The sequence below is a fragment of the Hypanus sabinus genome, chromosome 2 (genome assembly GCF_030144855.1).
Source record: "Hypanus sabinus isolate sHypSab1 chromosome 2, sHypSab1.hap1, whole genome shotgun sequence".
In the NCBI taxonomy this organism is placed as follows: Eukaryota; Metazoa; Chordata; class Chondrichthyes; order Myliobatiformes; family Dasyatidae; genus Hypanus; species Hypanus sabinus.
In genome coordinates, this window is record NC_082707.1 from 59,493,416 (window position 1) to 59,565,504 (window position 72,089).

Sequence of the window (72,089 nt, forward strand, 5' to 3'; positions counted from 1 at the left end):
CCTAGGAAATGTTTGATTAATGTTTGCACCCCCTACAAAAGTAATATCACATTTGAAGATGAAGTCTAATTTCTAACTTTTAACCACAAATTGAACTACATACAATACTACGGGTAAACAAGTTGAACTTAAAAAAATAAGTTTTTAACTCAGTGCATAAAATGCAAATATAAATTGCGCAATTAGATTCCAATTTATTTGGAAAAAAATTGTACACAGTAAAATCAATCCCAATTGTGAACATAAAATTCAATGACTTCTTTGCTCCTCCTTTTCATTCATGATTTGGTCAAAACGTGGAACTTTCTTGCTGACTGCGATCCACAGGTCTGTCTGTGGATTCAGGAGATTCCTAGATTTTGTCTTGATTGACAAAAGAGAACTGAATCCAGATTCACACAAGTATGTTGTTACAAATGGAATGAGGACACGAAGTGCTTTTCCACCAAGTCTTGGGAACATATCCAGTGCTGCACACCAAAACTCCTCCAAAGTCTTTCAAATTGTATTTCAAGAGCTCGATTTGTCCGCATATCAATAAAATCTTCCTTCAGCTCTTCATCATCTGACATTTTCTCCAAATTGTAGAAATATGGATTCATGATTTATTCTTCTGAAATCTTCAGGTCTCCAGCAGCAAAATATCCATCAAACGATTCTGACAGCATTTCCAAATGAGCCACAATTTCTTCACACACAGTAGGAATTATGGATCCAGCATCATCAACCCTCTCTTCTAGTGAAGGAAAATTTGAGAAATTGCCTCTTTCCACCCTTCAATGCCAAAGACGTAACTTTTCTTTGAAGGCATTCAACTTTTCACAAGTCTTCAATATGTTTATCCCTATTCCTTGAAGAGAAACGCTCAGGTCATTCATACAAGTGAAGATGTCAGCTAAGTAAGCCAGCATTTGGGCGAATTCCTGTGATTCCATTGCCCCAACCAGATCACATTCACCCTGCTCCAGAAAAACTTTGATTTCTTCCCGCAACTCAAAGAAGCAGGTTAAAGCTTCTTGTCCTCGTGACAACCAACGGACTTCTGTGTGGAAAAGCAAAACTGAATGTTCACTTCCCAGATCCTGACAAAATGATTTGAAGATGTGATGGTTCAAAGCACGCCCCTGATCCAGTTGATGATCTTCACACAAGTATCAAGGACTTTCTTCATATTTGGAGGCAATGTTTTTGATGCCAAAGCATGCTGATGAAGAAAAAAACAATGGGTAACTTGCAAGTCTGGAATCTCATTTTTCATCAATGCAGAAAAGCCACATTTATTTCCAAACATTGCAGGTGCCCCTTCAGTGCACACAGAACCAATGACTTTGATATCTAAATCATGTTTGGCAAAGAAGTCTTTCACCAGCTGTATCACATCCTTTGCAGTTGTGTTTGTTTTCAGATCTTTACAAAACAGGAAATCTTCCTTCACAGCACATCATTGACATACCTCACTAATGTGATGAGTTAACTACAACTGGATTAATCAGTTGACTCATCCAATTGAATAGAGATTTTAAGAGGACTAGCTTTGACATCTCAGATCACCCAAATTACTGATTCAGTTGTGAATGACATTATTTGATAGGGGCACCTGCTCAAATTTTTTTCTTGCTTCTTTGCCCAGGATAATTGTTGCCACTTCCAGTGTACATGGCTTGATGAGATCTTCCGCAATTGTATGGGGCTTCTCGGATTTGGCCACTTTATATGTGACTTGGTATGAAGCAAGAAGTAGTGGTTTTTCAACAGAAACTAAACCTAATTTTTGGAAGAGTTTCTTGTGAATCAAGATGAGCTTTTTTGATTTTCAATGACCCAACATCATGTCCTTCAACATCAGCTCCGCCATGCTTGTTCTTGAAGTGCTCTTGAAGCTTGGATGGCTTCAGATTTGAGTTGGATAACACAACACTACAAAGAATGCACTGGGGTTTTTGCAAGCCATCATTTCCTGCTGTGCAAGTGAAACCAAAGCACACAGTCATCATTCCATTTTTTTTCTTTTTGATATGATGAAGGGTTAATGAAGGGTTAAGGGTAAAGAGAAAAATACGACCTAATATGAGAAAAACTATCCGACTAAGTCAGGGATGACCGCTTTACTCAACCAGACATGCTTATAGCAAAGTATCATGAGAAATACGCTTTTGAATATTATATTACGATATTATCTGTGGTTACGCCAAGATAAATCGTTAGGTGGAAATGCTACGGAGACGCGACACAACATATTAGGCTCTACTGAATTTACGCACCTATTTCTGATGATTACCAGAGATATGAACTCACATCACACAATTCAAATTCCTCAGTGCTAATTATGATACTGCCTCAACTAACACAATTCAAAATTATCAACGATTCAAGAACAAAACCTTTTAAGAGAAAAAAAAACCTTTGAAATTCAAAAACTTCTTTAATGCATTGAAACAAATACGAATGAATGACTTCAGCTGCTTTTTAAACTTTTATAATTGAATAATTTACCTACTGTCTGTGGGTTTGGTTTTAATGCTAAGTCGTTACTCAATGGTTGATTCGGGATGTATAAAAGATTTTGGCATTATGAGATGATTTTTAACTCTGAGATGTAACCTTCTAGATAACATTGATGAGACTCCTCAACTCTGAGGTGTAACTCCCAGGTAACACTGATGAGAATCCTCAACTCTGACTCGGGCAGCGGGAGACCTGAGTGTGCTTGGGACAAACGTTACTACCAGTTCTCAAGGCACACTGGCAGCTGGCTGAGGGATGACTCATCACTCAAGGACACAAGCCACTCTTTGTCGCACCCCCTGAAATTCCATCTCACACCCCAGGTTGGGAACCCCTGCTCGCAAAGATAACCTTCTTCTCTTCTACATTTGAATGATTAACGTTCCAGACTTTTAAACCTCTCTGCTTAACTTAATCCTTCAAGTCCTGGCAGGATCCTTGTAAATATTTTCTGCAATCATTCCAGCTTAATATCATCTTTCCTGTAGCAGGAAAAGACCTTGCCCATCTCCTGCAGCTTCACACCAAAGGGTCCACTTAGGCCTTTAAGAAGCTCTATCCTCTCTAGCTGCTCTCTATTTTCCTTAATATACTTATAAGCTTTGCCCCATCTCTTGTCGATCCTTTATATATTGCCTAAGGAAAGTTCCTCAAAGCACTTAACAAATGCCACCCCAGCTAAGCCCTTAACTTTATGGCAGTCCCTATACATGCTAGTGAAATACCCCGGTTAAGATTTCTACTACTATGCTGCAGATGTTTCATTTTAGTAGTTTTCTGCAAAAGCAGTGTGTCTTGTTGGTGGAATGTTTAGGTTTTGGATAAAGATAAGAAGCCATATTGTTCAACTTAGGAATGTTGTGTCAGCCAATCAGGATGGTGGGTTTGGGAGATGGTCCTAGAGATAGTGGGGCAGAGAGAATATTCGGAAGGACTGTAGACTGATTTGGAGTCTTTTTGGTGGGAGCTGCGGAGCAGGACTGAAAGGAAGATGCTGCTGGATATCATTGAAAGGAGAGTTCCTGGTGCAAGAGGTACTTTGCAGGTCAGATAACATCTATGGAGGGAAATCAACAGTTTGGGCAGAGACCCTTCATCAGGTCTGTGGTGTTATTTTCCCTTACTGAGCGCAAGATGAATACACTCTATTCAGCAGGTCGATGTTCATTTTGTGAATCTCATCTTTGTTTCTGTGACAATAGTGGAGTTACTTTCAAAATTGTCAATAGCATTTAAAACTTTTTAAAAGAATATGCTTATTAGCTCAATGTAGACTCAGCGTAAATTTGTTAATATCAGCTTTAATATCAAGACTGACAAAACAAGATTTAAAATACCTTGTCAGGCATTACACCTCTGCAAGCACCTTCTGCTGCATGAAAACTTGACTCACAGCCAAATTTATGACTTGCAATCTGATTGGGTTACAAATCATTCTTAACAAGAGAACTCTGCCATAACTTGGGAAGGCCTTGTAAAAGACAGGTGATAATGTTAATTTATACTTACAGATGCTCTGCCGATGTAAATTGTGTTAACCTAAACACAAACAAGTGAAAATCTGCAGGTGCTGGAAATCCGAGCACCACACACAAAATGCTGGACAAACTCAACAGGCCAGGCAGCATCTATGGATGGATCCAATAGCATTTTAAATGAGTGGTGTTCAACTTAAGAGTAGCACTCTAATTCAGACTTATTGTTCATCACCTACGCTCATTAGTTATATTATTCATGAAAATTTAGCTTTTTGACAGCATTACTTATGCTCAGAATTGTAATTTTAGGATAATTCAATCAGCAGTGTAACATTGTAATTGGGCTTGATGAAGTATTGGCTGCTGGCAATAATATCCCTCTTCTAGATTCTAGTGCCAGCCAAATATTGGATCAGTGACAATGTCACAGTTGTGAAAAAAAAGCCTAATTTATACTTAAGGATCCCAGCTGTATATTTAGATTTAAGGCTTTATCATGAACCAATCCAGAGTTATAAAGCATATGTATATGGATAACATTTGGCTCCCAGTCAGTTCACTTCCAATGTATAATTTTGAGTGAATTTATAGCAGAATGCCTGTAGATTGCCAATGTTAGAAAGTACTCCTGCAGGAAGTGTTCTTGGTGCTGTCCAGCACAGACTAACATAAATTGCTAGTCATTATTGAATCTCTGATATGAAATGTGAATCCAGCCTCTCCATGTAAAGTTGGATTTTACCCAGCTGTGTGTTATGACAAAAGCATCAGATCATGAGACAAACTTTTTTGTGTGCAGGTAAGGCTGTGTCAGGTCTTGATATATTTCTTTTCTTTCCAGATTTAAGGAGACTGCATGATGAAACCTGTCAATAATTTGGACGGAAGGATATTCATTTGTGCATTTCCTTTAGACTAATTAGATTAGAACAGTAATTCCCCATGAAGAATTGCTATATATGGACACACCTTCTTTGATGTCATGGCTCCAGGCTGCCTTTGATCTAACTTCGTTTATGTCAGCAGCTGTAAGCAGATCCGTATTGAGGGTAAGACTTACTCTGCTAAGAACCAAACCTTGGACACTTGTTATGTGCTGAATGTACCATGGAACACTAAACCTACACCTTAGGTACAGAGCCAGTATGTTTGTCCATTCCCAAAACTGTCAAATACTCTCATAATATTTAGTTAAAGATTAAGCCAATAACCTTCCAGAATAGTTTTAGCATATTCCTGATCCTGGACAATGATAGGACATTCATAATTTCAAGCAATTGTACAAGTTATAGGACCTCCCTCTGAGCTTTTAATTTACCACTTTTCTGTGCCATTCCATGACCTACATATTACATTTAGCTGTAATCATTGCATAAAAGGAAAAGTACAAAAGGAAAGCACTCAGCCCATTATCACTCTGCTGACTCCTTTAAAAAACAATCCAATTGGTTTCAATCCCTTGCTATTTTCCTTACAGTCCAGCAAATCTGTCTTTATTAGCTACTTATATTAACTCTTTAGAAACTTATTGCACTCTCTTTGACCATTCATTTAGACAATAACCTAGGGCAGCATGGTAGTATAGTGGTGAGCACAATGCTTTAGAATATCAGCAACTCGGGTTCCATTACTGTCACTGCCTGTAAAGAGTTGTTCTGTACTTTCTCCCCATGACCACGTGGGTTTCTTCTGGGTGCTCCAGTTTCTTCCAAGAGTCCAAAGATGAACTGATTAGTAAGTTAGTTTGTTATTGTAAGTTGTCTTGTGATTAGGCTAGTGTTAAATCAGGAATTGCTGGTCATTTTGGCGGAAGGGCCTGTTCCGTACTGCATCTCTATAAATAAATACAAAGTTCAAAGTTCTGAGTCAATTTTATTAACAAAGTATGTATATGTCACCATATACTACACTGAGATTTATTTTCCTGCAGACATTCTCAACTAGCAACTATAACAGGATCAATGAAAGACCAACCAGAGTGAAATAGTCAATAAACTGTGCAAACGTAAATATAAGTAATTAGCATTAAATGATGAGAACATGAAATATTGAGATAAAGAGTCCTTAAAGTGAGATCAATAGTTGTGGGAACATCTCAATGGATGGGCAAGTGAGTATAGTTATCCCCTTTTGTTCAAGAGCCTGATGGTTGAGGGGTAGTAACTTTTCTGGAATTTGGTGGTGCAACTCCTGAGGCTCGTGTACCTTGCACCTGATAGCAGCAGCAAGAAGAAGGCATAGCCTGGGCGGTGGCAATCACTGATGATGGATATAGATTTCCTGTAGGTGTTCTGAATGGTGGGAAAGGCTTTACCCGTGATATACTGAGCTGAATCCACTACCTCTTGTTGGATTTTCCATTCAAGGGCATTGGTGTTTCCATACCAGGTCATGATGCAGCCTCTTTACACTCTTTACACTCTCCATTACACAACTATAGAAGTTTAATGAAGTTGTAGATGTCATACTGAATCTCCACAGACTCATAAGGAAGTAGAGACACTGCCACGGCTTCTTTGCAATTGCATTTAAATGCTGGGTCTTGAAAAGGCCCTCTGAAATAGTAACACCCAGGAATTTAAAGCTGCTGACCCTCTCTACCTCTGATCTTCCAATGAGGACTGGCTCATGGACCTCTAAGTTCCCTCTCCTGAAGTCAACAATCAGTTCTTTGCTTTTGCTGACACCGACTGAGAGGTTGTTGGGCACTCAGTTAAGTTTTCAATCTCTCTCCTGTATGCTGATTCTTCACCACCTTTGATTCAGCCCACAACAGTGGTGTCATAAGCAAACTTGAATATGGTATTGGAGCTGTGCTTAGCCACACAGTCATTGTTGTAAAGCAAGTAGAGCAGCAGGCTAACCACATAACCCAGGGGTGCATCCTTGCTGATGGAAATCATGGAGAAGATGTTATTGCCAATCCTGACTGACTGGGCTCTACAAGTGAAGAAATCCAGGATACAATTATACAAGGAGGTATTGAGGCAAGAACTTGGAGCTTATTGATAAGTCTTGAGGGAATGATGGTATTTGATGTTGAGCTATAGTTGATAAAGAACATCATAACGTATGCACCTTTGCTGTCCAGATGTTTTAGCATTAAGAGAAGAGTCAATGAGATGGCATCTGCTGTAGACGTTGCTCCGGTAGGCAAACTGGAGCAGACCCATGTCACCACACAGGCAGGAGCTGATATGTTTCATCACCAGCCTCTCAAAACTCTTCACCATGGCCTCCAAGTGCACCTGGGCGATAGTCATTGAGGCAGGTCACCATATTTTTTTGGGCACCAGTATAATTGAAGCCTGCTTGAAACAGTTGGGCACCACATACTGTCAAAGCAAAAGATTAAAGATCTCAGTTGACGAATGCTTGACGAATGCAAAGCAATGCAGAATTATTTTACTCCTTGTTTGGCTTTTGTTCTTAAAATTGCATCTCTGGTTACCAAACCTTTTCTCACTGAAAAGCAAACATTAAAAAAAATAATTTTAAACATACTGTTAAACATTTCAAGATTCTGAATATGCCTTTTATTCTCACAAATCAATGAATCTGTTGTAAAAAAAGGATCACTCCCTACTTGTACATCGTTCTTTTCTTTTGCTTGTTTTTTCTTCCCACTCTTTTCTATAAGTGTATACCTCAGATAAGTACTTTGTGGAGATTTGTGATATATATGATTACATGATGTAGATGTACAATGTCTGAAATACACCTTAGGGAAATGTTTGTTTGATGAACTTCAATAAAAAAATAAATTACAAAAAAAAAACAAAAAACAAGAAAAAATTCTTACAATTTCAGTTTCAAAAAATAGCAGCCCCAAATTATCTACTATTACCACACAACCAGAGTCTTTCATCCTTTTTTCCAGCCTAGAAAATTTGCTTTGCAGCTTCTTTAAGGCTTTGATACTCTTCCAAAGCTGTTGTAATTCTCCAAGAGGATCACATCCTTGAGTGCCTTGGTGACCAGGGGAACTTTGTTGGCTGGAGTTAGGGCCTTGTGCTTTGGCTCCTGTTAGGGACACCCATGCCAAACAGGTCAAAGGGTAGAGACCAGTCTAAGAGTGGTTCACCAGTCCTCAAGGTTTGGTGGTTCAACTCAGGGCTAACAGATTTGAATGGTCAAAAAAAGTACAGAAACAGCAATAAAGCATCCTTCTATATCAGTGTGTGATGGTATGGACAGACAGAGATGGAGGATCTTCATTGCTGCCCTAAATGCCGGTGGCATAATCAGCAGTAATTAACTAAAGCTGTTGTAATGGAGTTCTTCACAATTGTCCAGATGTTTTCTAGTCATGCTTTTGAAAGGATTTAATATAATTTTTTGCTTTTGAACTCAATCCTTCTATTTATAAAACCAATAATACTGTGTACTTTGAACAATTAACTCAACTTACCAGATACCTCAATGATCTCTGCTTGCACATCTGATCATTTGAATCTTATACCTCTATCAAAATTTACCAAATAGTTTGTGTTGGTTGTCTTTATCCCTCTGTCAAAGTGAATTGTATCCGATTTTTCTGCACACACACACACACACACACACACGTTTCATTAGCCACCTTTCCCTTTTATCAGAAATATTTCACTTTTGTCTTTCTGAACAATGATTCAGTACTGGTTGCTTGTCAGTCTTCGTTTATGTATGGACTTCCATTGATTCCATTGTATTTCATTATTTTTCCTGTAAATGTCCGCAAGAAAATTAACCCCAAGGTAGTGTATGGTGATATATGTACTCTACCTTGATGATATACTTAATTTTGAACTTGAACTGATCTTTTTCTCCATTTCCAAATTTGTTGCCTTTTGAATGCTTAAGATTGTAAAATATTAGAGAATTGCACTAGGCCACTTGTCCACAACCTGGCTATTTGAAAGGTTTAATCAGATCAGATAATTGTCTTATACATCAAGGGAAAATGAATATTTTTGCTTTTGTGAAGCTCACAGTATACTCAGTAATTATAAAGCAATAAATACCATAACAAGAGAAAATATAGAATGTCATTAAAATAGCAGTACAATGAGATGTAGAGCCAAAAAAAAAGAAATATCCAGCCTGTCCTACACTTTGACACTTCCATCACAATATTGTCAATTGCCTTCAACTATAATGGTCAGCTCGTATTTTGGGAGTTGCTGAGGAATTTGATTCCACTGCATTCCTACTTTGTCCTCACCTCCACCACACACACACAAACAGCTGCAGTTAAATATACCTTTTGAAATGTTAAGCAACTTCAACATTAAGTTATCTTTTGTGGCCTAGCTGGCATCAATCTCTTTCCCAAGTGCTAATTTTTCTCATTAGATTTCATCTGTATTAACATTTCTTTCAAACTGACTCAAAAGTGATTTCTTATTATACCATTAAGAAATTGACAAAGTCATACATTTTGAATAGCTTCCTTAGTTATAACTCACTGGGAAATGATTCCTTTTTCAGTCACATGTTTGTCTCCTCTGGTTCTGCTTGAAGTGCTTAGAAGTACCTAATAATTGAAGGATTCCTGACCCTTCTAAGTCTTCTGACTGGTAAGAAGAAATGATAAAGTTCATTATTGATCATTAGGATTTTGTGGGAAACTGAAAGCATCTCCCACAACTGTCAGTAACTTTTGGTGCATATCACAAAATTACTTTCAGCTATTTGTTGCAATTCTCCCAATACACTGTGATGCTGGATTCATCATGGCTCCTGGATTGTGGAATCTAGAATCACATTCTGTAATGGATTGGCATATGGAGTATATTTCCTTTTATATCAATGGCAGTCTGTCACAAACATTCTTTTCCATAAAAAGTAGTTAATCTATACATTAGCATAAACCTTCTGAGCATTAAATAAAAATTCATTTTAAAACTTTCAATGCTTCTGAATACAATGTCAACACCCTTCCCCCCCCCGTTCAAAACACACACATACTATTTCCATCAAGGTGGTGTGACAGTATTAATGCAAGTTTCCTTTCCCTATTTGCGGTAATGTCACCAAATATTGAAGCTATTTCTTTACCAGATTGATCCTGGAAATATCAAGACTTATTCCAAAAATTAACATTATGTTCCGGTGCCACACTGTTGACTGCAGATTCTTGCTTTGTATTTGTAACTCCAGTAATGAACATTTTCTTTTGTTTCTCTTGTAAATTTATATACTTGGGTCTTCCTACTTATTTCTTACTTGGACTCTGTTCAGTAATCTTTGCCCTTTTTTGTATTATTGCTAATATTGCAGGAAAAAAATTAATGATAAGATTAATAGCTGTTGATGTAGCAAAAATTTCCAATAATATACTTGCAAGATGTACTTATAGTAAAGCTGAAATCATTATGGCATTCAGGGGGCATAGAAGCGTAATGTGCTGTAAGGGTTCATTGCTATGTAATGGCTTTTTGTAATGTTCACTGCTGAGGTAATGGTTTCTCTGCAGCAGCAATGTTTGGTTTATGGCTGGAGATAACCAGACTGTTGATGCATGTTAGCCAATCAGGATTATGTTGCCCTGTCCTGTGATTCTGGAAGCAATTGTTTTTGCAGGCTTGTGTGTGTGTGTGTGTGAATGTGTGAGTGTGTCTGAGTGTGTGTGTGTGTGTGTGTGTGTGTGTGTGTGTGAGAAAGAGAGAGAGAGAGAGAGATGTTGTGTACTGTTAGTTATTTCAGGGTACACATTTGTAACAAGGGACATATCGCGCAGCATCTCCTCAAATGAGATTTCTAAAGTTTGACCGGGCAGGGGGTTATCACCCCCTCTATTAAGCTGCTAGGTGAACTGAGTGTTACACAATCAAGCTTTAATATAAATAATGGGATGTGATGGACAAGATGCACATTTTGAAAGCCCACTGTAGTCCCAAGGCAAAAAGGATGGATAATGGAATAATTAAATCATATAGAATGTAAAGACATAGTAAAGAAAGTCAAGTCATTTGTAGAACCTGATGGCATTAGACAACTTTACAGTGATTCTTTAGATTTACTCTTTGGTTCTGTGCTCATCTCATGATTATTGTATTACCACGTCGCATGTTAGTTCAACAGTACCCTGCAGAATGAAAACTTCGGTAACTCCACCCTTATTGTCAAAACATTCAGAAAGAAATAGAATTTCAGGGTTCCTCTTTCACCTACCTTGGAGGATATGGGAGCAGCAAGATAATCTGCACATAAATTTCTCTTCCAGATCGTGATTGGCTAACCAACTTTAAACTATAGAGCTGATGAACTCATGATCCATGATAAGGACCTAGCTTGATGTTTTATTTGTATCTGTGGATGAGGCCCTGCAGCTTTGGGACTGTGCTATTAGCTCTCTGTAGCCAAGCTGAGACTCCCTGCTCTCCTTATCTGAGTTATATATAAAAAAGCAAGTTCACATGTGATTGAAAATCAAATAAACTATAGTAAATTGATCAATCAGCGAGGCCCTTTTCTGGTTTATGTATTGAAAAAGTTATTTTGAACAATCCTTTATGCAATAAACCATAATTACTTCCACATTGGATTGCAGGATTCTGATGACCAGTGTAATTGAGCTGAAAGAATCAATATTTGCATATAATTGTTACAGTTTGAACAACTCTAATTCATTTACTATATTTTTATAAGGAAGCTATATTTTTTGTATTACCTTATGGAGACAATAGAGCACTGAATTAAAGACACTTGTGGCGGTTACTTTAAAACAAACCAAAACTGCTGAGAGACTAAGCCAGGAGATCAACACTTGTATGATGCACTTCCAAATAATGAACTTCCAAATGTAAAAGGGTACATTCGATACTTTATTACAAAACCAGCAAAGTCGGACTAATTTGTAACGGTAAAGAGCTAACAAAACTAAGTTAGCAATATAGCGTTCAAATTAGTGAAGTAACAATGTCAGCAATCTAGTTAGCATTTCAATAATGTCCCAAGTAGCATAACTAAGTGGTCAAACTAAGTTAGTGTTCCAATAAATAAGCATTACTAGGTATAATAATAGTGAACTAATAGCATAAATAAGTGTTCTACTTATTAGTGAAGTTACCATAACTAATTAGCGATCAACAAAAAAGTCATTCTCTGTGGCTCAACCTGTCTGCATTACACTAAACAACGATGCACAAGCAAGAATACATAACTATACTTGTTTGCTTCTACCACAACCCATCTCACACAACGGATGACCATATTAAATGCACCACAAAGCACAAACAGACAGAAAATAGACACATGGCTGCTACAACAACTATGAATGGATGTTAGTTCACTGATGAAATGAAAAATAGGAGTGCTCAGTGATCTTCCATATAATCTAAAACAGGAAAATAATGCCATTTTCCATCCATAAGAAACTGTAAATGTTTGAAACTTATCAGGATTAGATTTTAATGTCAAAAGAAATAGGACAGTCATTGATTATGATCAGGCACATAGATCAGCATCTGCTCTCAGTATGATTTGGAAACTAAAATGATTTTAAGAAAAACATGCCCCAAATAGGTACCAAATTTTCAGTTCCAGTACTGACATAGAAGCACTGAGAAGTCTGTCATTGCTGAAATGAGGTACGGTGTGAGATATACACTCCATTCATCAACACCATGGCTTTCTGCTTTGAAATCCTGGCAGAGTGGGATTCTAGAAAGCTGTCAATTTCTCTACAAAAAAATTATTTTTTTCAGCTCTTCATTAGTTGTATAACAAACCAAAATTTATCCAGAATTTGGCCATGAAGAAAATGAACTGCAGTAGTCATTAAAACAGCTTCTTTCTGTCACCGTCAGAATTCTGAACAATCTACAAACCAACAAACACTAACTTATTATTTCTTCATTTTGCACATGTATTTATTTTTGTAATTTATAGATTTTATGTCTTTGCTCATTACTGTTGCTGGAAAACAAGAAATTTCATTTTATGTATCAAGTGATAATAAATCTGACTCTGAAATAGGAATGAGAAAAACTTTTGATAAGAGAAGCATAAGGAAAAAGTTTCAGAGGGTAATAAGGGTAATGGAGATCATTGTTACTTAAGCGTGTGTAGGATAAAATGTAATTAAATGTAATTGCAATTTGCAGGATTTTAGCAGTTCTCAGCTTTTCAAAAACCCAGTTTGAGCAGTGATGCTAAATCTAATGGGAAATGAGAACTAAAAGAGGAAATCACTAAGAAAACATAGTCTGCATTCTTAGCAGCATATTTTTAAATTAAAACTTAAGTAATAAAATCAAACTGTCCTGCATAGTCCACCTACATACTTTCAAATAAAACCAAATGTGCCTTTCAGAAATATTGACCGTAAAATTTGAACACAGGTTGCCAAGTCAGCAGGGAAACCTGGAATTTAACAAAAAACTTGAAAAATTTTCTCACTCAGCAGATGGCCAGTCAGCTTGAGAAAAGACTCCTACAGTCATGGCTTTGCAGCAGGCTACAGTATAGTAGGAGGTACATTCGTCAAATGTCGACCATGGATATCAGTGAGAGGATAAGCAGTTGTGATGACTTTTCTGTTGGTGAGTGGACTGAGGGGACAACTTGAGAATCGCAGGACGATTTTTGAGTAACTGCAAAGCAGGTTTCAGATATTTGAAAGAACAGGATGGGCACTTACCAACAAGAATTGCGGGATGGAGTTGACAATTATGTTGATCAATCAGCCTGTCAGTAAATGGTGGAGGAAGACATCTGGGGGACAAAAGTGAGGGACCATCTTTGGTTGATTGGCTGTGGATATATTTGATACTGAGGCTGGAATGTGTCTGCATCAATCTAGAAAGTAGGCAGAGATAAAGCTAAAGGATTGACTTGGGGCCAGTGATGGGATATTCCTGTTCCTCCAGGGCCACACAAATTGCAGCCAAGAGAACATATCATCTAACACCAATGGCACAAACCTTCCATTTGTTGTCAATTTTTCCTGAAGCACTAGTCAGCTAAACTTAGAACAGGCTCTTACAGCTTACCTGACCCTTCTTAGGTCAAGATACTCACATACACAGATACAGCTCACAAATAACTGCCAAACCACTGCAAGCTGAGTTTGCCTAGGATAAACAATATATTCCCTTTAAAAAAAAACATGTTTTTATGCTTTTTGAGCTTACTGCATCATTTATATAGATATACGGTATAGTCAAGACTGACACAGATAGCTCAAATATAAATCATCTGCTCCTGTAGGTAAGGATATTTCAAAGCTGGCCATGCTATATGCTCATGAAGCCATTTATATATTTATATGATAAAACATAGCAGCAATTATAACCAAACCTGCTGCTGGAGCCATCAGTTCTGCACAATACTTGCACACAGCTGATCATAGCTGTGGTTCTAACTCTGCTCCAAGTCTGGATTTTTCATACGGTTGTGTGGTGGAGTGTGAATTTCCTGTGTGATTTGTTTGCTGAATCCAAACCAGGTTTCAATAGAGAGAGATGCTCTGAAATACTTTCAGGTACATATTCAACTATGCTTTGAGGAAAAACTTCTGATGAGACTGAGCTCTGTGCAATTCTTTACTGGGCATCTGACATGAATAAGACCATAACACATAGCAGCAGAATTAGGCCATTCTGCCCATTGACTCTACTCCACCATTGGATCATAGCTGATATATTATGCCTTTCAAACCCGTTCTCCTGCCTTCTCCCCACAATCTTTGACACCATGACTAATCAAAAAGCTATCAAATTCTGCTTTAAATATACCCAATGATTTGGCCTCCACAACCATCTGTGCTAATGAATCCACCGATTCACCACCCTCAAATTAGAGAAATTCCTCCTCATCTCTGTTCTAAAGGGATGTCCTGGTGTTGTAAGGCTGTGCTCTCTGGCCCTAGACTCTCCAGCTATTGGAAACATCCTCTCTGTGTCCAGTCTACCTAGTCCCTTTAGTGTTCAGAGGTTTTCAATGACAACCTCCTCATTCTTCTAAACTGCAATGAGTATAGGCCCAGAGACATCATATATGCCTCTTATGTTAATCTTTTAATTCCTGGGATAATTTTAGTAAACCTCGTCTGTACTATTTCCAATGCCAGTGCATCCTTCCTGAGGTATATGGCACAAAACTGCTCACAATACTTCAAATGTGGTCTGAGCAATGCCTTATAAAGTCTCAGCTTTCCTTTCCTTACATTTTAGTCCTCACAAAATGAATGCTAACATTGCATTCTCTTCCTCACCACTGACTCAACCTGTAAGTTAATCATTAGAGAATCTTTCACAGGGATTTCCAAGTCTTTCTGCACCTCCATTTTCAGAAATTTTTCCCCATTCAGAAAATAGTCTAAGCCTTTATTCCTTCTACCAAAGTGCATGATCATACATTTCCTTGCATTGTACTCTATCTGACTATTCTCCAAATCTGTCCAAGTCCTTCTTCCGCCTCCCTGCTTCCTCAACACTTCCTACCTCTCCAACTGTCTGTGTATCAACCACAAATTTGGCCAAACAGACTTGTTCACTCATCAAACCAGACATCCTCAACTATTTGCCACAAACTGTTGGCTGTGGTGTCTAGTGTCTGTTCTCACGTATTTTGTGCCTCTCATAGCTTCGTATTTTGCAATTTATTGTTAAAGTTACTGCTCACTATTAAATATCTCCACTGCTCTGCTTTCAGGTCATTATTCCTTTACATTTCCTGACAGAATGACTGAACCAACCAGATTGACCCTGCAGAGTTTGCCTGCCTAAAGCAAGTCATCTGTTGACATGAGCACGCGATTCCGAAGCAGCATTGACCATCTGCTCACCACTATTTACCAACTCTCTGTCTCAATGCAGTAACCTTGTGCCAATCAGCCTCTTCCCTCAGAGCCCTGGATTCTAGTGCCCAAATGCTTCAATGGATCCCCAATCCGATGCCACAACTGCCTGTCCCACTGCATCTTACACTTTGAAATCCAGCCCTCCCTGCATGTTACAGATTGAGCCAAGATTGCCTTTGTTATTTCTCTCTTGACTGGACCGACTCTGGTCTGGGTTGCCACTTGCTGGGAAAATCAAACCCCCATTTGCAACCAATATGAAGATTTTACCACTGAGATGCACCAGGTTTTCAACCATCCAGGAAGTGGAAGAGAAGAGGCGAATCAGATACTTGGCCTGTGTCAAGGGTCACGCTCTGTGCTGGAATTTAGGATACTGGCAGCAGAATGCAGCTGTAATGTGGAAATTCTGCCTGCCCATTACCATTACTACCTTTCAGACTGCTTTCCTTGAAAGCCTCATCCCTCTGGCCCTCTGAACAGACAAACTTCTTATAGAACGACATGACAGATCATCCCCAGAACTCTAGTTCTGTTCTCAGAATGTGCTCAGGCTGCAAGAGGCTCATAATCAACACCTCCAGAATGCATACAGTTGGGGAGAGCATCTGTAACCCTGTATGCATATGAGCACTGGTGGAGAAACAACTTGAGTTTACTGCAGAGCAGCTGGTAACCCATGCATCAAATGGCCACTGTGTCTGGGAAATTGGGACCTCACCAGGAAGGAGGTAGCACTCCTCCCCAATGTTGTCTGTTCTCCTCCTTACCTGAGACCCAAGCCATGAATCACTGCATTACCGAAGCACTACACCACAGCTTTGTTTGACTATCGCAGTCCACAGCCGGTGCAGGATTCGTCTTTGTCTAAAAGAAATATGGGGTATTCCTCCCAATATCAACTACTATGGACTCAACAAAATCTCCATTATGAGCCATTACGTTTTCCTCTTGGTGGATGGTGCGTTCAAAACTTTCTTGGGAGTGCAGATTTTCAGCAAACTGGTTCAATGGAGCATATATAACCTGATCCAAATGCGCCAAGGGGATGAGTGGAAGATGGTGTTCATATCACCCATTAGCCACTGTGAATACTTGGTGATGCCCTTTGGACTTTCCAACAGTCCCACCATTTTCCAAGCCTTCATCAACAAGATCTTCTGAGACATGCTACACAGGTATGTGTTTATCTATCTCAACAACATCGTAATTTTCTGCAACAACCCCCAGATCATGTCTGTTCAGTCCTTCAGTGACTCCTCAAAAGCCAACTATACTGCAATTTAGAGAAATGCCGGTTGCACAACCCAGGCATGTCCTTCCTGGGTTACACCACTTCTATTGCCGTTTCACCAGGAGTTTCTGACTCACTGCTCCTCTCACCTCCCTCAGCAAATCACTTACCACAAGTCCATCAAATTTCTCCTTATTGACACACCCAAACCTTCAGTCATCTTGGGTTACCCCTTGTTCTCCATTTACAACCCTCACTTTGCCTGCTCATGGGGTTCACACTGAGTTGGGGACTCACCAGCTGTGCCACCTGCCTGCAACCTATAAACTTTTCACCCTGACTTCACCCTATAAATCCGTGGATATTGGGGAAACCCTCAACTTCACCAACCTCTCACAAGAATACCACAACTTAGCCATCACCCTCAGTAAAAGGAAAACCAATAACCTGCTGCCCCACAGACCATGCAACCGTGCAACAGAACTCCTTTCATGCACCACCCCAACCCGTGGTTGTCTGTTCTCTCTCTCTGCTCTTGAGATGCAAGCCATGAATGGTTACATCACTGAAGCATTACAGCATGGCTTCATTTGACCATCCCAGTCCCCAGCTGGTCCAGAATTCTTCTTTGTCAAGAAGAAAGATGGGTGCCTCCATCCCTGCATCGACTACTGTAGACTCAACAAGATGACCTCTTTCCCCTTGATGGATAGGGCATTCAAAACACTCTGTGTGGCCCAGATCTTCAATAAACTGGATCTATGGAGCACGTACAACCTGATTTGAATCCGCCAGGGAGATGAGCGGAAGACTGCATTCATAACACCCACAGGCCACTACGAACAATGGATGATGCCTTCCAAACTTTTTAACATTCCAACCATATTCTATTCCTTTATTCACAAGATCCCCCGATGCATGTATGTGTTCATCTACCTCAACAAAATCCTTATCTTCACCAAGGATCTCCAAGACGAGGTCTGTCACCTCTTCAGCGTCTCCTCTGTACTGCAACAGAGAAATGCCAGTTCCACATCTCAGTCATTTCCATCTCTGGTGCCCTTTCACTCCAAGGTATAATAATGGGCCCAGTGAAAGAGTACAGTGTTGTTGAATGGTGCTGATCACACTCCCACAAACAGCAATAGTGCTTCTTTGGCTTCATCAGGATCTGCAGCCAATTTGCTGCTCCTCTCGCCTGCCTCACTGATATCCTGGTCTGGTGACACAGACAATGTTTTTGAGGAACTCAAGTGACACTTCACCATTGGTTCCACTCTCTGCCATCTTAACGCTTCTGGCCCTTTTGTGGTAAAGGTGGACAGATCGGACAAGGCACTGGGGCCATCCTTTCCCAGCAAAGACCAGACAGGAAGACACACCCTTGTGCCATCTTGTCATGCAATTGCAACTCTACTCAGTGCCATTATGGACTAGGAGACAGGGAGCTACCTGGCATTGAATGGGTCTTGGAGGAGTGGAGACATTGGCTGATGGGAAACATTGAGTCCTTCCTGATTTGGACTAACTAGCAGAACTTCACAACTGGCCCACCACATCATCCCATAACTAGCTCACTGTGCCCTCTTCTTCAAGCAGTTCAGTTTTACCATCTCCTCCCAACCTGTTTCCAAAAGAACCAAGGTAGATGCTCTGTGATTACAGATTGACCCAGCTGAAGCAGAGATCAACCCTCAGCCCATCATTTCGTCCATGCAGATCCTCGCCATGATCACCTGGTATCTTGAGAACCAAACTGGCCAGGCCTTACATCATGAGCTTTTTGTGGCCGACACACTTGACGGCAGCATATACGTGAGATACGCCAGTGAGCCCTCTCCTCACTCCTCACACCTCTCCAGACACCCAGGCATATGATAGATTCTGGATTTTCTGCAACACTGGCCCTGGTAGCTCACCATTTCACTGTCTGTCCTCAATGTGCCCAGTCCAATGTGCCCTTTGGGTTCCTGTGGCCTTACAGATCCACCAATGCCCATGGTCACACATTGTCATGGATTTCATCAAGGATTTGCCACTTTCTGATCATGACAGTGGTGGACAGGTTCTTCAAGGCAGCTCATTTCACTGCTCTATCCAAACTTCTGTCAGCCGCTAAGACAGCGGATCTGGTTCTCCAGCATGTAATTTGCCTCCACAGTTTCCTTCAGGCCATTGTTTTGAACTGGAGCTCACAATTTGTCTCCTAATTTTACTCTCAGCACTGCATCTCAGTGAGTTTGTCCTCTGGCTATCATCTGCAGACTAATGGTCAGTCAGAAAGAATCAATCAGCAAGTGGAAAAGTTTCTCAGCTTCACTGCCTCTAACCCTTCCATAAGGAAGAAATATTTGCTCTGGGCACAACTTTCCCATGATCTACACTCCTCTTCTGCTACAGATATGTCACCCTTTGAAGTGCATCATGTTTACCAGTACCCATTGTTCTCTGTGGAGGAGCCAACATTGGATTTCTGTCCACCAGGGCCCTGGTTTGCTGATGCTGGAATGCTTAAAAGAGGGCACAGAGGTCCACCTTAGTATGTACTGCTACCATAATAACCGTCGTTGACATTCAGCCAGAGTACTCTGGACAGTTGCCTGTGTTTGGCAGTACACCCTAGACATGTACCTATGCATCGACTCCCATAAGCTCTTGCCCTAGTTTGTTGGTTCCTTTAAGGTTACCCATTGCATCAACCTAGTCACTTACCATCTCCAGCTGTTACTGTTCATCAGGATCAAACCTACTTTACATGTGAACTGCCTCAAGCTCATTGTTCATGGATGATTCAACCCATCTGATTCTGCATTTCCAGAACCAAGGATGGTGGAAGATGGACCAGTGTACACAGTTCACTGGTTCATAGATTCACATAATCGTGGACTGGTTGTGCCTTTCCTGGTTGACTAGAAAGGGTTGCCTGGAAAAGTGTTCTTAGGTGCCATCCAATTTCATCTTAGATCTATCGTTCATTGAGGAGTTCCACCAGACCCATCTGGATCATCTTGGGCTGTCAGGTGCCTACCATAGGAAGTGAGGTCATGTCAGGCCTGCACCTCCCAGTCTCTACCCAGCTAAGAAGGGTCACCTGCCACTCATTTCCAACACATGACCCGCAACCTGTTTAAACCCCACTCTCAGTACAAGCCTTATTCACTCATAAGAACTAGCCAACCTCAACCAGTTGCTCCTAGCCTTCAGTTACCTTGTTGTGTTAAGTATCTGTTCTCTCCTGTTTTGTAACCTTTGTGGTTTGTTATTTTGCAGTTTATTAGTAAAATATTGTTTACTGTTAAATCGTCTCTGTTGCTTTGCTTTTGGGTCAAGCCTTCTCTACATTTCCTGGCAGCACTGACTGTAAAGAATTTGTATGTTCTTACCATGATTGCAAGAGATTCTTCTGGGTGTTCCAGATTCCAAGCATGTTCTGGTAGTAGGTTAAGTGATCATATGGGAGTAATTAGGTGGTAAGGCTTCATTGGGTTTGAAAGGCTGTATCTCTAAACATCTACTGACTCATCTTTCTCTATCCCACCTGTTATTTTCTAACAGATTTGTCAGGCAAAATTTCCCCTGAAGGCCTATTTTACTATGCACCTCCATTTACCCTGAATCCTTATCCTTATTAATGAATTCCAACATCTTCCTAACCTCTGAAGCCTAGCTAAATGGCCTATAAATTACTGTCTTTTTTTCTCTCTCCCTTTTTAAAGAGTGAAGAAACAGTTGTGGTTTTCCACTCCTCCGGAAACATTCCAGAATCTATGTTTCTAAAAGATCACTGCTAATGCCTCCACAATGTCTTCAGCTGCCTCTTTTTGAACAATGAAGTGTAGTTTATCATCTCCTTAGTAATAGTGACTACACTCACTTTTGCTCCTGACTCTTTCAAATTTCTGACATACTGCTGGTGCCTTCTGTAGTAAAGACTGACACAAAATGCTCATTCATTTCATTCACCATTTCTTTGTTTCCCCATTACTACATCTCCAGCATCATTTTCAAGTGTTTCAATGTTTACTATTGTCTCTCTTTTACTCTTTACATATCTGAAAAAAATTCATATCACCTTTTATATAATTGGCTAGCCTACTTTCATATTTCACCTTTACTCTCAATATTGATTTTTTAGCTTCCCCTTTTAGTTTTTAAGAAAGTCCTAATCTGCCAGCCTCACTCTAATTTTTGCTATATTGTACTGTATGCAGTCTCTTTTGATTTGATGCTGTCTCTGAATTCCATAACTAGCCACAGCTGCCTCATCCTCCCTTTAGAATGTTGTTCTTTTTTCGGATGAATCATTCTTCATCTTCTGAACTATTCTCAGAAACTCCAGCCGTTGCTGTCCTACCATTATCCCTGCTAGTGTCCCCTTCAAATCAGCTTTATCTAGTTCCCCTATCATGCTTTTGTACTTAGCTTCACTTAACTGTTATACCGATGCATTTGATTTTAATTTCATCCTCTCAAACTGCAGATGAATTCTATCATATTATGACCACTGCCTCCTCAGGATTCCTTTACCTTAAATTCCCTAATCATATAATTATGTCCAGTCCAGAATTGCCATTCCTCTACTGGGTTCAACCACAAGCTGCTTTAAGAAGCCAACTCATAGGCATTCTACAAATTCCTTCTCTTGAATTTGGTACCCACCTAATTTTTTTAATCTACCTGTGTATAGGAATCCCTCAAGACCACTGTAGTGTTGCGTTTTTTTACATGCCTTTTCTACCTCCCATTGAAATTTGTACAGCACATCCTGGCTACTGTTTGGAGGCCTGTATATAAGTTCCATAAGGGTCTTTTACCCTTGAAGTTTCTTAACTCCACCATAACAATTCAACATCTTTTGATCCTATGCCACTAGTTTCTTAAGACTTGATTTCATTTTTTTTATCAACCAGCTTCCACATTCCCTCTGCCCACTTGCCTGAACTTGTGTTACAATGTGTATCCTTGGCTACTAAGCTCCTAGCTGTGATCTTCTTTCAAACACACCTCACTGATGCACACAGTATCATACCTGCCAATTTCTAACTGATCAAGATCATCTACCTTATTTTGTATACTGCATGCATTCAAATATAACATCTTCAGTCCCAAATTCACCACCTTTCCTTTCAATTTTGTCTTTATGTTGCATGAAGATAAAGACTTATCCTTTTCTTAACATTTGTCTTGTTCTTTGTTCCAGAGAATTCAGTAATCTTTCTTGCACTCTCCGTCCCTTTTAAGTTATCCATTCTTTAACAAGATGTTGAATCTATTACCTTCTATTTAGTTTTTAGCCCTTGTTGTGATTTGCCAGGAGCCAGGTCCCAGCAAGATTCAGGTGGAGTCTGTCCCACTGGAAAATCTCTTCCAATACTGGAGCCAATATCGCATAAATTCAAACCTATTTCTTCTGCACCAATCTTTCAGCCATACATTTAGCTCTCTGATCTTACTATCCCTGTGCCAATTTTGCCAATCAGGCAGACAATACAGCCTTCAAGACTCTTGATCATTGCAACAGAGAATTATTACCTATTCCTCTGACTAGACTATCTCTAGTTTCATTTCTCTTGTTTTTCCCTCATGAATGGCTCCCTGAACCATGACTCGATTGCTTATCCTCCCTACAGCCTCCACTCACATCCTCAGCAAGATAGAAAAGCATTACCTGTTCTTACCTATTACCCTCCTGTACCTTCTTTCCAAAGCCTCTTGAACCAGATCTTCACTGACCAACTCACCTAACTGCTGAACTAAAATGGCTTTTCGGACCTTGGACTTCAAAAGTTCAAAGGATTCAAAGATCCAGATTAATGTCAGAGAAATGTATACAATATACATCCTGAATGCTTTTTCTTCGCAAACACCCATGAAAACGGAGAAGTGCCCTAGAGAATGAACGACAGTTAAACATAAGAATTTCATGTTCCCTTCTGGCCCTTGCTATTTACCACAGGAACTGGGCCTCAATCCCCTCATTTAAATTTCAATAATTCCCAGGTTCCACTAAACTACACACACCTGCTTCCTATTAGAAACTGCAGGATAAAGAACCCGTTTATTGAGCCAGTTTATTGGTCAACTTGTGTATGAGTAACCTCATTCCATGGTTCTTAGGACTATCAGTTCTAAGTCTAACATCATTCCTAAATTCTCTACTAAAACCAAGACTCTGGGTAAAGACTCCCTTGGCACCCATTCCACGCTCACTACAACTGTAATGCCTCCCGACTCGGCCTCCGCGCCCGTGTTCAGCACTTGGGTTCATTCCACCCCTACGTCCTTGCAACAAAGAACCCCAATACACCCCAGCTCCCCTGCCTCCCGTGCGTAATCAGCAGCGAGCAAATATCCCCCTGCCCTCCAGCAAAAAAAAAGCAAATGTCAGCACTGCCACCGAGCACTCAAACTGAACAAAGCAGTAGCAAAGACACAGACTTGCGGTTACCCCAAAGACTTTGCGTTTCACCCGACATTTGACATACCACAGATTCTCTCCATAATAAGGGACAAAGAGGTTTCTATGTTTCTCCCAGCGAGCGAGGTGACATAGCAAACAACTCATTAGTTACGATGCTAAAAGTCCATTATGTCACTTTGTTTGAAGCTCTGTTCCCAAAGATTGCAAAGATCCCAGGTCTTTGAGCACACAGCAGTAGATTTTCCGACTCCCTCGACGATACGTGGGTCTCCTGCTGTGACATGGACCCTTGGTTCGCCTGCCTTCAGAACCCCGAGATTTTAGGCTTCCATATCCGAGCCGGACTCTCGGGCCAAACCCCTAACATGCCGAACAACAGCCAGTTCTGACACCCCGAAAATGGGTCACATTCCCACAAAGAACTGAAGTCAGCATGTAACTCCAGGTCAGGGTCTTCAAAAGAATCCTGAAAGGGAAAAATAGAGATATTAAAAATGGAAGTACAGCTGTTTCCGAAGATGTAAGCAAAGGAGTCGCTGTTTCGCAGCATCTTAACTTCGCTCCTTCATTTCTTCTCACCAAAGCATCTTGAGTCAAAGCCTCAGTTGCCCACTCTAACTCTGTCCATTAAACCTCGTTTGTATTTACTGACTCGAATGAAATACATTTGCAATGAGAGCAGCTCTTTTCAACTGTCCCCCCCTCTTGCACCAATCTCATTCTCACTAGTCCAAATTGAAGCATTGCCCCATCTGTGCCTGCTTAGAGAAAATGGGTGACAAAATCCTGAGATGACTTCCTGCTGTGTTTTTTGAACTCCCTACGATGTATTACCCTACTGCTTGGTATCCAAGTCTAGTGTTAGAAGCCAGGGTGAGTAGTGCTAATGCTTGTCACAGAAATTTGGGCCTCTGGTATATACCCCAGCCAGAACAGCAAGTGAGAGCTATTGCTGGGGGACTGGCAGCTCTTGTTCTTTATGTCTACGATCCTTCTCTTCACTTCTTGGTGGTTATGATGGAAGCTGCAGCTTTACCTATCTGTTTGCCTACAGAGCTCCCCGCCACACTTGGATTTCCACAAGCTAGTAATCTCAGCATGCAGCCTCTCCACATTGAGCCACAGGGCAATTCCTTTCTCGATCTGTTCCAGGTTTCTGGCTCAGGAGCATGCAGTATCATGACAGCAGGAGTTCACACCAGGATTCAAAGGAACATTATTTTTAGTAACATATCTCTCTCTATGTACAATGCTATAATGACTCCATTTGGCACTGACTCCATTAGTGCACTTATTCATGTGAATGCTTTCTGAGTGCAAAGCAAGATACCAGTGTACAAATGCAGCCATGTCAAGTCAAACAATGATGAAGGCATGCAAGGCACAATATAAATACAATCTGAAACCTAAATCACTATCTACATTAGGCATGGCAATCTTATTCCTTCATATTAGCAGATGTCAATGCAAAACAAAGATTACTCAAATAAATTCCAGCTAAACTTTTCCGTCAGAAAATAATCCATTAATAATCATTAGATTCTGTACACTTTATCCTGATATCATTCTTATACAGAAATTCAATTATTTGCTTTTATGGTTACCTGCTGGGTAATAACTGTGTTCTTCCCTCGCACCATATTATCTGCCCTATTTCAAGTTGTATAATCATTGAAACAGAATGAGATTTAAGATATAATATAGGTCAGCTTTCTACAATTTTGTTATCTCGAAAAGAAACTGACCTTATACAGATTTCATGTCACATGCCAGTGATAATAAACCTGATTCTGATTCTGATTTCCAGTCTAGGTATATCACTTTTCATTAAATTAATTAATTAATTTGAATGGATTAATATCTGAATGACTTTTTTTCTGTTGCACAGACGACTTGAAACACAATGAACTTTAAGAATTTGAAAACTGTTTTGGAAGGCCATACCTTAATGTTAATATGAATCTTTGAGTTCTAACCCATAAGGCTACAGGCTGAGCGTTTGGAATAGGGATTAACCCCAGCAGCTACCTTTGAGGGCCTAATGGCTTCCTTTCTGTCCATAAAGTTCATGATTTTATGGGAACAGTCTTAAGGTTAGATCTGTGTTTTCTAAGCTAAGAATAGAAAGAATCCAATAAGTAAATTAGTACTGAGAGAAACTATATAATTCACAAGGTTTCAGATTACTATAGTGGGCTGTCTATTTCTGTCCTGATCGAGACCAGTGAGCTTATTACTGTTGTTCTCATGGGAAGTGACATTAGTGCTGTGGTGAATGCTTTAAACAGATGTGGTTGAAAAGAGAAAAATAAAGCTAAATTGAAAAAGGCGAAGCACAAAACAAATGTTTCTAGAGTAAAAAGGGAAAACAGAAAATCAGCAGACAAGTGAAAGCAGGGTTTATGGAAAACAAGATTTTTCAGATTGATAATGGAAGATTTGCTTTGAATGTATATCAAAAAGCCATGGCACTTAAATATCCTTTCTAATCTTTTAAATTCAAACAAATTAATTTATAGTAAAGGAATTTGTTCAAAGGACAAACATTACACAGAGATGATTTGTAACAAAGCTGAATCATCTAGCACTGTTCTTAACTCTGGATGTTGAAATGTTTGGTTTGGAGATTTGCCTTGAAAGAAGATGATGTAATCCTGTAACTATATCTAGAACATTAATTTGTAACCTAATAGTCAATGTGATAGATAGACTGTAAAGGACACACCAGACCACAGACAATCAGTGGCTTGGAATTTAGTACATTAAGTGTATATATTTCTATTATCTCATGGAATTATCAAGGCCACAATCATGAAGTGTCTATTATTATATTTTCCTCAGGCTGCACTTTGTTATGTTGATAGCTTGAAATAAAATAAACCGCATTGTTGTTTCCATTAGTTTTCTGGTAAAGCCTTTTCTCACCTTAAAAAATTACAAGTGTAAAATCTCTGTGTCAACTATTGATTTCAGTTCATGGTTGCTACTTGTCTTTGGTGTTCCGAGGCACACTCTCCCCATTCACAAGTTCAACAATCTGGGCTATTTATTTAGGTTGGCAAGCAGACGTGAACTTCAAGGGTCATCGGTTAAACTGTTAAGTCCTGATCTGCTGCAGCTAGAGTAATGGAGAAGGCGCTCCACCTATTTGGTCCAATTTTTTTGTAATATAACTCAAATGATATATGTAACAACCCATTTCAGGTGGGCACCTTTAACAACTGAAGTTCCCAAGAAATAATGACATCCTGCAACCAATTTTTAGCCTATTAATCCACTATTTAATGCTGAGATAAGAGGCATTAATGAGTTGAATTTCTCTCATGCTTACTGTCAATAATTCAATTATCTTCTTACATTTTTTGCTAAGTGTCAGCCATGTTGTACTCTAATCCTTGCTAGAATTATTGAAGAATATTGACTATCTGCTACTATTCTGGAAGAATGCATTCCGACATAATTGTTAATATTTCCCTTTGAAGGTCATAACCAGTAAATAAACTGTTTGTTTGATCAATAATTATTGACATGGCACGCAATAGCACCAGTCACATTGTTATCCATCTTTGTTCAGCACTTCTAATGTTTTTCTCCTGACCATTATCATAGAAGTCAGCACTGAATTTTAATTCCTTTTTATTGGATGTCAGTAATTCCATAAATTATTTAAAAAGAACAGAATTTAATCTTTAAAGTTGCAGAATTGTATCTTTTTGAAGGATTTCTGCAATATATTTGAACTAGAAATTCACTTGATCTCAAATGGAAGCATTAAAATAGCTCGACCTTGGAATTGTGATCAAGTGTTATAACCAGGCTACTTCATTAAGCAAATACTTTGAGGTTTGGCAAGTTGTGTGTCCATAAGAAAGGAGTCAACTGAACTGTACACAGCTTTCCACACTAGACTCCACTGTCAGAGATCCTGACTTTAAGTAGATTTGCACAAAACGTTATGACAAGTAGTCTTTTCCAGAGAATGACAGGGAGAGAGAGGCAGGACAGAAAGAAGCAATAATTCCACTTAATTGAATAAATGGAAACATGTGTGAAAAAATCCATTCAAGAACCAATAATTGCATTTCATGTTAACAAGTCTATGAAGAGAGTAAATTCTGTACAAGTATTTATATCCAGAAGATAATATTGAATAGTCAGCCTATATTATGCCAGTCTATATTATTCCAAATGTGATGTAAACTAGGTTATACCACATTTGGAGTAATCAAAACTATTTTAGTAACCATATTATAAAACAATGGGGAAGAAAGTAGAGGAGATTTGAAAGTTTTCACAAAGAAACTGAGGCTTTCTACATCAGGAAACAACAAGCATAATGGTCACGCTCCTCCTCTCTAAAGGCAGCTAAGAGCTAAGGGAATGGAGGTTATTATTTTTTATATAATGTTTCAGTAGAGTAAATGCATGATCACTGTTACTATGAGGGAAAAGCGTAACTGAGAGCCCACAATGTATGCAACACACAAAATGCTGGTAGAACACAGCAGGCCAGTTGGCATCTATAGGGAGAAGCACTGTTGACATTTTGGACCGAGACCCTTCGTCAGGACTAACTGAAAGGAAAGATAGTAAGAGATTTGAAAGTAGGAGGGGGAGGAGAAAATGCGAAATGATAGGAGAAGACCGGAGGGGGTGAGGTGGACCTGAGAGCTGGAAAGGTGATTGGCGAAAGGGATACAGAGCTGGAGAAAGGAAAGGATCATGGAATGGGAGGCCTAGCGAGAAAGAAAGAGGGAGGGGAGCACCAGAGGGAGATGGAGAACAGGCAGAGTGATGGGCAGACAGAGAGAAAAAAAAAGCCTCATTCGAGGATGAAGGAGATGTCTTCGTTTTTAAACAAAGGGGCTTCCCTTCTTCCACCATTATCTCTGCTCTCAAATGCATCTCTCCCATTTCCCACACATCCGCCCACCACCCCACTCAGGATAGGGTTTTCCTTGTCCTCACCTACCACCCCACCAGCTTCTGGGTCCAACGTATAATTCTCCATAACTTCCGCCACCTCCAACGGGATCCCACCACCAAGCACATCTTTCCCTCTCCCCTCTTTCTGCTTTCCGCAGAGATCGCTCCCTACACAACTCCCTCGTCCATTTGTTCCCTCCATCCCTTCCCACCGACCTCCCTCCTGGCACTTATCCTTGTAAGCGGAACAAGTGCTACACCTGCCCTTACGCTTCCTCCCTCACCACCATTCAGGGCCCCAGACAGTCCTTCCAGGTGAGGCGACACTTCATCTGTGAGTTGGCTGGTGTGATATACTGCGTCCGGTGCTCCTGGTGTGGCCTTTTATATATTGGTGAGACCCGACGCAGACTGGGAGACCATTTCGCTGAACACCTACACTCTGTCCGCCAGAGAAAGCAGGATCTCCCAGTGGCCACACATTATAATTCCACATCCCATTCCCATTCTGATACGTCTATCCATGGCTTCCTCTACTGTCAAGATGAAGCCACACTCAGGTTGGAGGAACAACACTTTATATACCGGCTGGGTAGCCTCCAACCTGATGGCATGAACATTGACTTCTAACTTCCATTAATGCCCCTCCTCCCCTCCTTAATCCATCCCTAATATATTTAGTATTTTTCCCCACTCTTTTTTTCCCTCTTTCTGCCCATCACTCTGCCTGTTCTCCATCTCCCTCTGGTGCTCCCCTCCCCTTTTCTTTCTCCTTAGGCCTCCCGTCCCATGATCCTTTCCCTTCTCCAGCTCTGTATCCCTTTTGCCAATCAACTTTCCAGCTCTCAGCTTCACCCCACCCCCTCCAGTCTTCTCCTATTATTTTGCATTTTCCCCTCCCCCTCCTACTTTCAAATCTCTTACTATCTTTCAGTTAGTCCTGAAGAAGGGTCTTGGCCAGAAACATCGACAGTGCTTCTCCCTATAGATGCTGCCTAGTCTGCTGTGTTCCACCAGCATTTTGAGTGTGTTGCTTGAATTTCCAGCATCTGCAGATTTCCTCGTGTGTACCAACAACTTATGATAGTTTAAAAAAATCCAATAGATAATCCAGAAGAAACTTCATTAACGATCATGATCACAGACAATAGTGGTAGGGAATATTACAGGAGTATTTAAGAGAAGGCTAAATAAGCATAAAAAGAAACAGGAGTTAACACTGACAAGAGTTATTTGAGGAAACACAAGAGAAAGATTGACAGGGGCATGACCACATTGAGTCAAATGGCTTTTTTCCGGTGTCGTATATTTTAAATAATCATAACTGCATAAAAGTGAAGTAATTTGTCTATGGGGAACCAAAAGGCCATCCAAAGCAAGAACAAGATGTGATTGAAATTCAGAGTAATGTAAAAGATGTAAGATAACCTCACTAAATATGTGAGGGTGAAATCAGATTCTACATTAGCTATTGAGATGTATATTCTGCAAATATCTGCTGACTTGAGCACCCATGATTGCTTTCCCACACTCACTGACACACAGAACTACATGATTCTTAATAATTTTATTTGATACTCAAGCCTCTATCTCTAGTCCTGTACCTCAAAGGTCAAAGGGCAGCAGGTGATCAGGGATATAGCATACATGCTCTTCTCTGAGACAATCACTAATTCTGACTTGAAAATGACAGTCTGTTCCTTTTTTCACTATTGGTATTGGTTTATTATTGTCACATCTACCATGTTACAGTGAAAAGCTTGTCTTGTATACTATTCGTATGAATCAAATCATTATACTGTACAGTATGCTGAAGTAGAACAATGCAAAAAATTAATACTGCAGAAATAATGTGTCAAAGTTACAGAGAAAGTGCATTGCAGGTAAACAATATAATGTTTATTGTACTAAAGGTTCAATCAAGAGTGTAATGGCAATGGGATAGAAACTGTCCTTAAATCTGGTGGTGAATGCTTTCAGACAATTATATCTTCCACCCAATGAGAGAGAGGAGAAGACAGAATATCCAGAAAAGGAGGGGTTTTTGATTATGCTGGCTGTATTACTGAGGCAGTAAGAAGTACGAATAGAGGGGAGACTAGTTTCTGTGATATGCTGAACTGTGCCCGCAACTCTCTGAAATTTCTTGAGGTCATGTTTGAAGCCGTTAGATAGAATCCTTTCTATGATGGATTGATAAAATTTGGAAGGGTCAATGCGGACATGCTAAATCTCTTAAGCCTCCTAAGGAAGTAGAGGCATTGGTCAGATTTCTTGGATGTGGTATTCAACGACAGGCAATGGTTGATGTTCACACCGTGGAACCTGATGCCCTCAATCTTCTTAATCTCAACACTGTTGATGTAGATTGGAGCAGGTGCACCCTTCTCCCTTTCTGAAGTCAATGTTTTGTTTTGGTGACTTTGAAGGAAATGCTGTTGTCATGACACCAGTTCACTGTGCTCTCTATCTCCTTCATGTAGTCTGAGTGGTATCTGAGACACCAACCACAATGGTAGTATCATCTGTAAATTTGTAGATGGAGTTCAAATTTTGAAATTTGAATTAATTTTCTTATCAAGTTATGTACATTACCAAATACTACCTTGAGATTTATTTTCTTGTAGGCATTTGCAAAAGAAAAGAAATGTAATAGCATTTGTGTAAAACTGTACATAAGCAGACAGACTGAAAAACAACTATTGTGCAGAAGAAGGCAAACTGAGGATAAGAGTTGTCAGTACTCCTTGAAAGTGAGTCTGCAGGTTATAGAACCAGTAGAATAGTTCGAGCGGAATCTGGTCAGGCAGTCACAAGTGTACAGGGAGTAGAGTAGAGTAGGGGGATGAAGATGCAATCTTGTGGAGCACCAGAGTTTAGTATAATCTTGCAGTAGTGTTGTTACTTAAACTTAATGATTGCACACTATTGGTCACAAAGTCAAGGATCCCGTTGCAAATACAGACATTGACTCCCAGATTTCAAAGTTTCGTGATGCGTTTGCTTGGAATAATAGTACTGAAAGCAGAAATATAATCAATAAGCTAAAGTCTGGCATAAGTGATTTTATTGTATAGATAGTTCAGAGATGAGTCTAAGGCTAGAGGAATGGCATCTACCATTAGTCTGTAGGGTAGGGAAATAACCATATAACAATCACAGCACGGAAACAGGCCATCTAGGCCCTCCTAGTCCGTGCCGAACTCTTATTTTCACCTAGTCCCACCTACCCGCACTCAGCCCATAACCCTCCACTCCTTTCCTGTCTATATACCTATCCAATTTTACCTTAAATGACACAACTGAACTGGCCTCTACTACTTCTACAGGAAGCTCATTCCACACAGCTATCACTCTCTGAGTAAAGAAATACCCCCTCGTGTTTCCCTTAAACTTCTGCTCCCTAACTCTCAAAACATGTCCTCTCGTTTGAATCTCCCCTACTCTCAATGGAAACAGCCTATTCACGTCAACTCTATCTATCCCTCTCAAAATTTTAAATACCTCGATCAAATCCCCCCTCAACCTTCTACGCTCCAATGAATAGAGACCTAACTTGTTCAACCTTTCTCTGTAACTTAAGTGCTGAAACCCAGGTAACATCCTAGTAAATTGTCTCTGCACTCTCTCTAATTTATTAATATCTTTCCTAAAATTCAGTGACAAGAACTGTAACCCTGGGTTAAGGTTGTGTAGAAAGCTACAGTTAATGTGTGACATTACCAGCCTCTCGAAGCACTTCATGATGGAGATATTAAAGACACTAGGTGGTATTTGATAAAAAGACATTTCTTGAATATCAGGATAATAGAGGTCAGTGCAATTATTTAAAGGTACAGCTCACAGAATTGCAAGCATTATATTGGAGCCATGAAAGAAAAAGTACAAAACCAAACTCACCAAAATGTAAGTTTCCAGAACTTTGTGAGTGTATTGCCCAAGTTGGAAGGTATAGAAATTAGTGAAGCAATGAAACATCTGTACAAGCAACACACACAAAATGCTGGTGGAACACAGCAGGCTAGGTAGCATCTATAGGGAGAAGCACAGTCAATGTTTCGGATCGAGACCCTTCATCAGGACAAAAGGAAAAAAGACATGGTAAGAAATTTGAAAGTGGGAGGGAGAGGGGGAGACCCAAAATGATAGGAGAAGGTGACATGAGGAATGAAGCTAAGAGCTGGGAAGTTTATTGGCAAAAAGGATACAAGGCTAGAAAAGGGAGAGTATCATAGGACAACATACACAAAATGCTGGTAGAACACAGCAGGCTAGGCAGCATCTATAGGGAGAAGAGCTGTCGACGTTTCGGGCCGAGACCCTTCTTCAGGAGTATCATAGGACAGCAGGTCTTGGAAGAAAGGAAAGGGGAGGAGAGCACCAGAGGAAGATGGAGAACAGGCAAGGAACTGCAATGGAGGATGAGAGGTGACCTGATAGATGTGTGTTAGATGATGAGAGTCATTGATCGTGTGGATATCAGAGGCTTTTTCCCAGGGCTGAAATGGTTGCCACACGAGGACACAGATTTAAATTGCCGGGGAGCAGGTACCGAGGAGATGTCAGTTTTTTACTCAGAGAGTGGTAAGTGCAAGGAATGTGCTGCCCACAATGGTGGTGGAGGCAGATACAATAGAGTTTTCAAGAGACTTTTAGATAGGTACATGGAGCTTAGTAAAATAGATGGCTATAGGTAAGCCTAGTAATTCCTAAGGTAGGGACATGTTTGGCACAACTTAGTGGGCCGAATGGCCTGTATTGTGCCCTAGATTTTCTGTGTTTCTATGTTTCATCCAGCATCTGCAGACTGTTTGTGAAAGTAGGCAGCACTTGGATTCTGAGGGTTCAGGAGAAGGTACACTTTTTTCCTTTGGGCACCAGTGCTTATTCAAGATAACCCAAGAGGCTGGGATACAAGAAGAGTCTGACTTCATGAGCTGCAGGGAATTGTGATGCAAGTGAGCTGTCTTTGCCCAGGGAAGCAGGCCTTGTGTGGAGCTTCACCAGGGTTACTGGGTATTGTGTTCAGCACGCTACAAAGTTAGAGCTCTGAGGCAGATGAAGCACTGCCTGGAGGATTTGGGTGCAGATCTTGGATTGCATCATCATCATCAATATTAACCCCATGTGCCATCATTTTTACAGAATATTTCAATCAATACAGGCAAACAATTGGGTGAATATGATCTCCTTGGGTGATGGAGGGTTATTATGTATACCATAGCACTGGCAAAACTGCTCAGTAAAGATACGTTCAGCTAATGCTGCCAGCTTCACCATGTCGTTGCTAAGCTTCATTGCAAATATCATCTGAGCTTCACCTGCACTCAGTGGCCACTTTATTAGGTACATCCTGTACTTTAGGCTTTGGCGTGTTGTGTGTTCAGAGATTCACTTCTACACACAATTAGTGCATGCATGGTTACTTGAGATACTGTCACCTTCCTGTCAGCTTGCACCATTCTGGCCATTCTCCCCGACCTCTCTCGGTAACAAGGCATTTTCACGCATGGAGCTACCACTCACTGGATTTTTTTTTCACACCATGTTCTGTAGACTCTAGAAAATGTTGTGTGTGAAAATTCCAGGAGATTAGCAGCTACTGTCTGGCACCAACAATGAAAGTCAAGGTCGGTAAGATCATATTTCTTCCCCATTCTGATGTTTGGTCTGAACAACAACTGAACCTTTTGACCATATCTGCGTGATTTTATGCATTGAGTCACTGTCACATGATTGGCTGATCAGATATTTGCAATAGTGAGCTGGCCTACAGGTGTACCAAATTAAGTGGCTACTGACTGTATGTCCAATGTAGATAATATGTAGCCTGTGGTATTTCTACCTGCCTATCAATTTGGATGAATATACGGAGACCCAGTTTTACAGAATAGTCACATTGTGTTCCTGGTTTGCAGCAACACAACTCTGACTGGGATATCCCATCTAGCATAGCTTCAAGGCTTAAGCACATAAATTGGTAAAGTGATTTACCTTCAAATATAAACCATTGCCATGTACATACATGCAATATACTCAAGAATTAACTTAGCTTTAGATCATGTGGGATTGTTTATTACAGAAGTACAAATGCACTTAAGATGGAGTGAAATGCAATAATAATAATTTCCCAGTCACTTTGCTTCACCACAGAAATTCAGCTGGGAACATTCGAGTTTGAGTCACAAATGTGACTGACTGAGCTGCACATCAAGTGATATTCCTCTCCGTACATCACTCATTCAGGGACATTACATGATTTGGTCTGCTGGGTGAAGAGCTGGAATTAGATCATGTTTTCTGGGAATGACTGTTGTTGGGGCTGCCTGGTAACGCAACAGTTGGCACAATCACTGTGCAGTGCCAGCAATCACTAATCAGGTTCAATTCCCACCACTGCCTGTAAGGAGTTTACACACCACGTTCACCTCTTGACTTCAGGGGTTTCCTTTGAGTGCTCCTGTTTCTCCCCACTTTCCAGAAGACATACTGATTAGCGTTAGTATATTGTGGGCATGCTATGTTGTGCTGGAGGCACAGCTACACTTGTGGGCACATCTTCAGTCTCTGTTATTCATTGCAACAAGCATTGTGTTGTTGTGATGTTTCAATGTACGGTACATGTGACAAGTCAGTTAATCCTTAATCTTTTCTTTCTGCCTTTCCAAATGCTGATAGTTCCTGTCACACTTTACCTGTACTTCCCTGGGTTCTCCTTGCATACCTTCTTAAATAAAAGCGCAGTATCAGCTACACACACGAAATGCTGGTGGAACGCAGCAGGCCAGGCAGACTTGTTCTGACAAAGGGTCTCAGACTGAAATTTCGACTGTTCTTCTTCCTATAGATGCTGCCTGGCCTGCTGTGTTCCACCAGCATTTTGTGTGTGTTGCTTGAATTTCCAGCATCTGCAGATTTCTTCGTGTTCACAATGTCAGCTAGTTTTCTCCCACATTTCAAAAATATGGTTAGAGTTAGTGAGTTGTGGGCATGGTGCTGGAGGTATGGTGACTCTTTCCCTCAGAACAACACAAAAAAAGTGACACAAGCAACAGTTTTCACTATATGTTTTAATGTACATGTGACAAATAAAGCTAACCTTGGAAAAAATCTTTAATCTTTTCTTGTTGGGCAGTACTAAATCAACTAAATTCAAAATAAGAACCCATGCATGCCTTATATCAACTTACATTTCAAAGCTGCATCCCGGCAATCCCAGCCACCCCACAACACTGGCTAAGCTCTTCTGCTTTTGACATTGCTAAATTTTGAGGAAGGTAAAGCAGAAGGCTCCATATAGTCAGGGAATGATCACAGTAGGGAAGTAGCTATTTGGACTTTGAATCCATAACATCAGCTCTACATAAGAGTTCTCCAGCTTTATGCCCTTTCTCTGACCTGCTGAATATTTCCAAGGTTTTCTGATTTTATTTCAGTTTGAACATCTGCAATTTTTTTTCCTCTTTTTTTCTTGTGATCTCTTCCTCTTGATCACTCTGCCAAGGGGAATATTTACTTTCTGACTACTGTGCCTTTTCCTTTCATGATTATAAATATCTCTATCAAAGTTCCTCAACCTGCTTCTGGTCCAAGGAGAACAATTCCAGCTTCTCCATTCTAGACACAACTAAAATCCCCTATCTATATCTTTGTTTGAGAAATCTCTTTTGCACATCTTTTTGAAAGTGTGACATGTAGAGCTGAGCAGAATACTCAAATTGTGGCTGAATCAGTATTTTTCAAATGCACATCATGACTTTCTTGTCCCTTTATTCTATTGCCTCTGTTTATATCGCCTAGGATGTATACTTTCATTTAAAAAAAAGACTTTGATTTGCAGCTGCCCCAGGTTTCTCTTTTTTTTACTCATTTTTAATTGTAAATTGTGCCCCCTAAATTGCAGCTTCTCAATCTTTCTCGTAAGGTAATATTTTGTATTTCTCAGCATTAAGTTTCATTTGCCATCTATTCTCGTAGTATATCAGTCTAACCATATTTCCTTTAATTGTGTTTCTATTCTACTAAGAGATCACTCCCTCTGAGTTTTGTGTCACCTACACATTTGGAAATTGTGCATTGGCCCTGTATATCTAAGTTTAAAAATCAGTATAAATCAAGAGAAAAACAGTGTCTAGTTCTTATCCCCAGGCAGTTTCACTATTTGCATCTCTGTAACAGAAAAAAAGTTTCACTTCTACTGTATCCCAGAACTTAATCAAGTTTACTACCTTCTACAGCTCCTTCTATTCTTCGCCTTCAATTCTGATGACAGATCTATTATGCAGCAGCAAATCAGCTATTCAAATATGTTTTGTACTTTTATGTATATCTGATACATTAGAATTTCCTTATAAATCTTTATTACATCAACAAAAATTATAAAGGTAGACAGAAATTGGGTTTAACAAATACAAGTAGACTTTTTCTATTTAATCTAAATGTTTGCAGTGATTGTTAGTCTGTTCCTCATTGTTATTTTCAAACTTCTTTGTTCAGGTACTGCTTATCTTTCCCAACCATTTTCCTCTTTTTCAATGGAATCTTACTTTGCTTCATTCCATCACACATTTGTTTAAATCCTTCCCCTCACAGCCTAGGAAATTATAGACTAGTAATTCTTACTTCAGTGATTGGTAAATTGATGGAGAAGATCCTGAGAGGCAGGATTTATGAACATTTGGAGAGGCATAATATGATTAGGAATAGTCAGCATGGCTTTGTCAAAAGCAGGTCATGCCTTACAAGTCTGATTGAATTTTTTGAGGATGTGACTAAACACATTGATGAAGGTAGAGCCATAGATGTAGTGTATAAAGTAGACAGAGGTTGCAGCAGAACATCAATAGGATGCAAAACTGGGCTGAGAAGTGGCATATGGAGTTCCACCTAGATAAGTGTGAGGTGGTTCATTTTGGGAGGTCAAATATGAAGAATATAGTACTAATGGTAAGACTCTTGGCAGTGTGGAGGATCAGAGGGATCTTGAGGTCCGAGTCCATAGGACACTCAAAGCTGCTACGCAAGTTGAGTCAGTGGTTAAGAAGGCTTACGATGCATTGGCCTTCATCAATTGTGGGGTTGAGTTTAAGAGCCGAGAGGTAATGTTGCAGCTATATAGGACACTGGTCAGACCCCACTTGGAGTACTGTCCTCAATTCTGGTCAACTCACTACAGGAAGGACATGGAAACCATAGAAAGGGTGCAGAGGAGATTTACAAGGATGTTACCTGGATTGGGGAGCATGCCTTATGAGAATAGGTTGAGTGAACTCAGCCTTTTCTCCTTGGAGTGACAGAAGATGAGAAGTGACCTGATAGAGGTGTAAAAGATAATGAGAGGCATTGGTTGTGAGGATAGTCAGATCCTTTCTCCCAGGGCTGAAATGGCCAGCACGAGAGGGCATAGTTTTAAGGTGCTTGGCAGCAGGTACAAAATAGATGTCAGGGGTAAGGTTTTTATACAGAGAGTGTTGAGTATGTGGAATGGCTGCCGGCATGGTGGTGGCAGTAATGATAGGGTCTTTGAAGAGATTCCTGGATAGGTACACAGAGCGTAGAAAAATTGAGGGCTACAGGTAAGCCTAGGTCGTTCTAAGGTAGGGACATGTTCAGCACTGCTTTGTGGGCTGAAGAGCCTGTATTGTACTGTAGGTTTTCTATGTTTCTGTCAGAACATGGCACTTTTAAGGTGCATTTCATGGTTTTGAGGAGGCCTTCAAAACTTCTGTTTATTAGTTAAGAGTATAAGGAATAGGAATAGGATTTGGTCATTTGACCCCTTGAACCTACTTTTATTCAATCAGTTCATGCCTTATTTTCTACCCCAGAAACCTCAACAACTTAATTCACGACTACCCCAAACTTACGATCAACTGACTCACTTTCAAGGACATTTTATAATTTATTTTCTCAGTGTTATTTTTATTTGCACAGTTTGCCTTCTTGCACATTGGTATTTGGCAGTCTTTATCTATAGGTAGAGAAGCAGCATCATATATTCTATTGCCTCCGACCAGATGCGAGGAATACTGTATTCTCTTTCTGGTAACATTTTTGCTCTCCCACTTCCCTATCCTTCTATTCCCCACTCTGGCCTTTTACCTATTCTCACTTGCCTATCACGTCCCCTGGGTTCCAACCTCCTTTCCTTTCCCATATGGTCAACTTTTTTTCTCCTATCAGATTCCTTTTTTCCAGCCCTTTACCTTCCTCACCCTCTCGGCTTCACCTATCTGCTTCTAGCTATCCTCTTTCCCCACCCCCACCTTTCATTCTGGCATCTTCCCCCTTCTATTTCAGTGCTGAAGAAGGGTCTCGGCCCAAAATTTTGTCTGTTTATTCATTTCTATTGATGCTGCCTGACCAGCTGAATTGCTTCAGTATTTTGAGTGTGTTTCATTTGATTTAGAGATTAAGCACGGAGTAGGCCCATCCAGCCCAACAAGCTTTGTCACCTGAAAACCCACCAATTTAACAATTGCCTAATCACAGAACAATTTACAATGACCAATTAATGACCTAACCAGTATGTCTTCAGATTGTGAGAGGAAGTCAGAATCCACCAAGAGAACATCCAAACTCCATACGGACAGCACTGGAATTGAACTCCAGGCTCCGACATCCCAAAGTGTAATAGCGTCGTGCTAACCACTACACTGCCATGACACTCCTTCTGAATACGTTTAATGCAATTCTATTGTATTTGTTTTTTTCTGCAAATGCTTGCAAGAAAATTAATCTTAAGGTAGTATATGGCAACATACAGGTGCTTTGATATAAACGTACTTTGATTTTCTTGAATGACCTCAGTAGCACTTGATAATAAAAATAGGTTTTTGAATGCAAATAAGAAATGATTGAGTCTCCTTGGCCCTCTAAGATAGAAAGTTCTAATAATTTACTGTCCCCTGAGTGAAGAAATTTGTCCTTGTCCTAGACGGAAATGGTCTATCCTTTACTTTGAGCTTGTGACATCTGGCTCTAAACTCCTTAATCTGGGACCCATCTAAACATCATCTACATTTCAATAAGGTCAGTTCCAATTCTACTAAATTCTCTGGAAGAGTATTCCAGCCTATTCAGTTTCTCCTCCAACTGACAGATACACCATTGCAGGATATGATTTAATGACTCCTTCTGCACTTATTCCTTTAGAAAATGCATACTTCTTTTTAAGATCAAGGCACTTGAATCTTCCACAATAATCCAAGTATGGTCTCAACAAATTAAATCAATAAGCAGCAAGAATAAATTTAACATACTTTTTTGTATTATACATCCTGAAGAAACATCTCTTTTAACTTTTAACCTCTCTATTTCTTTCACATTCCTTTTAATAGTCTATATCTCCATTACTCCTTTTAAACTATATTGTGAATGTTATCTCACTAATAATGTGACTTTGCCAAAAAATAGACGAGGAGACAAAATCCAAAGCATTTGTGCATTTTTCTAACCATTATTTTACATTCATTGTTGTGCATATGTAATAAAAACAATAAAAATCATGACTTTAGGTGCTCACGAATTTCTAGCTATATTAATTCATGAAAGATATCCATTGGACTTGGTTTGCTGTCAGCTGAATTTCTCCATTGTAAGAAACTCCATTCTATGCAAAATGAATCTGAGTTTACGCTATTTCTGTCAAATGCTCCAATTTGATTTTAGTACTATTAACTGATCTTTTAAGGGCTGTTTAGCTGAGTAGAAAAATAACATAATTAAACTGTTGAAGTGTATACTTAAAATAATGATGATTTTATTTGCTGAAAGAATCTAATTGTCAATTGTGGAAGACACAATTTTATAAGATGATCAAACTTTAATTGCCACTTTACCTTGGTACAAATATGTTATTGTTCTGTTAGAATGTATAATGATTTTCTTGTCACCCAATGGAAAAATATGCAGAGATCTTTGTAATATAGAGTAATATAATAAAATGTTTTCAAATTTAACTTCAAATTTTGATAAATTTGTAATATCTAAAATACATTTGCTGATTAAAATGCACAAGGTGCTATGTGCCTTTCAGCGTGACATCATGAAAATAAACAATGCAAATAAATGTTTGCTGCTGGCATTTACAGTACATCAGAAAGTAGTGATGTTCAACATGTGAGATACTTGTACCACCTGGCAGTAAATCAATTACATCCCACAACCGTTACTTTACAAAGTCTATTTTTTGGTGGAAATTACAAATTGCTATCCCATTGTTTATTAGTAAAAACACGATCCATTGACAATTTTGATCGTTATAATGCAAATTAATTCTGATCCTTGGAAGCAAGTAGGTAGCATTTCATTGAAACAGAAAACCTACAGCATAATACAGGCCCCTCAGCCCACAAAGCTGTGCTGAACATGTCCTTACCTAGGCTTACCAATAGCCCTCTATTCATCTGAGCTTCATGTATCCATCCAGGAGTCTCTTAAAAGACCCTATCGTTTCTGCCTCCACCACTGCCGCTGGCAGCCCATTCCACGCACACACCACTCACTGCATAAAAAAAACTTACCACTGACATCTCCTCTGTGCCTACTTCCAAGCACCTTAAAACTAGGCCTTTTCATGCTAGCCAGTTCATCCCTGGGAAAAAGCCTTTGACTATACACCCGATCAATGCTTCTCATCATCTTGTACACCTCAATCAGGTCACCTCTCATCCTCCGATGCTCCAAGGAGAAAAAGCCAAGTTCACTCAACCTATTCTCATAAGGCATGCTCCCCAATCCAGGCAACATCCTTATAAATCTCCTCTGCACCCTTTCTATGGTTTCCCTGTTCTTCCTGTAATGAGGCGACCAAAACTGAGCACAGTACTCCAAGTGGGGTCTGACCATTTCATGTCTATTACCCCACAGGCTGTCATGGTAGTGTAGTGGTTGGCACAACGCTATGACAGCTTGGGGTTCTTGGAGTTTGGTGTTCAGCTCCAGCGCATTTCTGTAAGGAGTCTCTGTATGTCCTTCCTGGGGAATGCAGGAGTTTTCTAGGGATCACCTGTTTCTTCCTACTGTCCAGAGATGTACCAGGTAAGTTAACTGGTCATCATAAATTGTCCAATGATTAGGTTAGAGTATTCGGTTTATCAGGGGTTGTCTGACCGATGTGACTCGAAGGTCTGGAATGTCTTACTCTGCCGTGTATCGCTAGATAATTAAAACTCAGAACAGATACAATTATGTTGTGAGACATTTTGCCTTAGATACATTGATCTGTAAAATACAAACATCTTTAAGATTGTATTAAAGTTAAAACAAGGAAAATAAAAAGTGGCAAATTGCAATTTTTAATAGTTGTATTTGCTGCCTATTTAATCCCCTCCCCATTTTATTTTAAGTTTGGAAGATACATCAATCATGATGTTTTTGCTGGGATTATTATTACTTGTCAGTGATCCCTCTGAATATATATTTTAATGATATACTTTCTCTGAACACATTTGAAAAAATCTAAAATCTGAAAATTTATTTGTACCATACCACTAAATTTTAATGTTCCCAAGTTCAGTTAAACCTATCAAAGTGTAATTAGCAACAATGAGTCTCTGAGGAGAAATGCCTAAAACAGCAAAACTCAACAATGATTACAAAACTCAAATCTAATAGAACAATACTATAAAGTACGTAAGAGTGCTCAGTAAATAATGAGAAGGAAAAAGACTGAAATAGGACTGAAGGTAGAGTATGAACCTTTTAAGGAAGTTCAATAGCATGGTTGTGCAGAGTTTAAGTTAAATTGTCAGAGAGTTGGGAACAACATATGAAAGTAGTAAAGAGGCATAACGAAAATAAAGGAATGATAATACTAGATAATACTGAAGAGAAAGGTGCTACCACATGAGATAGAGCAAATTGGGAAAGATACTGAAGAATATAAAAGTAGATTTCATGTATATAATGAAAATATGAAGTATAATTATTAGGAATTAGGCTTCGTCAGTATATATAGCTATGTTGGAAAATGAATCAGTGACAATATTGGAATCTTTAGGTTTGAAACATTGAGTTAAAATAGTGAGTTTGAGGTGCTTAACTTTCAAACAGGCAGGTAGGGTGATGGTAACTATTGAGAAACAAAAGGGATATGGCAGATTGCTAACCCCTTTACAATAAAAAAGTTCAAAAAATTATCAGTAATGGCCTTATAGAGACATGGAAGAATTATCAAGTGGCAATATTGGGAGACTTCATTTACTCATATCTTTATTACAGTAATATTAAAGGCAAAGCAAGAGGACAATTTCTGATAAGTTCAGAAGAATTTCCTTGGCTAGAATATTCTTAGGCTAACTAGACAGTAGACAATGTTGAACAAAGAGATCCTGCAGATACTAGAAATCCAGAGGAACACACACAAAATGCTGGCAGAACTGAGCAGGTCAGGCCAAGATGCTTTATCAGGACTGGAAAGGAAGTGGGGGGGGAGCCAGAATAAGAAGGTGAGGGGAGAGGAGGAGGACAAGCTACAAGGTGATCGTTGAAGCCATGTGGGCGGAGAGAGGGGGCTGAAGTAAGAAACTGAGAAGTGATAAGAGAAAAAGGCAAAGGACTGGGGAGGAACAAATCTGATAGGAAAGGCGAGTTGATCATGGGGGAAAGGGAAGGAGGAGGTGACAGGCAGATGAGGAAAACAGGAAAGAGGCCAGAGGAAGGAAATGAAGTAGAGAAAATGGGGAAGGGGAAAATTGCCAGAAGTTGGAGAAATCGAGGTTTATGCCATCAGGATGGAGGTTACCTAAACGGAATATGAGGCATTGTTCTTCCAACCTGAGAGTTGCCTCATTGTGGCAGAAGAGGAAGCCATGGATTGATATGTTGGACTGGGAACAGAGATCAGAATTGAAATGGTTAGCCGTCAGAAGATTCCGCTTCTTGCCAATGAAGCTGAAGTGCTCAACAAAGTGATCCCTCTATCCAAGTTGGCTCTCACTAGTGCAAAGGGAGGCGGCACTGAGAGCAACAGATACAGTAGAAAACCCCAACAGATTCAGATAGGAAGTGTTGTTTCACCCAGAAGGATTGTTTATGGCTCTAAATGGAGGAGAGGGAGGAGGTGAATGGGCAGGTGTAGAACTCTGCTGCTTGCAGGGATAAGTGCCAGAAGAAAAATTAGTGAGAAGGGATTAATGGACAAGAGAATCATGGAGAGAGTGAACTGTGCAGAAGTCAGAGTGTAAGGGGTAGTGGGGTATTGATGATGTGTTTGGTGGTTGATGAAGATGCAGATGTTGCTGAGAATGATATGTTAGATGTGAAGGCTTATGGAGTGGGAGGCAAGAGGAACTCCATCTCTGCTAAGGCAGTGGGAAGATGGGGTATGCACAGAGTTCTGGGAAATGGAGGAGACGAAGGTGACTGCTGCGTCAGTGGTGGAAGAAGGGAAACCCTTTTCTTTGAAGAAGGAAGACCTCTTTGATGTCCTTGAAAGGAAAACATCATCCTAGGAACAGATGCAGTAGAGATAAAGGAATGAGATACGGACATGGCATTTTTTTTTACTGAAGGCAGGGTAAGAAGAAGTATAGTCAAAATAGCCATGGGAGTGTGTGGGCTTTTAAAACATATCAGTAGACAGAGACAGAGAGATCATAAAAGGGGAGAGAGGTATCGGAATTAAAGGGCAGTGTGGAAGTTGAAGGCAAAGTTTTAGAAATTAATGAGCTCAGCATGAAGCAGCACCAATGCATTTATCAATGTAGTGCAGAAAGAGTTGTGAAGATTTTTTTATTAGACAAAATACACTTTATTCAAAAATAAAATTAAGTCCAATAAACTATTCAATGACTCTCAGTCCTTTACAAATGTCTCCATTACCGTCTTTACATTTCCACAATTTTGCCACCCAGGTGGCACTCTGTTACTTCATATTTACATACCCTTGTTGAGGAGTATACATCCCACCCCCCCCCCCCAACCTCTCAACTCCCGCGGGAGAAGAACCCTAGACTGTGGTCCTTCCCCACCAGGCCCTTGTGGTGGCTGCACCAAGATTGAGTGCGTCCCTCAGCACGTACTCCTGCAGCCGAGAATGTGCCAGTCGACAGCATTCTCCCATGGACATCTCCATGTGCTGGTAGACCATCAAGTTTCAGGCCGACCAAAGAGCATCTTTCACCGAGTTGATGATCTGGCAGCAGCACCGGATGTTGATCTCTGTGTGCATCCCCGGGAACAGCCCATAGATCAGGGAGTCCTCTGTTACGCAGTTGCTGGGGACGAAACTCGACACTGTCCCTTCCATCCTCCTCCACACCTTCTCCACGAACCCACAGTGTGCAAGGAGTTGGGTCACTGACTCCTCCTCACTGCAGTCCTCCCGTGGGCAGTGGGGTGTGGAGACAACGTTCCGGGCGTACAGGAGCAATCTGACTGGGAGGGCCCCTCTCACCTCCAGCCAGGTGAGGTCTTGGTGCCTACTGGTGAGGTCTGGCGATGAGGCATTTTGCCAGAGGAACTGGGCGGTCTGCTCAGGGAACCACCCCCCTGTGTCCATCACGTCCTTCTCCTGCAGTGCCTGCAGGACCTTACGTGCTGACCACTGCCCTGGTCATCAGGTGTGAGGTGCTCTCAGGGCTGCTGAACTTGGTGCAGGTGTGACCAGACCCCCACTCCTTCAGCTAGGAAATCACCTGAGCCATCTTCAGATTCGTCTGGGTATCCAAGATGGAGTGGGTTAGATGGACCACCAAGCACAAGTCCCTGGACAACAGGGGCAAAAACGTTCCCAATGTCGCCCTCACCCTGATGGCCAGCTTTGTGTGTGGCTGCATCAGGTTGTGTGTGGATCCCAGGTATGTGGGCACCAAGTACAACTATGTCCCCAGGTTCTACCTGCTGCCTTGGCAACAAAGAATGTATTTGGCCCCTTTCCTGCGCAACATCCCTGTCAGCTGGTCATTGCTGCCATACCTGTCCTTCATAGAGAAGTACTTTCAGGTCAACGCCTTTGACCACAGGGCCATCAGGCAGTGGTCAGCACGTAAGAGTTGTGAAGAATTACCAGCAAAGACTTGGAACATGGGCTGTTGCACTTAGCCAATGACAAGTCAGGTTTAACCGTTGTAGGTACCCATGGCTACACCTTAAGTTTGGAGAAGGTGGGAGGAGCCAAAAGAGGAATCATTGAGGGTGAGGTAATAGTTGAAGTAGTCCAGGAGACTGGGTAAATAATTGAATAGAGAGGTAGTCATGTCATTTTCATTTGATCTACTATGGAGGAGAACACAGAACAATCTAGAGAAGAACGTAAACTGGAAGAAAGATACCATCAATGCAGTGAGAGATTATCTATTCAAGGAAGATGAAACTACAGAATGACAGGATGTGAAGAGGCCTTTCAGCTGCTGAAAGAGTTGCTGAATAAAGCTTAAGTGATGGCTTTTGCAAAGCCCCAGTTGCCATATGTATTGCATAACAGGTGCTAGCCTTGAGGGCTTAGGCGGCGTTCTATATTAGGGCCAAGGTAAAGGATTGAGACGTGTTGCTTTTGTCAACCAGAGTCCAAGTGAAACTACTGTACACATGAATTGGGGTTTCTGGAATTGAAATGGGCCACAGTGGATAAATTAAGTGCTTATCTATGTGGTGCCAAGTTTGAGGTGAGGACTGACAACAATCCACTGACCTGTATCTCAACCTTGGTGAAGTTAGATGCCACAGGTCAGCACTGGTTGGTAACATTGTCTACTTGTGATTTCCGCCTCAGATATCAGCTGGGGAGTCAGAACATTGATGTGGATGCATTGGCCTGACATTTGCATGAGGTGCCGGAAATGGATGGAGAGTGGAAGTGTGTTCTTGTCTCTGATGTTCAAGCAATATTTCAGTTTGTGGGGAAATAAGAGGAAAGGCTATAGCATGATAGAGCTGTGGGCCATCTGGGAGCTTATAGTCATGCCATTCCACAAGTATTTTGCAATTTGACCATTCCGAATACAGAGCAGTTGCCTGCCTTGAGTGCTGCGGAATTGGCAATAGTCCAGCAAGACAACCCTTGTATAGGTGCCATTTGGTCATTTTTTGTCAAAGGGGATATGTCCCAAGTTGTGAAGACAAAACACTTTACTATACCCCAGCTGATGAGGGAATGGAACAGACTGAAGCTGAGGAACAATGTTTTATATAGGGTCACATTTCCTCCTGACAGAGCTCAGCTTTCCTAGTTGGTTTTACCTGAGAAGTACCAGAGGATTGTACAAAAGTCACTTCATGATGAGTCAGGTCATTTGGGATTTGACAAGACTTACAGATTGGTCTGTGACCTGTTCTATTGGCACTGAATGAAGCCTGAGTTTGAAGAGTACTGTATTTGTGCATCTGATGTATTCGGAGGATGATGCTGCCTATGGGAGTTGCTCCATTGTCTCATTTACAAAGTACAGATGCACTTGAGTTAGTGTGTATACATTTCCTCTCCATACAGCCTGATTCCTGTAATGTTGCAAATGTCTTTGTCATTAGGGATCACTACACCAGATATGCTTGCCCACAAAGAATTAGAGGGCATCCACAGTTGCCAAAGTGCTATGAGAGAAGTAGTTTGTTCATTATGACCTCTCAAGAAGGATACACAGAGATAAGGGAAGGGATTTTGAGAGTCAGTTCTAAGTTATTTACTAAGTCAAGAAGTCAAGGACAGCATCACATCACCCTTAGGGTGATCCTTAGCCTGAGAGGTTCAATTGGATATTGCTAGACATGCTTGATACTCTGGATGCCATCAAAAAGTACAGGTAGAATCCACATATTGGGTATTTGGCACACTACTATAACCGTAAACAGAATGAAGCTACTGGCTACTCACCATACTATTTGATGTTTGGAACACAAAGTGAGGTACCTGTACATCTCTGTTTTGGAACTGGTGGTGAAGACTTGCTGCAAAGAATATATCTCAAGTATGTGTCTGACATGAGAAAAGAACAAAAAAAGCTTATGAGCTAGCAACGGTTTTTGCTACCTATCAAAACCAAGGAAACAGAAGGAGATATGTTCAAAAGATTAGGTTCTCTCAATTGACGCCTGGAGCTTCAATAAGAAATTTGGGGTTACCAGGGATGCATTAATTGGCTGACTGCTGGGTGTCTATGCCTTATGTAGAGGAGAGCCAGTTTTCTGGGTGAAGCCAAAGGATGAGAAGGATCCTGTCAAAATTCTCCATCAGAATCACCTTCTACCCCTAGGACAGGAAGTACGTGTTGACCCAGGGCCTGACACGGAACACACACCTAGTAGAAAAACTCTGCACAGAAGGAGGAGGACAGAAATGTGACCCACTGACAGTAGTGTGATTTCAGTGGGAAGTCCTGAAGAGGGACTAAAGAGGCACTGTAGACTCAGGGAATGAGGGAATGCGAGTATGGTATGCTTTTCCTTATGCAAACTTCCCAAGAATTAATGAAGAGATTTCAGAATCTCCCAGCCCGGACTCACATGTAATGGGAAGGAATACCTGTGGAGAGCAAGGGGAAACTAGGCTCCAAAGTAATTGGAGATGAAGCTGAGTTCAATCAGGTGGCCAGGGGACCTGAGTCGCCAAAGGCATCCCCAAGTAAACAGGAACAGTCACAAAGACTGCCTGCAACTGAAGAAGCTGAAGATCAGGTAAGTTCTCAGAGAATCAGAAAACCCCCAGATGCACTCATGAAACAGAGTGTTGTGTCTATCCCAAGAGTGAGATATGTTACTGTCACTTACAAATGGATTGAGGGTCCTAAAATCATGAAATTCAATTGAATTCAATTTAACAATGGTTTAATTATTTCCAAAGTCATGAGGACATTACTATTCTTGGTGGGGCATGAATGTAATGCCCCGGTAATGATTTCTGCTGCTATACTGTGAGGTATTTTATTTTGCAGCTTTCTGAAAAAGAAGAGTATCCTGCTGGAAAGAATGTTTTGGCTTTGGCTAAAGATAAGAAACCATGTTGTCCAACTTCGGAATGTTGTGTCAGCCAATCAGGATTGACGGATGTGAGAGAAGAAAGCTGGGGCGAGAGTGTTCTGAAGGACAGTAGTCTGATTTGGGGTCTTTTGGTGGGAGTTGCAGAGAGAAGTGCACCAGGGAAGATGCCTGGGGGATCCCTTCCAAAGGGGAGACCCAATTACAAGGAGTGCTTCGCGAGGCAGAGGATGCCAAGAAGGGAAGTTCTAACTATGGTTAGTGATGAGAACTCAGTGCCAAGAGTAAAGCAATACACCCAGCTCATATCGGAATAAGCTCCAATGTTTATGTGCATATTTAGACGGGCTTAACTGCAATGAGACCTTTCATTATTTTTTTTCTCTGTTAACTGTTTGATAAATTTGAAAATTGGTAAATATATTTTCTTTATAATTTTATGCCGGTGTATGATCTGACATTTCTGGGCTATCAATAGCTGTGTATGGGCATTCACTCAAATTGAGGTGCCTTTAATTGGAACATCAAGACATGTATTGCTAATGAAAGGCTATCTTCTCACTGCTGAGTCACGTGGCTGTTAGCAGAGTTAACTAATGAGCCAAGTTGGTGTAGGAGCCCTGGTGAGAGGGATAGTGCAGAGGACAGGCGCTTTATATCAATGTTTCTTAAGGCAGAGGGAAACATGAAAATATTGGTAAAAGTGTGGATAGAGGAGGTTACGGATGAAGTAAAAATCGATAGACAGCACGTGTTTGAAATGCTAGCAATGTCGAGAGCAAATGATACCCAATATGGACGGCTTGCATTCCTGGCTACGGAGGGAAGTGAGAGTGAAAATAGATTCCAATCTTCTCCAGATCCAGGAGACCTTCCAGATCATTGGAAAATGTGACTTTCTTCTTTAAAAAGTAGGATGGTTATGGACGTTCATAGTAATGATATAAAAATAAGGATTAGATTTATTTGTCACACAAACATCAAAACATTGAAAGATATAGTGAATCCATGGTTTGCCGTCAGCGAGGACTGTGCTGGGCAGCTCTCAAGCGTCACAACATACCATGCCCACAACTCACTAACTCTAAAATGTCAGTCAGTCTAGCTTAGTGTTTTTAGAAATTTTCAGGGAAGACCTTGACACATTCATGGAAAGGTTTGAACTAACTGGGGAGAGCATACTTAGATCTGCAAGAGTGCTTGTTGAATTAAATTGACTGTTTAAAATGAATTTAGTGAAAGCAATGCAATAGATATTGACCATAAAATTTCAAAAACACTGGACCAATTCCCATTTAATATACTGGTAGAGGGTTATCGTGATTGGATGCTTGTTGACTAGTTGTGTTCCACAGGGATTGGTGCTGAGACCCTTGCTGTTTCTAATATATAAATTAATGAGTTGTATATAGATATAAGTTTACAAATGACAATAAGATTGGTAGAGATCGTGACAGTGTGGATGGTAGTTTTAGACTACAAGATGATATTAATATTTTGGTAAAATGGGCTAAAAAATTGACAGATGGAGTTTAATCTTGATAAATATGAGTTCACAAATCTTGGGAGTACTAATGAAGCTAAGATTTAAGATTACGATTAGGTTTATTTGCCACATGTACATTGAAACATTAAAACATACAGTGGAATGAGTTATTTGCATCAAATCAAATCAGTGAGGATTGTACTGGCATCCCTCAAGTATCAACATTCTTCCCACACCAACATAGCTTGCCCACAAATCACTAACCTGAACCGTACTTCGTTGACTATGAAAGGAACCCAGAGCAATCCAAGGAAACCCATGCAGTCACAAGGAGAAAATACAAATGAATTATACACAGCATCGGGAATCGAATCCCAGTCTTACTGCTGGCACTGAGAAATGATGTGTTAACCGTTAAAGCTTCCATGCCACCACTCCCCCATACACCATAAGTGATAAGATCCCAGCGTGTATTAAGAAACAGAGGAATTTTGGGTGTTCAAGTCCAAAGCTCCTTGAAGATGGCTACACAGGCAGATAACATGGTTAAGAAGACATATGGGATGATGGCATTCATTAGTCTGGACATTAAATACATGAGCAAGGAGGCTATATTCCAACTTTACAAAAGGTAGTCCCAACCTCACCAGATGTGCTGTATGCAGTGCTGGTCACTACATGATAGGAAGCATGCACTATCACTGCAGAGGGTGCAGAGGAGATTTATCAGGATGTTGCCTAGAGCAGAGCCATTTTACTTGGACTAAATAAGGTGAAGAGAGGACATGAGAGAGGTGAGAAAAATTATGAGGGGTATGGATCAGGTAACATTTCCCTTTATCAAAAGTAAATCAAGCTTAAGCACATGCAGTACATTTAGATAAGAAAGTTAGAGGAGAAGGAAACCCACACAGTCACGGGGAGAACATACAAACTCCTTACAGACAGCAGTGGAAATTGAACCCAAGTCACTGGTTCTGTAAAACATTGTTCGAACCATGCTGCCTGATAAACTCTGACATTTTGAGATATATCTAGAAATACTTCCTTGCAGGGGGCATCACATGTAAATGGTGTCATTAAAGAAAGCTTTCGGCACATTGGCTTTCATGATCAAAAGTATTGAGTACAGGAGTTGGGATATTACGTTAAAGTTGTATAAGACATTGGTGAGGCCTAATTTGAGTATTGTGTGCAGTTCTAGTTACCTACTTACAGTACATGAAAAATATCAAGAAGATTGAAAGAGTACAGAGAAAATTTGCAAGGATATTCCTGGTACTTGAGGAGGTAAGTTATAGGAAAAGGTTAAATACGTTAGGACCTTATTCCCTGGAGCACAGAGGAATGAAGGGGGATTTGATAGAAGAATGAGAGGTATTGATAGCGTAAATACATACAGGTTTTTTCCACTGAGGTTTGATGAAACTAGAACTAGAGATCGTAAGCTAATAGTGTAAGGTAAAATATTAAAGAGGGATATATTTTTCTTCTGATCTCACTGACTAATAATGGTGGAAGAGAAGGCATTCAATGTTTTGAAAGTACATTGATAGACAATGGAGAAGATAAAGTTATAGCAACAGGATAACGGAATGGGAGTAACTGGAGAGCCAAAATGACTTGATCAGTGTAAACGTCTTCACTCAGAAGGTGGAGACAGCGTGGAATGAGCTGCCAACAGAAGTGGTGGATGCGGGTTTGATCTCGACATTTAGGAGAAATTTGGGTCAGCGCATAGATGGGAGGAGAATGGAGGGCAATGGTTCAGGTGCCGGTCAATGGGACTAGGCAGAGTAATAGTTTGGCTCAGGGCCAAAGAGCCTTGTTCTGTGCTATAGTGCTCCAAGACACTGTGACTCAATAAAAAGAGAGATTTTTAAAGTTATTTTTGCCACGTGTGTGTTGGTGGCATGGCTTGATGAGACATCTGACCTTCTCTGTTGTCATTTCTATGGCTGTAATTGGAACCATTGTTCTGACAGTACAAGTATTCAAAACCTATTCAAGCTCCTATAATTTCTATTTGTATATTTATTGAATTTTATTGGTTTGGTGACTTTGAAATAGCAATTCTTCACACTATTGAATAATTGATGGAAAAGTTCTAAATCAGATCACCACCATCTGTTAGCATCAACTACCAGGGAAATTTGAAAGTTATTAGAAGTATAGTATGACAATGAACCATATGTTTGGCCTGTAATATTCAGGAAAATAAATCCAATAACGATAAAAAAAATGAAATGCCATCAGGCATAAAGTGTAAAATCTCAGTACATCAGTGATTAGAACTGTAAAAGTTCAGGTTAAAGTGCATTAAATTTTTGAAATGGTGTTCTATCCTTCTGTGTCGAATCATAAAATTTAATGAACAGTGTGGTAAAGAAGAAAGTTCTTTGTTGTCATGAGACTGCAGTGATCCTTCCAGAGTAGTCCAACTAGTTTTACTTCCCAAAATAAAACTGAAAGTACTGGAAACTCTTTACAACTCTGGCAGCATCTGAAGGCAGTGAAACTGCCTGTTCTGGTAAACGTTTCCAGCAAGCTTTTATCTTTATCTCAGATTTTCAGCAGCTTTAGATTCATTTTTAAAGTTTCATTGAGTCTCACTCCCTATACTGCTTTTTGTACCTTTGTAATATTTTTCTTGTATATACTGCTTTATTCCATATATTGTGTGCATTCAAATATAAGACCTTCAGTCCAGTAATCATCACCATTTATGATTGTTCCCCGTTACACTCTAAATCATCCCTCTGACTGCAATTTTACCCTATTATCTGCCTGCCCTTCTTCACAGTCTCACTACACACGGCATCAACGTATACCAACTGCCCCATCCTGAGCTCTATCAGTTCAGTTCTCATTCCTCCGCCAAATTAGTTTAAATTCCAAATTCCATTCTCTCCCTGCAGCCCAGCTTTGGAAAGCATAATAATCCAGATCTGAGACAGTGGCTTTGAAGGCATATAAACAATGACATTGGTCAATATTCCCATGATTTTAGAAGATTGAGAGATGATCTTGTCAGATTCCTCAATGACAGCAGTATAAGGCTCAGACTGAATAAATATATACAAAGTGACGATCAATAGATTACCACCTGAGAGAATCAACTGATCTGGGTATGAAGTTGCACAGTAGAGTTAAAGAAGATCATATTTCTTATATGATGGAACAGACTTGAGGGGCTATCTTTGATTCTTCATCTTCTAAATTAATATCATCAACTTAGCTGTGTGCCCCCTGATTTTGAGTCTGCATTTCAACACTCCATTCCCACCACCTTGCAATAACATTTTGCATCTTTGCTTAACAAAGATCCACCTACTTAAAAATGTCAATTATTCTGTTCCCATCACCTTTTGGTGACTCACAAATATTGGATGGAAAATTACTTTATGGCTGTCTTAATTGCATGAATCTTTATTTGAAACTGACGACTGACAAATTTGAGAACTCCAGGTTTGGCTCAAGTTACCAATGGCTAAGGAACTGTTCAGTTACAACATAGTCAAGCTGAAGACACTGGCAAAGGCATGACATTTCCGAACCAACTTTTAGATCAGATATTGCTGCATTACTTTATGTGTGGATTGTTGAATGAGACCTCTCAAGTGGTTTCAAACCTTGGTTTTAACCTCAAAGATTCATTGAGAATATGAGCAGTAGAAAAATGACCCAGGGTACAATTCTGAGGTCCAATGGTTGGGAGGATTTCCATGAACTAATGGAAATTCACCATGCAGAGTTCTTGAAGTGCTTTGAGAGGTTGATCATGGCCAAAGTCAACTCGTGTCTATACAAGGAACTGGACTCACTGAAATTTACCTATTGCTACAATAGGTCTACAGCAAATACAATCTCACTGGCTCTCCACTCAGCCTTGGATCACCTGGACAATGGCAATAGCTATGTCAATCTCCTATTTATTGATTATAACTTAGTGTTAGACACAATCATACCCTCAGTTCTAACAACTTTCAAAACCCAAGCCTCTGTAATTCCCTCTGCAACTAGATCTTTGACTTCCTCACTGGGAGACAACAGTCACGGTGGATCAGAAATAACATCTCCTCCTCATTGACAATCAACACTAGGTACATCAAGAATGCATGCTTAGCCCACTGCTCTACTCTATCTAAACCCACGACTATGTAGCTAGGCACAGTTCAAACGCCATTTATACATTTCTTAGTGACACAACTATCATCGGCAGAATTTCAGATGGAGATGAGGAGGTGTACAGGAGTGAGATAGATCAGCTGTTCGTTTGTCACAGCAGCAACCTTGCACTCAACATCAGTAACACTAAGGATTGTGGAAGGGGAAGTAGAGGGAACACACCTGTCCTCAGTGAGGGATCGGCAGTGAAAAGGGTAAACAGTTCCAAGTTCCTGAATGTCAGCGTCTCTGAAGATGCTGATATTCAGCCCTGCATAATGACGCAATTACAAAGAAGGCATAACAGGGCTATATTTCACTAGGAGTCTGAGAAAACCTAGTATGTCATCAAATACTGTCACAAATTTCTGTATCTGTACTAACTGGTTGTATCACCATCTGGTATGGAAGAGCCACTGCACAGGATAAGAAAAAGCTGTAGGAATCTGTAGACTCGTCCAGCTCCACCATGGGCACTAGCTTCCCTGGCACTGAGGATACCTTTAAAAGGTGATGCCTCAAGAAGACAGCATCCATCAGTAAGGACATGCCCTCCTCTCATTACCACCATCAAAGGGGAGGTACAGGAGCCTGCAGACATACACTCAATGTTTTAAGAAAAGCTTCTACCCCTCCACCATCAGATCTCTGAATCTAAAATGAACACACAAACACAACCTCAGTATTTTTGATTTTTTTTCCCCTCTTTTTGCACTACTTGTTTAATTTATATTTGCATATACAGTGGCATGCAAACATTTGGGCACCCCGGTCAAAATTTCTGTTACCATGAATAGCTAAGTGAGTAAAAGACGAACTGATCTCCAAAAGCCATAAAGTTAAAGATGAAACATTCTTTTCAACACTTTAATCAAGATTAGTGTATTATTTTTGTTTTGCACAATTTTAGACTGAAAAAAGGAAAGGTAAACCATGCAAAAGTTTGGGCACCCCAAGAGATTTGAGCTCTCAGATAACTTTTACAAAGGTCTCAGACCTTAATTAGCTTGTTAAAGCTATGGTTTGCTCACAGTCATCATCAGGAAAGGTCTGGTGATGCAAAATTCAAAGTTTTATAAATACCCTGACTCCTCAAACCTTGTCCCAACAACCAGTAGCCATGGTCTCCTCTAAGCAGCTGCCTAGCACTCTGAAAATTAAAATAACTAATGCCCACAAAGCAGGAGGAGGCTATAAGAAGATAGCAAAGTGTTTTCAGGTAGCCGTTTCCTCAGTTCACAATGTAATTAAGAAATGGCAGTTAACAAGAACGGTGGAGGTCAAGTTGAGGTCTGAAAGACCAAGAAAACTTTCTGAGAGAACTGCTTGAAGGATTGCTAGAAAAGCAAATCCAAACACCGGGTTGACTGCTAAAGACGTTCAGGAAGATTTAGCAGACTCTGGAGTGGCGGTGCACTCTTCTACGGTGCAGTGACACCTGCACAAATATGACCTTTGTGGAAGAGTCATCAGAAGAAAACCTTTCCTGTGTTCTCACCATAAAATTCAGCACCAGAAGTTTGCAAAAGAACATCTAAACAAGCCTGATGTATTTTGGAAACAAATCCTGTGGACTGATGAAGTTAAAATTGAACTTTTTGGCCACAATGAGCAAAGGTATGTTTGGAGGGAAAAAAAGGTGCAGAATTTCATGAAAAGAACACTTCTCCAACTGTTAAGCAAGGAAGTGGATTGATCATGCTTTTGGCTTTTGTTGCAGCCAGCGGCAACGGAAACATTTCATTGGTAGAGGAAAGAATGAATTCAATTAAATACCAGCAAATTCTGGAAGCAAACATCACACCATCTGTAAAAAAGCTGAAGATGAAAAGAAGATGGCTTCTACAACAGGATAATGATTGTAAACAGATATCAAAATCCACAATGGACTGCCTCAAGAGGCACAAGCTGAAGATTTTGCCATGGCCCTCACATTCCCCTGACATCATTGAAAATCTGTGGATAGACCTCAAAAGAGCAGTGAATGCAAGACGGACCAAGAATCTCACAGAACTAGAAGCCTTTTGCAAGGAGGAATGGGTGAAAATCCCCCAAACAAGAATTGAAGGACTCTTAGCTGGCTACAGAAAGCGTTTACAAGCTGTGATACTTGCCAAAGGGGGTGTTACTAAGTACTGAGCATGCACGGTGCCCAAACATTTGGTTCGGGCCCTTTCCCTTTATTGTTATTTTGAAAAAGTAAAAGATGGAAATAAAAAAAGTAATCTTGATTAAATTATCAAAGAAAAGTGTCATCTTTAACTTTATGCCTTTTGGAAATCAGGTCATCTTTTACTCGCTTAGCTATTCACAGTAACAGAAATTTTGACTGAGGTGTCCAAATATCTTATTGTAATTTATGTTTTTATTATTATGAATTTTAATGTACTGCTGCAGCATAACAATAAATTTCATGACCTACACCAATGATATTAAAACTGATTCTGATACTGTTAAGTAAGCATCATCATTCATTTTAAATACACCAAGGTATTAAACAGCTCAAAAGGAAATACAGTATTTTCTAAGATACTTCTTAACTGTATTGGTTACTTGCAGGTTTTCTGTTCTATCTACATTGAGTGGATTTATCAGAGCAGACACAATATTGGCCCAGTTTGAACCTAGTTTATCAGTCACACTCAGAATGAAAGTTTTAGATCAAATGCTCAAATGCTTCTGCCAGTAATGTTAATGTTGAACAACAGCCAGATGATTGTGACTTTGTTGGATTTTTTTTGGATATAGGGTAAGGAAGGCTTGTTCAGAATCATATACAGCTCTAGCTGTAGCGCATGGTTGTAGTGCATGAACTGTTAGGAAAGCAAAAAAAAAGGAAAGCATTATTAACTTCTAACCATAAAATGAGTGATAAATTGCAGAAGCTGAGGTTATGAAATAATTTGGATCTTGTGATAAATATTAATCAAAATCCAGATAAGGACTGTCATTATTTTAACACAGTGTTTTTACATTAGCTTCAATTAATAATCTTCAAAGAAAGGGGATTTTTTGAGGATTTTTATAAGGATTTTTTTCAAGTTGAAATTGAACTGCATGTTGCAAGTGTGTTCTTTTCAAAGTTCAAAGTTCAAAGCAAATATATTACTCAAGTAGATATATATCACAATATAGAACTCTGACATTATTTTCTTGTGGGCTTACACAGCAAAATCCAAGAAACACAATACAATTAATGGAAGACTGCACTCAACAGAAAGAACAAACAATCAATGTGCAAAACACAAAATACAATAAACTGTGTAAATACAATAGGAATCATAATAATGATAATAATAACAACAATTATTATTACAGATCATAGTGCAATTAGGAGAAAAATATTGACAGAATTTATTTTAACACTTAAGAAAATCTGCCAGAGTTCAATATTAAAAATATAATAATGGCAATAAACACTTTCAATATATCCTTATTAACATTTTTGGCACAATATCTTGGTCTGAAACTAATGTGGAAAATTTACAAATAAGAACTGAAATGTCAAATTGTAGAAAACACTACACATACTCAAACACACTTAGATAAATGTTGCCTATGATAGAAGAGGAAGAGGAATAGCAGTCAGAAAAAAATACCCAACAGTGAGATAACACTTTTAAGAAAAACTTTCATCAATAAAAGCATGATTCAACACTCTGCACAAGCATATCCAATTCTGACAAGAAATACATACCATGACACTTAAATGAAAGAACAACCCAGAAAAATGAAGAGACTATCATTACAAAAGAAAGGTTAGCCATTGGAGGGGCATGACCTTCCATGGAAACATTCCTATGATCTGATCAGACTAGATGTCAACACAAAAGCGTCAAATGCCTGGCTCAGAGTTGGAGACATCTTCCCAGAAACAGAGGGGTTCCTTTAGCAATGCAGAACACAAAAAAAAATCCGAAGTACAGAATAAAAGTCCAACAAATTCATGATAATATATGTAGAAAACACCAAGAGCAACCAGAAAAACTCTGACACATGATAGGATCATGTGCCAGTTTAACTCAATTGGATACTTACCTAGCACAATCAAGAGGCAAACATCATTCATCAAAATCTTGCTTTAAAAGACAAACATGTAAAAGACACCTTAACTTAATATAAACACAAGCCTGATTCAGTTTTAGAGCCAGAGTCCTACCAAATTTCATTTTGACCTAACCGTTATTACACATTGGACAATCCATAATAACTGTCCAGATATAATATTACAGGATAAACAAACCAAGAACAACTTACTTAGTAGATATAGTTGATCCAAACACACATAACATACAGAAATCAATAAGTGAAAAACACAAGAAATATGCTGAATTAAGAGAGGAAATTGAAAGACTATGGAACATGAATGGGATATATATTGTTCTAATAGTATAATCTACAGCCCGTATTATCCCAAGATCATTACACAATAGCATTAAACAATTAGGACTACACAGCAATGTTTATTTAAACACAATACTAAACACCACTAGAGTTGTCCAGCAGTTCCTAGTTATTGAGGAATGAGTATGCTTGGTTTTTCCTGTACCTCAGGTGTTACCAGCTTGAGCTATAAAAAAATTATTAATAAATGAATAAATAGATAGATCGATAGATAGATAGATAGATAGATAAATAGATAGACAGATAAAAAAGAAAGAAAGAACGAAAAAAGAAAGAAATATCAAGAACATGACATGAAGAGTCTTCGAAAGTGAGTCCACAGCATGTAGGAACAGTTCAGTGATGAAACAGTGCTTTGTATAGATGGGCTCAGAGGTGGAGAGGACTTTACCTCTGATGGACTGGGCTGTGTCCACTACATTTTATAGGATTTTCCATTCAAGGGCATTGGTGTTTCCATACCAGGCAATGGTGCAACCAGTCAATATCTACTCTGGCACACATTTATAGAAATTTATCAAAGTTTTAGATGTCATGCTGAATCTTCACAAGCACCTAAGGAAGTAAAGGCTCTACTGTGCTTTTTTCATAACGACACTTACATGATGGGCCCAGGACAGATTTTCTTGATGTGTTAACACCGAGGAGTTTGAAGTTGCTTGTTTGGAGAGAAAAGGGTGCTGCACATGGTTTGGGGCTGCTTTGCTGCCTCAGGGCCTGGACAGCTTACAATTGTTGAGGGAAGAATGAATTCAAAATTATATCAAGACACTTTACAGGAAAATGTTAAGGTAGCAGTCCTTCACCTGAAACTTAATAACTGTTGGATAATGTGACAAGACAATGATCCAAAAGAGAAGAGTAAATCAGCAACAGAATGGTTTATAAAGAGAAGAAATTGTGCTTTGGAATGGCCAAGTCAAAGTCCTGAGCTTAATTCTACAGAAATGTTGTGGAAGGACATGAAATCAGCAATTCATGCAAGAAAGCCCACCAACATTTCAGAGTTGAAGCAGTTTTGACAGGAGGAATGGCTTAAAGTTCCTCCCAGGTGATATACAGGACTGATCAACAGTTACCGGAAATGTTTGGTTGAAGTTATTGTTGTACAAGAAGGTCACAGTTGTTACTGGCAGCAAAGGTTCGCATTTTTTTTACAACAAATAAATGTAATGTTGGATCATTTTTATCAATAAATAAATGAACAGGTGTAATTTTTGTTAGTTATTGCTTTAATAACAAGATAATTAGATAGTTCTCTATCTAATTTTAGGACACGTGAAGATCTGTTCACATATTAGGTCATATTTATGCAGAAATAGAGAAAATTCTACAAGGTTCACAAACTTTCTAGCAGCACTGTGTCTTTCATCTCAAAGGACTTCATCACAGTGGATGGAAGCACCACTGGACGATTGTCACTGAGTTAGGTTACCACATTCTTCTTAGGTACTCGTATAACTGAAGCCTGCTAGAACCAGGCAGACAGACAGACAGACAGACATACTTTATTGATCCCGAGGGAAATTGGGTTTCGAGACAGCCGAACCAACCAAGAATAGTGAAGAAATATAGCAATATAAAGCCATAAATAATTCCAGTACATTATGGAGTGGATGGCAGTCATTGTCCAAGATGGCACAGCATCCTCTTTTCAGACACCACCGTCAGAGAGTCCAGTTCCACCCCCACAACATCACTGGCCTTACGAATGAGTTTGTTGATTCTGTTGGTGTCTGCTTCCTTCAGCCTGCTGCCCCAGCACACAACAGCAAACATGATAGCACTGGCCACCACAGCCTCGTAGAGCATCCTCAGCATCATCCAACAGATGTTAAAGGACCGCAGTCTCCTCAGGAAATAGAGACGGCTCTGACCCTTCTTGTAGACAGCCTCAGACTGCCAGAGCAAGAGGTTAGAAATATCGGTGAGCATTCCAGCCAGTTAATCAGCACAGGTTTTTGGTGCTCAGCCAAGAACTCCATCTTGTCCAGATGCATTTTGTGTCCTCATCCTCTTGACCAATTCTAATCAATCTCCGGGAGCTGTTTTGTACACTCCACTATTTCCCCATTTTCTCCCAGAATGTTAAAATTCTGAGCACACAAACTCTATCATGAAGTCTAACCATCTTCTTCTTGAGGCTTCAGTCATGATACTTCCATCTTTTTCAACCACTTTTTCCTCAAGTTTTCATTCTCATTTGGGCTGATGGAGTCAACCACATTCTAACTTCTATCAGCATTTAGGCAGGATTGTATCCTGTTTTGGATTGTGACATAGTCCCACAGTTTAAAATAAATGCTGAGAATAAATGTTTCATTGTCATATTCAATTGATCTTTTGTAATGGATTCCTTCAGCGCCTCCTTTACTATGTGAATTGACATTCCTCCTTCATGCATTGTAAAATTAGATCATGCTTCTCTATCTTTGATCCTGTGATAAGTTCATAAAATATCAGAGCAGAATTAGGCCGTTCAACCCATCACGTCTGCTCCATTATTCAATTTTAGCTGATTTTTTTTCATCTCCACTCTCCTGCCTTATAACTTGACAGTAAAGAACCTGACAATCTCTGTCTTAAGTACAGCCAATCACATGGCCTACACAGCTCTCTGCAGCAATAAACTCCACAGATTTTCACTCCGTAGCTAAAGAAATTCCACCTGATCTCAGCTTTAAGGACATGTCTCTTTATTTTGATGTTGTGCCATCAGATCCTAGATTTCCTTACTGGTATAAACATTCTCTCCACATCTACTCTATCTAGGCCTCTCAGTATCCAGTAAGTCTCAATGAGATCCCCCCTCATCCTTCTGAACTCCATTGAATACAGAGCTAGAGAGATAAAACACTCCTCATCATTTAAGCAATGGGTTAAGCATTACGTGACTGGATGGGTTTTAATGTTGACCATTTTGATTGACTGTCAATTGATACTGAATGGTTGTCTATGCTCTTATAGATCACTTCCACATCTGGAATAGAGATTGTTTTTGCCATTCTAATATTCGGTGCATCTGCTGACTGAGCCTTCTATATTTTTGTCTTTGCATTGCCAGTAGAGAAATTCTGTAGTCATTGCCTTCAAATTCACCTTATCCATGTCTTCTACATAGAGTTCCCCCTATGTCTTGCTTTGCAATTCTCTTAGTCTCTTCATTTCAAGTAACCTTACTTGGTGGGCATCAGAAATGAAATAACTTCATGTTTACACAGAGATCTGTGTCTGAATCAATCCATCCACAAAATGCATGTTCATGCACGTATCTTCAGGAGCACATACTTTAGTTTTAACCATCTCCACTATTACGGGAGGGAAATTATTTTCTACAGATCTGATGAGAGTAAATATCACAAAGTCATCTCAACAAGGCTTTTGCCTCTGTATTTTCATTGTTTGCTCAGTATTGAATATCCTGACGCACTTGAATAGACCACCTTTTGTAACTGTCTCAGAGACATGTTTCATTGAGATGTTTATTTTATATTTTTGTCACAAATTCATGATTACTTTATCATCTTAAAATATTTTATGTAAGATTTTATTTTAATGTAGTGTTTAATGGGTCACATTATCAGAGTTTAATAAAAGCATGACTGTGGTATTATGGGTCAGAACCAATATGGAAGCTGAGAAAGACTCATGGCCATAAAATAACATTATTCTGCATGTGGTCCAAGAGGCGCACATGGTAATTCTTTTTTATTGGTTTATATTGTGTACAATTTTGTTGATGTGCCTTTATATGGACAGTGTGATATGTTTTATTGATTTATTTGATTTCAGCACACTTGCGTTGTGCTAACATGTTTGGGCCTGTTTATCGGCGGACACTAGCTTGGGAGACTTTAAAAGACTGAGAGATGTATGTTTCAAACCTTTTTATGACCTTTATTTTCTTGTAGTTTTCATAGTGTCTACTGAAGAAAGAGAGAGGGAAATGAAATAAATCTTCAAGGACATCTGTATTTTGCAGGGCCATTATTTTATTGGACCGGTGCTGTTACTCCCCTGTATTCCCAATGTTGTCATTGTAAGAATTGCAGACTTTTGACTCCAGAATGGCTACCATTGAATGTAATCAGTAAATACTGTAAATGATCTTGCCACATTCCCAGTAAGAATGCATGAAACTTTGGAACCATCAACACCTCCACCTCTAAGTGAGTGAAAAGTTCACATCACCTTGGTTTATGTGATACTTAAGCAATTGACTTTTCATCAGTATTGCTAAACAAGTTGCAGACTCCTCAGTTAGAATAATTCATCAAAATGGACTCAATATTGTGGCTATTATTTTGCACAAATCTGGCATTTTGCTGGTGCTTCTTTGTCTTGCTTTAATGGTTGTTAAAAAAGGAGCTAGTAAGGTAACTTTGAGTCTGAACCTTGTGTAGTATTGGACCCCGTCTTTGCCCTTGCCTGTTTTTAGCTCATTCTCAGCTATTCAAGGACCTGAATAAGTCACTACATTCTGCACAAGATACATTTAGCTCATTCTCAGCTACTCAAGGACCTGAATAAGTCACTACATTCTGCACAAGATACATTTGCTTTACTTATGTTTGTCATTCAGTTGGAGACATTTAAACACTGTGTCAAGCATGCAAAAACTTTTCACCTCTTTGGCAGCTGCAAATAAAGTGGCATCCTTATTGTTTTAAACAATGCTGGATTCCTTGCAGTGTCTTACCCATAACTAATGGATTATTTCTGATTATTCTTTTGCTGCTTACATTGAACTTGGGAAAAGAGCCTAACACTTTGACTGAGTAAGCATCAAGTAAGTTTGACTTTCTTTATTTACATTAATGGCATAAGTAATGAAATAGATCATTGTTAATAATGGTCTCTGCTGATGCCAATCCACCAGACAATTCTTGTGGCATAGCCAAAGGGATTAATCATCATCTCCTTTTCCATTCAGGGTCATTTTATCATCTGTGTAGAACTGAACACTCTCATCTGCCTAAGGTACCACCACAATATGTATCAGACATTTTCATCAGTAATCCATGTTCTTCAACCTGGGCTTTTTGTGTATAAGGCATAGGCCCAAATTTCTAATAGTTAATTTACCACTGGGATTAATATGTTTAGGCCCACTGATGCCAATATACAAGTTCTCAAATAGAGTTTGTATTTTTGTAGAAGCTTCTTTGAACATGGATTTGATATTATGCTAATTACATTTTGCACAATCTATCCTCAGTCTTCCACCCACAGAGCTGGATTCATCACATAGTCATCCACTGAGATGAGTAGTCTTTCCTCTCTGCTTCTAGTATTCCCAGGAAATCACCAAAATATTTTTCAGCTTTAATATTTTTTGCTAATGGCGTCTTTCTGATTTCCTAATTATTTGTATCCTTTGCCATTGCAGAGGTTCAACAGCTACTTTGGTATCTTAAATTGGGTGTTCTAATCAGATAGTTCACAAGCAAATTTATGTCATAAGCTGTTCTGTTTGCCTAAGAAAGCTCTGTAATTGCAACAACAATATGGTTTTTTTTTTAAGAATGACTGTGAAAGTTGATCTCTGACCATGGATTCTCTGTTTATAAGTCTCCACAGTATCTGAGAGTGTCGGGATGAAATGCTCTCTGCCTTTCCTTTTACTATGTTAAGTTTGTTGTCAGTTGTTTCATGGAACACAGTTAAACTTGACAGGGTTGCAGAAGCATCTGGCCTCATTTTTATTGTAAAGATAACCTTACTGCATTTTTGCTCTCATCAGAAGCATTTTCAGCTTCACCCTCTACTTGGATACATGAAAAAAAAATCAGTTTGTTCAAACTGAAATAACTGCCAATTGTAATTGTAACTGGTCTACTTTGACCAGTTACTTGGTTGTTGTTTTAATCAGCAATAAATTTCATAGATTCTATACTTTTCCCTCATGCTTAAATCTTCACCTCAGACATGCCATGATTAGTCATTAATAATAACTAATAACCAACATAGTTATGTAGTCACTTCGCATACTCTGCTATTTTTGCAATGCTTTCTCATCGCAAGGGCAATCTAAGAGCATGAGAGGTTTCTTCTAAAATTGTCCACATTGGAAATGAGGAGCACACAATAGTTTATTTAAAGCTCCTCACAACGTGTCTTCAAAACTTTCTATAATTATAGAATTATTCCTTTATATCCTTCTATAATTATTGCCACCCAAGCAGCTGTCAATCACATGGTACATGATAACCTCAAAGTAAATTACTGTTCACAAGAAATTGTTACAAATATATGAAGGTGGCCAACCCTATTTTTGACCCTTCTTGGAATTTAATTTGTCTTTGACAAAGCTCCTCAGGAAAACATATAAATAAACAAAAGTTGTTATTGTGCATAGTTAGCAAAGCAGCACAAAATTCAAAGGTGTTGAGTGTAACAGCTTGTTGTTCATACAAGCTAAAGTTGGCTGATTTCCAGAGCTATAAATGGACAGGCATTTGTATTGAAGTGCAGGATAAATCACATTACTTCCCAGGAAAATTCCTTCTCAAATAGATCAGAAATTATACCCTTGAAAATACAACACCGGAAAAGAATGGTGCAATTACTCTAATCTGGGTCTTCAAAATACTATAAATATTTCCTGCAGAACCCACTGGACTATCTTCAATCTATTGCATTATTGTTTGTCAAGATGATAATATTTAATTTTATTTTGTAATGTTTATCAATTCACTACTAAGGAAGCTTGGTAAAGGAGAGCCCTAATCTCTAAAAGCACTTGTTCATTCAACAGGGATTTGACTTGACTCAGTCAATTATAAACGCTCTGGAAAAAAAAACCTTGTAATTAGTACATTCTGGCCCTAGGGTCTTAACAAGCTCACAAGTATTTCTGCCAAGAAAAGCTGTAATTTTATTCTCTTTATGCTTGCCAAAATTGTAACGGATGCAGCACAGTGCAAATTATTTTTATAAAAGAACAATGAATTTCAATAGTATCCAGTGCAGACTTGTGGGTATTGAAGGACTTTAGGTAGTTATATAGTGAGAAGAGCATTCACTGACTGCCAGAGTGGGAACACCAATCAATTCTAATATTCCTGCAGTCTGTGAGACACTTGCTTAGGCATTAGTTGGAATTATTCGTATCTGCTACCTCAATGAGAAAGAAAAGGCATGTTGTGCCTCCATCACATTACAATGAGTACTGCTTCATGCTTTATGACACAAAATGGAGCTGAAAGTGACTCACAAAGAAGAATTGAATGATTCTTACAACACAATTAATCGTGATTTATGAAAATATGTTTTCTTGCTGCATGGAAAGGGTCTCAAATAATGCCAGAACAGAAAGAAAATACAAAGCTCAATCAAAGAGATCAGGTAGAGTTTCTCCAAATGCCCTGCATGGCAGTGTCAATCTGTTTTCATTGAAAACACTATAATTCAATAAGCAAGACATCCAAAACACATCACAAAGAGTACTTAGTTACTAAAAGAGTCTATATAATTTATAAAATCTAATAAACTTCAGATATCTTTTAAGTTGTTTACAATTGCACTTTTTCTCCAAAAATAACAATATTTAATAACAAAAACAATTTGCATAGTAAAGATCATTAAACACTTGGCAATTACCTCATAGAATGTATACCCTAGAAAAGAACTATTTGATCAAATTAATCCATAGCGATATTTATTTAAACATTTTCCTACTTTATTCTTTCTAACTCTATCCACTTTACCCTTTATTCCTGTCTCATTATAATTATTGGCCTCCCCTAACTGCACCTCCCCAATATGCCTCAGCCCCAGATTGGTGCATGGTTTCTCAATCTCACAATTTTACTGTGTACAGAGCTTATTCATGGATTCATTTTTTGATATCTCAGTGACCTCCTTAAATACTTCCTGATCTTATCTCTTGCACAAGTTGCAATACTTTTTTTTACAAAACTTTCCATAATTTTAATTCCTTTTTGGTTACTTCTTGGTTTTTTCTCTTCAGAGAAAAAAGCAAACAACCTTATATATGCTCTACTAGCAGAAATAATTTTGTTGTTCTAATATCAACTTTTTTTTTGCATTTTTTATAATCCCTGGTTTCTTTTTATAAAGCAGTTTTTCAAAGCTGTGATCAATGTTCTCTTTCTAAGATTTGGACTAACTATCACTATTACATTTCTGGAGTTCAGAACTATTCTTCTAATAGTAAGCCTAAAGGTATAGTTCAACTTTTATTCCGAATCTTTTTGAACTGAGTGACTACTTTTAATTTGTGTATTTGTGTGCCCAAATCCATGAACTGTACCATTTAAATTCTCACCTTTCAAGTAATATATGACTTTCTGAGCTCACTTATAAAAAATTTAATGTCCTTTGGATATTGAAGCTAAAGTTCATATGGTAAGTATCTTGCACTCTAAAAGTTTTTGAACTTTTTTTTTTGAAGTCCTGCTTAGCATTGATCATCCCCGATTATCATTTCATCTGTGAATTGAGGAATTCTGCGTTTGATTCCAAAGTCTAACTAGCTAGTAAAAATATGAAACAAGAGAAAGTCTGCAGATGCTGGAAATCCGAGCTACACACAAAATGCTGGAGGAACTCAGCAGACCAGGAATCATCTAGGAAGAAAAAGTACAGTCGACGTTTCAAGCCAAAATCTTTCGGCAGGATTGGAGACTAAAAGCTATGCAGCAGATTTAAAATGCGGTGAGAGGGGAGAGAGAGGTGATAGGTGAAACCTGGAGGGGGACAGATGAAGTAAGGAGCTGGGAATTTGATTGGTGAGAGACAAAGCCGTGGAAGAAAGAAAAAGGAGGAAGGAGTATCAGAGGGAGGCTGTGGATCCAACAGTATTCCCCCTGTGAGCCCACATTTTACCTTCTGGCTACTTACAGTATATCCAGGCCCTTTTTGTTTGTTTCCTGCTTCACAGCCCAGCCAGCAATTCCTTAATTGTATCATGAACCATATTTTTATCAAAAAATGTATAAATTATGCACCTTGAAGTTTGATTATAGGTAGCTGCAAAGCATGAAACCTGAATAACCTAATTTAAAGAGACTAAAAACCACTATTCAGGGAAAGAGAGAGAGGAAGAAACACACACCGTGTAAACAATAGAATTCATGAAGCACTTTTTCAAATCCTTACATTTACTGATTAGATTTAATTTATAGTATTATGCATGTTAACTCACCATGCTAGTTCTTCAATGACTCCATGGAATTGGACAACCAAGACTTCCCCTTTTGAAATTCATGCATATAATTCATTTTGGTATCATTTATTCAGATCATTTTGTGTTTGTTTTTAGTGAAAATGATGAATTTCCCACCACACTTTTCAAACTGACTTAGACACATCTCTTTCCACATATCCTACCTTCCTTTTGATTCATCTGTCTCACAATGGGTGGTTAAAGAATAATGTTTAGTTTTTTTTTAAAAAAGACAGAGGTAAATAGATTCATGATAGGCAAGGGAGATAAAAGATATTAGCGTTGGCATGTTTGTGTTGCAATGGTACTGTTGATGATATTGATTGATGGAATAGGCTTGAGGAGCTTTTGCCTGCAGCTGCTTCTAATTTGTATGTTCAATATATTGTAAGCTACTAATAGTTCTCCAGCACTGCACCTTTCCCTAATGATAAGTGGGTATGTGCAATAGTACTACTGCTACTTTCTGTTAAAATGTGAGAAAACAACCCAGTAAAACCAAAGTTTTTAATCCTCTTTGACTTTGATTGATTTATTTCACTCTTACCTGCATTTCAAATGTAGTTGTGTGGTGTCACATTCAATCTTTTTTTTTTCCCTGGTTACATCTACCTGATCTGTATTTCAAATATGTACTAAAACCAAAATAGTTGTTTAATATTTCTGTCATTTCTCCATCACTTTTATGATTTTATCTTGTCCATCTCTTCACAGGATTATTTTATTCCTACCTATTTACTTTGATTTATGCACCCAGAGAATATTGATGATTTAGACTCAATGTCCTCTTTGTGTTATTTTAACTTTTTGCAAAATCTCTTCAGTTTCATCCTTGTCACTTTCACCACTATCCATCTACTTAGATTATTCCTCTTTACTTACACTCATTTTTTGTCTTATATTCTAGTGAGGATGGTGAGATAATTGTGGAGCATGCTGGTATGTTAGAACATTTTGAGGTAAAGATAGAGGTAGCTTTCAGTCATTTAAGAGTGAATACATCCCCTGGGCCTGATGGGATATACCCAGGTTACAGAGACATGCAAGAGATGAGATTACTTAGCTCTACAGCTCCTGGCAAGGTCCCACAGAACTAGTGAGCAGCTAACAGAGTTCTATTATTCAAGAAGGGAAATCCCCATAATCCTGGAAGGAACAGACCAGTGAATTTCACCTGAGTTGTAGGGAAGATAATGGAGAAGATTCTTAGGGATAGGGTTTATGAACTTTTGGAAAACCATGGTCTAAGTAGGGACATTTGGAATGGATCTTGTTAACTTGAATGGATTTCTCAAGGAGGTGACAAAGGTGATTGATGAAGATGGATATATGGATGTTGTATAGATGGATTTCATTGAGACATTTCAAAATATATTAGTTATATATTAGTTATTCTATATTATATATATTAGATATAATGTATATAATATATTCTATATTATATAATATACTTCTATTTTAGTTATTAGTTATTAGATTAGTAGACTAGCTAGTTTTGCATTATATATATTTTTTTTTCTTTCCTTTTTCTGTTTTTTTTATATCATATATTATGAAATATTTAGACTTACCATGTTCATACATATATTGTATGGTTTATGTCTTGGTAAACTCATTTATATTGTAACTATTATGTATGTTTTTTTTCATATGTAATGGAATTTGTATGTTTGTAATTTCTTTATTAATATATTATTTGTATTCTGTCCATATTACTAATAATAATAAAAAGATTTAGAAAGAAAGAAAGAGACATTTCAAAAGATCCTGCACAATAGATGCATACAAAGGATTAAGATCCATGGGATCCATGGTAACTTGGCCATTTAGATTCAACATTTGCTTACCCATAGAAAACAAAGGGAGTAGTTGATGGGACCTTGTACCGACTGGAGGTCTGTGATTAATGGTGTGATACAATGATCTCTTCAGTTTGTGATACATATAAATAGCCTGGATGAAAATGTGGATGTATGGGTTAATGAGTTTGCAGGTGATATAAAGTTAGTGATGTGGATAGTTTAGAATATTGTCAAAGAATGCATTGGAATGTAGATCAGTTGCAAATATGAGTGCAGAACTGATAGATGGGGTTTAATCAGGAAAAGATGTGAGATATAGCACTTTGGTAGATCAAATATAAAGGGACAGTACATTGTCAATGGTAACACCCTTAACAGTGTTTATGTACAGAGGTGAAGAACTTGAGTTCAAGAGTCGGAAAGTTATGTTGCAGCTTTATAAAATTCTAGTTAGCCTGCATCAGGAGGACAACATATAGTTCTGGTTGTCCTATTATTAGAAGAATATGGAGGCTTGGGAAAGGGTGCAGAAGAGGTTACCAGGGTGTTGCCTGGATTAAAGGGTCTGTGCTACAATTAGAGGTTAGACAAACTTGGGTTATTTTCTTTGCAGCAGCAGATACTGAAAGGAGAACTGATACAAGTTTAAAAGAGATGGCATAAATTGAATAGACAATCAGTGTCTTTTTTTTTGCTTGGGTTGAACTAATTAAAACTAGAGGGCATGCGCTTAAAGTGTGAGGGATGTATGTGGCAAAGATTTTTACACAGAGTACTGGCATCTGGAATTCACTGCTAGAAATGATGCTCTAGGCAAATCCAATATAATGGAGGGATATGGACATAGAGTAGGTAGAAAGGATTAGCCTAGTTAGGCATTTAATTACTAGTTTAAATAGTTGGGCAAAGCATTTTTGTGCTGAAGTACCTGTTCCTGTGCTGTCCTAATGAGAATGAGAATCAGAAATGGGTTTAGTATAACTGGCGTATATCATGAAATTTGTTGTTTTGTAGCAGCAGTGCATTGTAATACATAATAATAAAAAAATATTTTTTTTATATTTAATTTATTTTTATATTATAAAAAGAAGCTTAAGAAGGGGCTGAGAAGAGCAAGAAGGGAGCATGAGAAGCCTTGGCGAGTAGGGTAAAGGAAAACCCCAAGGTTTTCTTCAATTATGTGAAGAACAAAAGGATGACAGGAGTGAAGGTAGGACTGATTAGAGATAAAGGTGGGAAGGTGTGCCTGGAGGCTGTGGAAGTGAGCGAGTTCCTCAATGAATACTTCTCTTCGGTATTCACCAATGAGAGGGAACTTGATGATGGTGAGGACAATATGAGTGAGGTTGATGTTCTGGAGCATGTTGATATTAAGGGAGAGAAGGTGTTGGAGTTGTTAAAATACATTAGGACGGATAAGTCCCCCGGGGCCTAACGGAATATTCACCAGGCTGCTCCATGAGGTGAGGGAAGAGATTGTTGAGCCTCTGGCTAGGATCTTTATGTCTTCATTGTCCACGGGAATGGTACCAGAGGATTGGAGGGAGGCGAATGTTGTCCCCTTTTTCAAAAAAGGTATTATGGATTGTCCGGGTAATTATAGACCAGTGAGCCTTACGTCTGAGGTGGGAAAGCGGTTGGAAAGGATTCTTAGAGATAGTGTCTATGGGCATTTAGAGAATCATGGTCTGATCAGGGACAGTCAGCATGGCTTTGTGAAGGGCAGATCATGCCTAACAAGCCTGATACAGTTCTTTGAGGAGGAGTCCAGGCATATAGATGAGGGTAGTGCAGTGGATGTGATCTACATGGATTTTAGTAAGGCACTTGACAAGGTTCCACACGGTAGGCTTATTCAGAAAGTCAGAAGGCATGGGATCCAGGGAACTTTGGCCAAGTGGGTTCAGAATTGGCTTGCCTGCAGAAGGCAGAGGGTCATGGTGGAGGGAGTACATTCAGATTGGAGGGTTGTGACTAGTGGTGTCCCACAAAGATCTGCTCTGGGTCCTCTGCTTTTTGTGATTTTTATTAACGACCTGAATATGGGGATAGAAGGATGGATTGGCAAGTTTTCAGACGACGCAAAGGTTGGTGGTGTTGTAGATAGTGTAGAGGATTGTTGAAGATTGCAGAGAGACATTGATAGGATGCAGAAGTGGGCTGAGAAGTGGCAGATGGAGTTCAACCTGGCGAAGTTGAGGTAGAGTACAAAGTAAATGGCAGGATACTTGGTAGTGTGGAGGAGCAGAGGGATCTGCGGGTACATGTCCACAGATCCCTGAAAGTTGCCTCACAGGCAGATAAGGTAGTTAAGAAAGATTATATGGGGGGGGGGGGTTAGCTTTCATAAGTTGAGGGATAGAGTTTAAGTGTTGCAATGTAATGATGAAACTCTATAAAACTCTGGTTAGGCCACACATAGAGTATTGTGTCCAGTACTGGTTGCCTCACTATAGGAAGGATGTGGAAGCATTGGAAAGGGTATAGAGGAAATTTACCAGGATGCTGCCTGGTTTAGAGAGTATGGGTAATGATCAGAGATTAAGGGAGCTAGGTCTTTGGAGAGAAGGAGGATGAGAGGAGACATGATAGAGGTGTACAAGATATTAAGAGGAATAGATAGAGTGGACAGCCAGTGCCTTTTCCACAGGGCACCATTGCTCAATACAAGAGGACATGGCTTTAAGGTAAGGGGTTCAAGGGGGATATTAGAGGAAGGTTTTTCACTCAGAGAGTGGTTGGTGTATGGAATGCACTGCCTGAGTCAGTGGTGGAGG